This window comes from Grampus griseus, assembly GCF_964374135.1.
Source record: "Grampus griseus genome assembly, chromosome: 8".
Taxonomy (NCBI): Eukaryota; Metazoa; Chordata; class Mammalia; order Artiodactyla; family Delphinidae; genus Grampus; species Grampus griseus.
The window spans coordinates 74,972,668-75,044,402 of record NC_139002.1 but is presented as its reverse complement, the minus strand read 5'-3'; the positions used below and the strand labels follow the sequence as shown (position 1 = coordinate 75,044,402).

General features: G+C 48.7%; 2 protein-coding genes across 4 annotated transcripts in view; both read right to left on the bottom strand.

The window, feature by feature from the left end:
* The window catches only part of NELL1 (neural EGFL like 1), an 853,170-nt gene extending 851,447 nt beyond the window's left edge, over window positions 1-1,723 (bottom strand). For all 3 annotated transcript variants that reach the window (XM_082659859.1, XM_082659860.1, XM_082659861.1), the window contains exon 1: window positions 1,568-1,723. In XM_082659859.1, coding sequence (XP_082515985.1) covers window positions 1,568-1,622 — 55 coding nt within the window. In that variant the 5' untranslated portion in view covers window positions 1,623-1,723. The remainder of the gene's footprint in view (window positions 1-1,567) is intronic.
* Window positions 1,724-18,759: 17,036 nt separating this feature from the next.
* On the bottom strand, window positions 18,760-71,040 carry SLC6A5 (solute carrier family 6 member 5; the record flags this gene model as incomplete). Its single annotated transcript, XM_082660490.1, has 15 exons — window positions 70,510-71,040; window positions 67,791-67,929; window positions 65,088-65,219; window positions 64,566-64,739; window positions 56,619-56,760; window positions 53,365-53,497; window positions 44,899-45,033; window positions 42,851-42,954; window positions 39,293-39,417; window positions 33,891-34,003; window positions 33,021-33,152; window positions 31,962-32,061; window positions 25,472-25,572; window positions 21,326-21,493; window positions 18,760-18,915 (listed from the first exon to the last, which is right to left on the bottom strand). Exons 1-15 carry the CDS (start codon window positions 71,023-71,025, stop codon window positions 18,760-18,762), a joined length of 2,370 nt encoding a protein of 789 aa, XP_082516616.1. The 5' UTR covers window positions 71,026-71,040.
* Window positions 71,041-71,735: the final 695 nt, after the last annotated feature.

Genomic DNA, 71,735 nt, shown 5'->3' with positions numbered 1-71,735 from the left:
GAGAACAAAGGACGTTAAGTATATTTGGTTGTGATGTGCACTTGAGACCTGAAATGCCCGATGCTGCCCTCTCCCCCACCTAGTTTCTCTCTCTTCGGTTCCAATTCTCTGCACGCAGGGCTGCCAGCCCAGGCTCTGCACTAGCCTCGCCTGCCCTGATCTTCCGGGGGCGCGTTTTTTCCAGTGTGTTCTCGGTTTTTAGAAGACTAACCCATCTAGATGGGCCGGCACTCAAGAAGCACCTATTCTAGGCTGGACCGAGTCTTGGCACCTCGGCAGCCTGGGGAGCTCGGATGGAGATAGGAAAGGGATGGGGATGCCTTTTGTCCCCGGAGAAGTCCACACCCGCCGCTCTTTCATTAAGCAAAGGAAAAGCTGCTTCCCGCTCAGTCCTGGGGAAAATGGAAAGGGCCAGCGGAGGGAACTTTTGAGCGGACCAAGGCCGGGCATCCCTCCCCAGCCCTCTACAGATAAACTCTGCATGGGAAGGAGGCTATGCTTCTAGAGAAGGGAAATGAGAGTGATAAAAGAGAAAAGCAGAGGGAATGACTACACACCGATTCTGGGGTGCAAAGTCGGCCGCGCGTGGCGAGGATGGCTAGCGTAGGGATGAAACCTCGCGACGCCCGGTCCCCACCCCTGGGGGGAGGGTCCTATTTTTGCTAATTTCCTCCTCCATCCCACCCCACCCCCACCTTTCCAAATCTACTACTAGTCCCCTGGAGAAGGCGGCTGAGAGAGGGTCTCCAAACCCCAAGGGACATGGGGGCTGGGGGCGAGTAGAAGCTGAAGGAAGGAGGCGCGCTTAGAGTCCTCACAACTGCGTCTCTGGAGGCAGAAAGAAGTGGGGACTTCAGAAAATTACGCCAATTATCCTTGCCTCCCCTTTACAACCCCCCAACGTGCAGTTATAGCACGGGAAAACTAGTGCGAGCTTGAGAGAATCTCCCCGGGACTGCTCCCACAGTTCCAATTCCCCCCAGTTTGTCCTGCCCTCTGGGGGAGGGGGGGATAGGGGTGGCAAGAGAGACCACTCCTGGAGTTCCCCTGGAGAAGAGTCAGGAGGGGACGAGGAAGAGATCGCGGAATCCCAGGATCGCCCGCAGCCCTCACCCCGCGCCGCGCCCTCCCGGCCCTCGCAGCGCCCGCCAGCCGCAAGCGCTCCCTCTGCGGCCCGGCGGGACGCAAGAACAGCGGTTTCCACCGCATCTGTCAAGTTCACGGGTGTGGGGCTCGCGGACCCGCCCTACTGTGGGTTTCGACCCGGAAGCCGGTTACTAGCAGCAGGAGGGTGCGCCCGAATGGCCGCGCCCCTCACTCCTGCGTCCGCCAGGCCGTGTCCTCCGGGAAGGGGGCACTCCTCGGGGGGCATCTTCCAGCCTGTGAGTCCCACTTTTCACCCTTTCACCTGGACCGGGGCAGAGAGGTTCGAGGGACCCATCCACGCCCTTCCCCGGACCAGTGCAGAGCTCAGCTCCAGCTCTCCTCACGCCTAGGTGGGCGCCGGGCACAGCGGCGCGGCTCCCCCCTATCCCTGGATCCCTCCGACAGCCACAGCCGTGCTTACCTGTCCTGGCGGTGCACACACAAAACCACACAATTAAGATCACATCCTTCGGCATCGCTCCCAAGGGTCCCCGCCGAACCGGGCGCGCGGAAGCCAGGAGGAAACAAATGCGCCTCGATTCCGAGGCGCGCCGGGCTCGCAGCCGCCAAACTTGCTAGCGGGCGGCGGGGGAGGTGGCTCGGCAGCGCCGGGTGCTGCGCTCGGGGATCGCGCCCAGGAAGGCGGCCCCGGCCGCCCCGCCCCCAGCCCGTCCCCCAGAGCGGGCGGCGGCACCCCGCTCGGGCCCCGGCCCCCGCTGCGGCTGCGCTCTCCTCGGAGCTGGAGCGGGAGCGTGGGGCTCGGCCACTCCGGCAGGTTGCGCTCGGCGCTGGGAGCGGCTTCCCCTCCGCTGCGAAGACCCGGGCGGACGGCGCAGCAGCCGCTACCCCTCGGAGCACCGGAGCTGGAGTCCCAGGACCCGCGGGCAAAAGGGAGGAGCTGGAGGCGGAAGCACCCCTTCGGCTTCACGCTCTCCAGCCCAGACGAGCCGGCCTCGCCACCGCCGCTGTCTCTGCCTCCGTGCCGCGCTGGAGACTGCAGAAGTTGCCCTAGTTCATCTTGGTCGAGACTGAGAACCGCGGAGCCCCCGCGGGTGGGTTTTTTTCCAGGGGGAATCCCGACCCAGGTGGCGCCAAAGAGCGCGCCCAGCCCCTCCCCGGAAAACAATTACTCGGGATTTGCTTAGGCAACTGGTTGGCGAGGAGCGAGTAGGGCCCTGAGGGGAATGATGGCCGAGTCGCGGCTCGCCACCTGCACCTTCTGTCCCCTCTCCCCGGTGGGTCCCTCTGACTGGGTACACGCTTTGGAGGTTCAGGGAGAGGACGCTGAGGCAGGGGGCCCAGAAAAAGGGTCGCTGAGCCTGAGCGAGCCACGGTGGGGTTTGGGGGGTCTACTTGCAAGCCTTCCGGTTCCGCAGGTCAGATGCTGCCACTTAGGGGAAATTCCTAACCTTTTTTTTTTCTTGAGTGACTTTCTCGATGGTTTTGTCAAAAGCCATCATAGTCACTTTTAGGCCTGTCCCGCAGTCCCTCTGGGACCCTCCCGAGCACCATTCCCCGGAGGGAAAAGCTGGGCTTTGTTTTAGGAGTGTGGGAAAGAACTCAAGTCCTCCTCCTTCTATGTGACCCCCTTCTGGAACCGAGCCTTCCCTAGAAATAGCTCCCAGGTTTGTCGCACTTCCATCCAGGAATGTTATTTATAACTAGGATGCAGAGTCGTGAAATCAGACATGACAGAACCTTTGATTTGTACCCAATGAGCCCCACGTGATTTAAAACTCCTCAGCTTGCTCGCACTGGTCCCCTCTCCGAGTCCACCCCACACCTCTGATACTGGCAACAGGGATCCCAGAGAAGGAAAGGGAAACTTCTCTGAACACAACCCTCCCTTATTTCCCAGGAGACAATTCCAACGTTCCAGAATCCTCTTCACTAATAAGGATCTGCCCTTCTCACCTCTCGTGCCCCCTCTCACACCCTGTACTCGTAACCCCTACATCGCTATGATCCCAGGATCCACCACTGAAGGTCACCAAACTTGCAACACAGTTTATTAAGAGAAGGTGGGGTTTTTTTGTTTTTTGTTTTTCCGGTACGCGGGCCTCTCACTCTTGTGGCCTCTCCCATTGCGGAGCACAGGCTCCGGACGCGCGGACTCAGCGGCCATGGCTCACGGGCCCAGCCGCTCCGCGGCATGCGGGATCCTCCCGGACCCGGGCACAAACCCGTGTCCCCCGTATCGGCAGGCGGACTCCCAACCACTGCGCCACCAGGGAAGCCCTTAAGAGAAGGTTTTATCTGCATACTCTTCTGATCTCTGCCCTATTTTTCTGGATATTTCTGTATGCAAGCCACTGTCCCACTAGGCCCTTTGCATTGTGGTCCCTTAGCAGATGAAAAAGGAAATGAACAAGAGATAAATTCCAGCTCCTACCAGCTGAAGTAGAAGAAGGGAAGCCAACAAAGAAGTGTACTGCCACTCCAAAGTTGAGTTGAAGGATTGAGGTAAACTGACGTCAAGGCTGAACTGATTCTCCATCTCTTCTGGGATCAGCTCCAGCCCAGAGGGGATCTGTCTGCCTTGACTCTCTCTGTGTGTTTTCATTACAGAGTCAGGACTTTTTCCTTCTACCTGGAGCATGTTACATTTAAAGCTAACATTAAAATCACACATCTTTCAGAAAATTGGATTCCCCAAGTTTAGTTGAGCCTAATGAACGAGAACTCCCCTACACCATGTTGTGTTGTGAGACCCATGCCCCCTGTCTCTCCACGGATTTTAAATACACCTCAGCAGGAGCAGCCCTTCGTGGCTTTGAACTGTTGTTTTAAAGGCCCTTTTATTGATCTCAGAAATCCTAGAAGTCACAGTGACCCCAACAAAGGGAAAAGGTAGTCTGAGTCAGACCTTTAGAGCTTTCTCTCTGTTAAAGCTTCTGTGTAATTAGTTGGTCCTGTGGGATGGAGCTTTTAGCATGTTCCATTAAAAAATAAAGCAAGGCATATGTTCTGTCAAAGCTTTGCAGCATCACATCCATTAGCAGTAACAAGTGTTAATCTTAACAAGGTCATAAATCTTCCTAGATAACTAAGTACTTCAATCTCCTCCTATAAATGCCTTTGAGTAGGGATTTGGAGTGTGTAGCCTAAGGTAACCTTCACAGATTTCGTCTATCAAATTTCTGTGGTGTCAATTAAGGGACCACGTGGCTGTGCTGTTGGGATACTGCAATGGGATCCATGCTCAGTGAAAGCAGTGAGCCTTGGTTTACCCAATACCACATCCCAAGTCCACCCTGCCCTTCTGAATGGCCTCCCTCCATGGTCTCTCCAGGAAGAGGCTTCCTTTGATCATGCCTCTGCCTCTTCTTCCTGACCCCTAAATACTGGGGAGACTCAGGGCTCAGTCCCCAGTCCTCTTCTCTTCCGGCCACACTTACTCCTATGTGTTGCCATCCAGCCTCCTGGCTTTAACTACTATCTACACATGGATAATTCTCACATGCGTATCTCCAGTCCCCACCTCTCCTTTGAACCCCAGACTTACATACCCAACTACCTATCAGGTGCCTTAATTGTAACATGGCCACATCATCAAAATTAAAAATATTTGTGCTTCAGGGGACATCATGATGGGTGAAAACACAACCCACAGAATGGGAAACAAATTTTCAAGTCCTATATCTGATTGAAACTTGTATTTATTAAAAATTATTATAGGGCTTCCCTGGTGGCACAGTGGTTGAGAGTCCGCCTGCCGATGCAGGGGACACAGGTTCGTGCCCCAGTCCGGGAAGATTCCACATGCCGCGGAGCGGCTGGGCCCGTGAGCCATGGCTGCTGAGCCTGCGCGTCCGGAGCCTGTGCTCCACAACGGGAGAGGCCACAACGGTGAGAGGCCCGCGTACCACAAAAAAAAAAAAAAAAATTATTATAACTCAATAGTGAAAGACAAGTAACCCAGTTTTGAAACGAGCAAAGGATCTGAATAGACGTTTCTCCAAAGAAGATATACAATCAGCCAGTAAACACATGAGAAGATGCTCAACATCATTAGCGAGCTGGGAAACGCAGATCAAAACCACAATGAGGTATCACTTCACACCCACTCGGAGGGCTAAAATCACAAAGCCAGATCATAAATGTTGACAAGGAAGTGGAGGAATTAGATCCTTCATATACTGCTGGTCGGCAAGAATGTAAAATTGTTCTTCGAACAGTTAAACGTAAAGTTACCATGTGACCCAGCAATTCTACCCCTGGGTACATACACAAGAACTGACAACATATGGCCACACACTAAGTTGTACACAAATGTTCGTAACAGCATTATTCATAATAGCCAAAAAGTAGAAACAGCCCCAATGCCCATCAGCTGATGACGAGTGGGTAAGTAAAATGCAGTATATTTACATAATGGAATATTATTCGGCAATAAAGAGGAATGAAGTACGGATACATGCTACAACAGGGATGAATCTTGAAAATATTATGCTGAGTGAAAGAGGCCAGTCACAAAGAACCACACGTCGTATTATTCCATTGATATAAAATGTCCAGAATTGGCAAATCCATAGAGACAGGAAGTAGATTCTTGGTCGCCTAAGGCAGGGGGAAGGGGGAGGAAGGCTTGGCGGGTGCCAGCTAAGGAACGCAGGGTTTACTTGGGGGGAAATGAAAATGTCCTAAAATTGATTGTGGTGATGGACGTAAAACTCTCACACATATTCACAATATTCTAAAAGCCATTGACCTGTACACTTTAAATGGGTGAGTTGTATAATATGTGAATTGTATATCCATAAACCTGTTTTTAAAAAACTTTGTTAATGATCATGAAAGAAATTGTAATGTGGCCAGATGAGGACCTTTGATTCCCCCCCCTCCAAACTCCCTTCCTGCTGCCTTCTAAGGAGATGGTACCAGCCTTCATCAGGTATTCCAACCAAATGACGTGGGGCCATCCTTGACTTGCTTTCCCTTAGACCTAAAGAAAAATCCCAAATCAGCTACTTCTCACCACCCTTCACTACTCCCACCTTCCTCCAATCCATGACTACCCCTTCCCTCGGCTACTGCCCTAGACTCTCAATCATTCTCTCAGCCTCCCCTCTTGCCCCTGACAATTCAGCCATCCCCCAGCAGGCATGTAAACATGTAAAACATGTATCAGATCACGTTCCCTTGCTCAAAACTCCCCTGCATTTTCCCATCATATCTTGAAGAAATCCAAACATGTTACAAGGTCTCTGCCCACCTTCCCAGCTCTCTCTCCCTCTCCCCTTCATTCACTCCAGCATCTTGCTATTCCTCAAACATTCCAAGTTCACACCCTCCTCATGGTCTTTGTATGTGCTGCTTCCTCTGCCTGGAACATTCTTTCCATAAATCTTTGTGTGGTTCACTTTTTACCTGACTTACATCTCTGCTCAGATGTCAACTCCTCGGGGAGACCTGCCTAAAGAAGTTTCTCACTTCACGCCCATGGCTCTCTGTCTCCTAACCCTGCTTCATGTTTTTATAGTGCTTATTACTATCTGAAATATCAATTGATTTGTTGACATTTATTCTGTCTCCCCCCAGAGAATGCCACAAGAGTAGGATTTTCGTCTTCCTTGTTCACCGCCATATCTCTCTACCTAGAACAGTGCCTGGCACATTTTAGGAGCTCAATAAACCTTTGCTGAATGAATCAACGGATGTTCTCCCAGGAAGCAGCATAGAGAACTGACATTTCTCATTGACCATCACCAAGGCAACAGTAAGACTGCCATGTCCCACTGACCCTCGGAGCTGCTCCACTGCTGACTCTATGTAGGGCAGCGGATTCCAGAGAGGAAGAATGAGGAAGACTCCTTAGTATCCAAGGCTGAGAAACTCTCCATCTCATATACTGCCCTCCAGTCCCCTCCATAAGTCACTCTCCTTTGTCCAAACAGCCTTCCAACTACCTTCATATTTATGGGTGCACAACACATTTCCCTGTAAAACTGGAGAGAATAGAGGATAGTGCTGTTATGGATAGGATTGTGTCCCCCAAAAAAGATATGTTGAAGTCCTAATTCCCAGTGCCTATGAATGTGACCTTATTTGGAAATTGAGTCTTTACAGACATCATCAGGTGAAGATGAGGTCATTAGTGGGCCCTAATTCAATGTGACTGGTGTCCTTATAGGAAGAGGAAAATGCCATGTGAAGACAGAGATGTAACAGATGTCAGCATGTGACAGGCAGACACTGAAGGGCTGCGAGCCAGAGAGTGCCTGGGGCCACCAGAAGCTGGAAGAGGCAGGGAAGGATCCTCCCCCTAGAGGCTTTGGAGAGAGCATGGACCTGCTAACACCTTGATTTCAGACTTCAAACCTCCAGAACTGAGAGAGACCAAATGTCTGTTGTTTTTAAGCCTTCCGATTTACAGTGCTTTGTAGCAGCCTTAGGAAACTAACACAAGTGCCAATTTGCTGACAGAGCCCAGGGAAGTGCAAAAACCCCCAAGTTTCCTTCACAAACCCAGCAAGCCCCAAACTCTCTAGAACTATGCACGCCTGGACCTGGGTGGGTATTTTCATTTCCTGAAATGCACGTGCAATCGTAAAGAGGGGTAGAGTGAATATATTCACGCCCATACCTCTGTTTCAATATGAATATAAGAATTCTACACACAAAAAATGTATTCCCTACTCCAATTACTACAATCAATTTCAATGACATCCAGATTAGAGGGACCCATATTTTGTGAAGATAACTATTGTCCTTCTGTCTTGCAGCTTCAAACACATTTTAGAACAAATCTAGGTGTAAGTCCGCAGGAAGACATAGAAAAATCTGTACATAGACATATAGATAAAGGCATCTCATAATTCTTTCGGAAGAAACTCTCCTAATCCATAAAATCAATAATCTGAGTTTTGAGTTTCTGAGGATAAGGACCAAGGTGTACACAATATCCAGGTTTTCAGTGTTATATAAGTACATGTCCATTCCTATAACCAGGGGAGAGCAGAAACCCTATCGTCTAACAGGCCCTAGAGGCAGACCTTGCCCCAACACTAACCAGAATGATAATGGCTCCATTTATTAAGTGTAACTAGGTGTGGGTTACTGAGCCAAGTGCTTTCTATGGATTTATTCCTCAAAGCAGCCCAATTAAGTAGGTGGGATTATTATACCCATTTTACAGATATGGAAACTGAGCCATTTGTCAAACATATGCCCGAGCAAAGCTTCAAACCCAGACAGTAGGACTGCAGAATCTGTGTACTTAACAGTTGAGCTATACCGCTTCTCCTGGGCTAAAGCCTGTGGATTCAGTCTCCTTGTTGAGGTCCTGTGGGAGATTAATAATACAAAGCAGCCCTATTTCCTGCATGAGTTCTGACCAACCGAGAAATAAAAGAGTTAACAGGAGGCCAAACATGGCCTTTATGAATATAGAGACGGTGTTGGGAGAGCACAGCCTCGTGTGAAAGCCAGAACGGACTGGCCATCTGCCCTCCCTCCAGGCTGGACCTTGGCACAGCCGTCTGCTCTCACTGATCAGGGTGGAGAAAGAAAGTGAAAGAGAGCTCATTGAAAAATGAGGACCAGTGGCCATCCACCTCCTCTATAAAAGAGGAGAGAGTAGGGAGCGTAGTAAAGGGCCAGGAGGGTCTAAGGAAAATCCCTCACATGGAAACCAAAATACTGGGGAAGATATGATCCTCTTGATCAACTCTCAAACTTTCCTCCATAAAGCCTCCTTCTACTGTCCCGTGGCCCTGGGCTGCCCACAAAGTGCTCACCCAGCCTTCTTTTCCAGGTCTGAAAATGATCCTTTATGCCTGGTAGAAGGCCCATGTGCTCCACAGTGTCACCATCACTCTGCAGGAAAATTAGGAGGAAGGCATCCTTTGGTACTCACACTGAATTAGGGAAGATGGGGCATCCCTCACTAAAGTGCCACATCAGTGAGCTGGCCTGTTGACACAAAGCAATGAATATCTACTGGAGGGAATTCAGGCCGTGGGATGCTATAGTGGGAGAGGTATTTTTGAACAGGGATAGCCTGCTCGAGGTACTTTAGGCAACAACCTATCACATCAATTCTTGAGACTGGCTCTGCCCATCTACAATACATAAAACAGAAATGGTCATTTCCAACGCTTTTAAGACTGCTTTCCAGAGTCACAGGCCATGAAAATTCTCCTCACCAACAAAGTAACATTAAACTCTCCCACATCTCCCAGCGGTTCCTTGGGCCTCCTTCCAGTCAGCCCAGTTCATTTTATTACCTATATCAGTAAGGATTCTATCTGCCTTCATATAACAGGAAAAACTCCCAAGTAATAACTTACATAAGAGATGTTTAAGACTCTCTCAGGCAAAAAAAATATCCTAGAGTTGAATGAACCAGGTTTAATTTAGTGGCTCTATGAAGTCCACAGGGAGCCAGGCTCTTCCCAGATCTCTGCTCCATCATTCCTAGAACGTAGTTCTTGCCCTCATGGCTCAGTATGGCTACTGGTACTCCAGCCATTAGATCCACATTCCAGACAGCAAATATGGAAGAGAATGAGAAGGAGAAGGGTATGCCTAGGAGCCCCATGTATCATTTCCACTCAAACTTCGGCAGAACCTAGTCACATGGTCACTCCCTATGTATCTGTTAGCTACTGCAGCATAACAAACACCACTAAATTTCAGTGGCATCCAACACTAAGCACTTACTCCCACACATCTGCAGGTTGGCGAGGACTCAGCTCATTCAGTCTCATTCAGGCATGTGTGCTTCAGGCTACAGTGGCTGGGCTGATCCCACTTCTCACAGCAGGTCTGTGTGTCAGCTGAACGACTCTGTCCCACATGTCAGGACATGTTCTTCTCATAGCACAAAAAGGATGTGAAAACAGGCCAGGTCTCCTAAGGTCTAGACTCAAAACTGGCACACTGGCACTCCTGCTTACATGCTAGTAAAGTCGAGGGACAAGTACAATCCGTCCATGATGAGGACATAACCCGGGTGTGATTCGGATCGGGGTGAAGACAAGTAGAGCCGGTCGTCCATCTACCATACCTGGCCGCAAGGGAACTAGGGAACGTCATGTTTTGAATGGGTGACAAGCCTAGCTAAAGTCAGAAATGTTCCTGAGGAAGGCAAGAACAGAAGTTCAGAGAAATTCAGTCTCTGTGGCACTCCCTCACCTTGTTCCAGTTTTGCAAAATACCAATACTGGTCTAGTGCGAGTTCATCATCATTCTTACCCTCACCCCAAGACACAGGGTGTATAAGAAACACTCACCTGAAGGCAGGAAAAGAGAGGGACCGTACACCAAGATTGTCACAAGCCTACGCTTAGCAGTGCTCTCCACTTTCAAGCAAGTGGGGCAGAGTGATTTTTTTTATTATGGTCTCTTCTCAAAACCCACAGGCAAGAAAGATCAAATTCATACAACCTTGGAAGGTAGCACCCAAAGCTCTCTCGGTGCCTCTCTCCCCAACACCAGCATGGGATGCAGATGGCATGCAGTCTGGTTGCAAATGGTACAAATGAGTATCCCTCATAAATAACCACAGAATGCCTTAGCCTCCCCTTCCTGAGTGAGAGGAGAAAGCAGGAGGAACCGAGTAATGGGATAAGAACATCCAGGCTGTCCTGAGAATCCTGAGTCCCTCCTCAAAGCCCCACCCCTATCCCAGCACCTCCCCTGGACTCTGAGAATTTGCCAAGATCCAGAAACTAACATGGCAGCACCTGGCAGGGCAAGAGTCTCCAGGACCATGCTCCAGCCTCTGTCCCTATTGGCTGGTGTCATCTCCATGCTGATTGCTCACATTTTTAAGTATAACCGCTGATGGCCCCAGTCACATGAGTCAGAAAGGAGATTACCTGTAAACAGACCCCTATGTTTCTAGGTTTACGACCTGGTGTCTTGGTGTTTCTTCTAACATTTTGAAAAGGCTGGTTTCTTGCACAATCAAACCAGTGTTCTTGCCCCAGGTCTCTCCCCACTTCCACCGATCCTTGACACTGTGACCAGGTCAATATTCCGAATGCACAGATCTGACGATAACAGTAAACATCCAACATTTATCTGTGGTGTTAAATTTGCACATACAGATTTTAACTTAATGCTCACAGCAATTATGTGAGATGGGTATGTTTTCCAACTGTACCAGTAAGAAAACTGAGACTGTGCTAATAAGATATAGAGCCGGCACTTGAACTCGGGACAGTGCTTTGTCTCTGGCATCATGGATGCCTCTGCCAGGAGATATCTCTCCATGATTGAATAACAGTCCCCGGGAGCCTCTAAACTCTTCTTATTGCCACTGGAGGCACCTGCCTGTCAAGTCCTAAACTCTGTTTCAGCCTTAGTTCTCACTTCCACAAGCATATGTGATGCTTTCCAACTTCGCCCACCACTCTTCCTTGAAAGAGTCCTATCCTCATACCATCACTCACTTGCTTTCATCCACCTGGGAAGTTCATCCTAATACCTTCCTCATGGTCAAAACCCTCCCCGTGTCCCTATCTCCTGAAGTCCTGCCTAATCCTCTCAGCCGGAAGGAATTTCTTCCTCTGCATCCCCTCAGTATGTTCTTGTCCTAAATCCTGTGGCCACACTTGGTACTTGCCACCGTGTGTTATGGCAACGTGTGTACCTGTCTCAAAGCCCCACTCACTCTGAGTAACCTGGAGGGAGAGACCAAGTCTTACTCGTGTTTTTCCTACATGTTATAACACTGAGCTCTGTTCCTCGTACAGAGCCAGTACTCAGTATTTGCTCATTTGAATAAAAAGTGCATTTATTACCTACTGTGTCACAAATTATTAGGTACTGGAACTATATTAACATCTTAACATAATTAAGACATTGAGTAGAGTGTAAAAGTAAATACATGAGTGAATGGATCAATAATGATGAAAATGTGATTCTGTTTCAATGCCGATCCACACTCTATTCCTGATGTTATTTTCTCCTCATCCTACAAGCAACAGGAGAAGTTTTCTGCAAAAGGGAATGGGGCTGGGTTCAATGACGTACAATACGAAAATTCTCATAAAATTACAGATTACACTAAAAGGCAAGAAAGGAGCGGCCCAAACCACACACAGTCTCAGTTTATGCAGTAGAATGTGTAACTCAGAGAAGTAAATCCACTTTTGTCAAGTTGAGAAAGGCACGGGAGGAGCTTTCTCCTGTAAAAGGCTCCTATGGTGAACCTTTCAGACAGCGACTACCCACCCTCCTTGCATTGCCTTGTAAATCCAGTTCCCACAAAACAGACTGTCATAGAAGAATCTGTGTATCAGAGATGCTGGAATAAATGACCTTGGACTTCTATGCAGCTGTGAGATTCTGAATGTCTGGCTCCAGGAGAGACATCTGAGGAGATGCAGGAAGGAGGCATGAACAAAAGCAGAGAACAAAGGGGCAGGAATGAGCTCCTTAGGAAAATAGCCACAAAGTCCAGGGGGAGGAATAGTCGCCAAACAAATGAAAACGAGATGAAAGGTTGGACGCAGGAAGCCAGGGGAGGTATCAGAGCAAACACCATTAGCTCCTTCCAGAAAGATCCTTGTACCCTCTTTAACAGCCCAGAGTAGATCAACCTGATACAGATGTGTGGACGCTAAGCTTCCCACATTGCATTATCCCCATTTAGGGAAAGACGGTTTAAAGGGGTACATACACATAGTACACTACTATATATAAACTAGATAACCAACAAGGACCCACTGTATATAGCACAGAGGACTGAACTCAATATTTTCTCATAACCTGTAATGGAAAAGAATCTGAAAAAGAATATATATACACATACACATTCGTATAACTGAATCACTTTGCTGTACACCTGAAACTAACACATCATTGTAAATCAACTATACTTCAATAAAAAAAATAAATACTATAGGGCTATAGAAACACAACAGCGCATTCCCAAGTGAAATTCCATGGTGTCTGGGCTCTGCTTTGAAATACACCAAAGAAATAAAGTTTCAGTTCAGAGTGGGGAGAGGGATACATGAAATAAACTTGGACATGAGTTGACAGTTGTTGAAACTGAGTGATGTGGACAGGGGAGTTCATTTTTCCACACTCTCCACTTTTATATATGCTTGAGAATTTTCCAGAAAAAGTTAAAACACAACTGAGCAAATACATCACAGGAAGGAAATCAAGGATGACAAGCCAGCACCAAATTCTGATGCCACGGAGCGTTCTTCTTTCAAGATGAGGTCTTCACTGAGTTTAGTATTTGCGGCTCCATCTGCCTGCCGAAGCACAGTATTATGGACAAGCCTGAGGGGGTGTGTGGAAGCCTCCTTACCACAGGATGGACACCTATGCTCATGGCCTGGGGTTTGCAGCATCAGCTTCTGAGGGCATCTCTTTTCCCACCAAGAGCGGTGCAGCTCATGCCCATAGCCTGCCCACGTGGCAGCTGAAGTTGGAGGTGGAATGCGAGTGTCTGTGTTTATTGGAGGAGGACAGGGTCAAGCTTCCGGGTTAACATGATCAGACAGGAGTGTCCAGCTGCCAGTCTCTACACATGATACCAGAGCTCAGGGCCCCTCCCTGGGCAGGGAATGTGCGGGCTCCACACACTTAAAAGGAGAGGAATGACGTTTATTTGCTTGTGTGTCGGTTTAATATGGGTAGTCTTTCTGCTAAGCTCTGTGTTCCATGAGCTCTGGGACTGTTTTATTTTTTATTCAGTGTTGCTTGGGGTCTGACTCAGTGGAGGAGCAACGTAAATGTTTGCAGAACTGAAATAAAGTTGAATTGAAGACTGACAAAATGGTCGTTAAAACACACCCAAGGATTTAACTTGCCCAATCCTTCCGTTCAGATTCACTCAGATCCTCTCTCCCTCCCTCCTTCTCCTTCTCCAGGAGGGATGATTAGTGTATTCCAATGGCTAAGAATATAACAATTTCATTGATATTTGTTTCTGCAGCAGTGCAATATCTCATTTTCCCAAGAAGGCAGTTTTCCATTTCTGTTCCAGGTTTCTCCCAACAAAACAGATCAATCCTGGGAATACCTGAAGGCCACTTGTTAAGAAAGAAAGAATGTGGGTAACGGGTTTGAAATAGACACAATTCTGTAATCATCAGGTTAAACACTGACATTTATTTAGGGTTTTGTGAACTCATACATTATTAGGATAAATTCTAATTTATATCAGTATATAATAGGCAAATATATAATACCATAAATTGCATTTGTACACATAAATACAAAATTTGAGGTAGGGCCTCAAGAATAATGACTTCTTAAATGAATAATGCACAGTATATAATATGTACTCTATAAGATATATATATATGATGCATCATTTATAACGTAATATATTTTCTTCAAGTACAGTTAATGAAAAAATATAAGGACCTGATTACGGAACATATCTTTATTCATAGGCGACAGGACCATGTAAGATGCCTGCATTTAGGACATTAGCCAAGTACACAATTTAAGAGTAAACCTATTCCATGATAGGTCCATATAAAGTGCAAAAAAAGACCAAAAAAATGAGAGACAAAACAGCTCCTAGTCAGTTACTAGGCATCACCCTAACAATAAAATACACCTATAAGGCAAATGGTTACCTGAAGATGTATTTAACCCATAGCAGGCAAATCAAACCACTGCTTGCTCTTCAGAGGCGATGAACGCCCAATCCGAGAACCCTTCCTCTTTCGCTGCAGGCTGCTCAGAGGTGACCCGAGCAGAGACCACAATTCAAAATTACTTGGCCTTTCTGTACAGTTGAAGCAAAATCCAGGAAAGATAGGAAGCTTCACTTTTGCAAATTCTAGGGCCACTTTGCAGAGAAATTAGTATCAAGATTAAATCACCCAAACCTTTGCTCCCAGCCTGGAGGCTTTCTGCGTGATACCTGGTATGAAACATAGGTAACGCTCATTCCACTCGTTGGCCTTGGTCTTTATTTCTCTGCAAGATAACCTACCACCCAGCCTGCCTTGCTCGAGTCATCTGCCTCAGAGAAGCGTGTCACAGACCCAAATCCAAGTGCAGCAGCAGTAGGATCTTGCCATCACACTTACTTTAAGTAATAGTTATTGTGCAAGTCTCTGAGGAGAGAATGATGACCGATACCGATAGCCAAGGGAACAAAGAGGAAAGAAAAATATCTTAATTTTAGGCATGGGAAAACCATGCTGACAGGTTAAGGTTATCAAGAAGCACTGAGGCACATGTAGATAACAAAATTAGAACTTAATTAAAGGAAAACTCCACTCCAGTGCAACATTAGCAAAGACAGCCCAAGTCTTATCCATTTCCGGGTCACTGCGTTCAGTGTCCTTTTAAAGTGCCACTCACTGAAAAACAAGTTGATTCCATTTCTGACATACTAAAAACACATTGGAAATTTCAAAGATGTTGAGGTCATCGAGATTTTGCATTGACCACAGATTTCATGCAATAAATAAATATAAAAGAAAAAGAGAAAAAAGACCAGACTGGACACATTTGTACATGGCAAACACACAGCCTTAAAGAGATTAAAAGTTACTAATATGCAAGACAAATGTTTGCATAAGAAGCCACAACACCAATTGTTAAGACATATACATTTTTTTCTCCTTTAAGGATATTACAGCGTTACTGTTTTTAACATATGGCTTTTTTTTTTCCTCTGGATGGGTTTCTGGCATTTGTTGGTATTAGGAAATAATCTCACAAGTGGAAAATACCCCACCATTCTGCACAGTGAACCAATGAAAGTCTTTCTTCAGCAACTCGGTTTTTGCCTCAGTTTGAAGGGGAAATCTCAAGTGGTACCTTATGACAATGCTGCTCATTTTATTTTTATTCGTTCATTTTATTCCCTTCCACTTGACTGTGCATTTTAATAGCATGGAAACATCCATCTGGTCATACGCATCTCAGCTCTTAGCGTCCCAGCCAAGTCTAGGGGACGTGCAGCATGAGTAGATTGGTGATGACTAGAAACAGCTCAGATACTGAACACATCTCTGACAAGGAAAGCCTCAAAAGTTAAACACGACTGTAGAAACTGGCAAAACTAAACTCACAAGGTAACTATTTCCAGATAAGCTTAGAACCTTCCACCTTTAAGGAAACTGTACATAAAACTTGAAAGTTGTAGGAAAAAGGAAGAAAAAACAAAAACCCAGCTGCTCAGGGAACAGGTCCTGGGTCTTAACTGGACAAATTGTAATGAATACGGATGTCGCTGCCCCCAAATGCAAAACACACTAGCTAGTGAGGCTGTCCCCATTCTGACAATTAAGTTAACTTGCAGTGTGTACAAAACAAATCTGGCAGCATCCATGAGTTTTTCCCCCTTTCTTTTAATCACAACAGCAATAATTAACAGAAACTGGGTTGGCATCCAGCATCAGACTCGAGTTTTAGCCAAGAGGCAAGAGAGGAAAGCCAAAAACCACTCATCCTGACACAAACGAACCAGTCCTATGGGAGAATGCTAATTGATTTCAGCTCTCTTCTTCAACCTTCAAAGGGGAAAGGCTGCAGAACACTTCCAAACCTAAGTTAGTGCTTCCTTCCTCTCCCACCTCATCAGATATCAACTGGAGAGGCTAATTTTTGGTACCACTATGCAGAATCTGCTACAGCAAAGGGGGCTTCTCTACAATATGGCTTTCTTGGGGAAACCAGTGTTAATGGCAGACAGGTCACTATGGGAAACACTGGGACAGGGGAAGCCACAACTCAGCTTCCTAAAGCTAAGTCTAGGGGAAGCTTAGGATTCAGTCTCTGTGATGGATTCTAGTAAGTTCTAGCTTTGGGAGGTAAGCAGAAGAAGAGAACGAGGAGGGGGAAGAACAAACGTGCCCTGCAGACAAAAGAGATGAAAAACCTAAAGTTCGAAACCCATCTTTGTTTCCTTTTCTGAAAGTTTCCACAGGCTGTTCTTGAAAACCGGAAGTTCACGTCAGTGCCGGCAAATGACAACAATATTTGCCCCAGAAAAGGGAGAGCTCAGTAAGATGAGTTGAGATTTTCCTTTTTCCTTAACAAATGAAGTCATTTTTTAAAAAGTGTTACTTTAAGGTCTATTGTTGCGTTTCATTACTGTTCAACAGGATGAAAATGGCACACCAGTATACAAGATTTGAACTGAAAACTTTGCCTGAGACCCTGTAATATGAAGACAAATAAGAAAATGATTGAAATGGTCTCCCCTAAGGAAACAATTTTAGGTTTAGATATTATCACTGTAAGGGAAAAAAAAAACAAACGCAGACTACACTATCCTACACTCACCATCTCTACAGTGATTAATAAGATATTTATAAAGACAGAAAACACCACTGCGAGTACACACTACGTGAACACATATCACATTATAGAAATCTCATATATGTATGTTCGGGATACAAGAAGATAATAAAGGTTACGGCTTCACCAACCTCTGCGGACTTATGATTCGCTCTCATTAGAGTGTGGTTATGAGTACTGTGAATTGGGAACTCTTACAATTGAATTAGCTAAATGTAGTCTTAAAAGCTATAGCTTTAATTAGCTCACTTGCTACTGACCTAACCTGTACCTATCAGAAATCTCTGTAAATACAGTGACCTAAATGTGCTACCAGTGCAGTGAATACTGTGGTTGCTTTCTCTTCAACTCTCCGTTTCTTTGATTCTATGGCCACAATCGGCATTGACTGTGAATGAAAAAATGAAGAGTAAAAACCGAGACATTATGTTTTTTAAGAGTTTGTGTCTTATATATATAATATACAGACAGAACCGGGGTAAGTCTTGCTTTCCCAGAGGCTGAAAGACAAGGTTGCTACAGCTCATAGAAAGACATTTAGAAGAGAAGAAACATGGAAGGGCGACATTGAACCACAGTGCTAGACGTCATGGAGAAACAAAAAGGGCACTCTGCTATGAATGTACAACTTTGGGCACAAATACAATGCAGAGGTGGGGGAAAGCATCCAAAGAATTCACAAATATGGTTATTCCAACAAAAGACAACTGAGGGGAGAGAACCAACTCTTTGCTGAGATTTGCAGTTTGCAGAGAGAAAGCATCTGAGTCCTTGGTACACTTGAGACAGTTGGTCCAGATGAAGGAAACAGAGCCGCAATCATGAATGGAAATGGGAACTTCACCACCTCGGGGGTGTCCAAATCCACCGGCTCGTCTTACTCAAAACCATTTTCTGACCACTGCTGACCCTCCAAAGGTACCCAGTCCTGAACTTTGGGTGTCGGAATGAAATCACTACGTTGCTCAGATGAGTCCAAACTAACGGTCTGGTTATCCTGCCATCCTGCTGCGTAAGCCTGACCGGCACCACCAGTGACGACCACAGAGGACGCTTCTCTACTGACCAGCGCACGCACATCTACTTGAGACTTCGCTGGAAAGTGCTCCCCTAGTTGATTCGAGCCTGCGGGGTAAACCCCACCAGAAACTGACAGCATGGACACAGGCAAACCGCTCTTCAAGTGGTCCATCTAGCTCCTGGCTACAGCATGCGACACTATGTCCTACTTTTCTAAGTCACCACTCTCGTGCACGGGTATGAACCGAGATGTGGGGAGAGAGAAGAAGAAAAATGGGAAGAGAGCTGGGGAAAACACTAGGGGAAGGCAGAGAGCAGAAACGGAATCAAGTCTGGGCCACCCATGCCATCGGACTAGCACTGGGTACCCAGTTCCAAATCCTTCACTGGCAGTTTGAGTCCCAGGGAAGAGGTTCCCAAGGGGTCGATCATGTTCTTGTAACGCTCCCCACGGTGCTGAGCTAAGAAGGGGCCCCAGTCCGGCTGCGGCGAGCACACCAACTTCAGCCTCTGCAAAGAAGCCAAAGACACACAGGGTCACAGAAGCAAAGCACCCTCTTCCCCCAGGCACCACCCACCCATCCCCAAACTGCGTGTGACCACATTCGCCAGAACGCCTCCTGGAACCAAGAGGTCCCCCACCAAGAGAAGCAGTTAGGAAGATCAGCCCCATTAATTAACAAGGCCAGGGATGCAGTTAAGAGGAGACTTAGTTCAGTTCACTGGAAATTATTTATATCACCCTGCAAGCAATATTACAGTTGCCCAGGGTTTGCCTTGCACAAGATTAATAGAGAATAAAGGGCCCAGATTTTAATTATACATTTTTTCCCCTCCAAATGGAGAGGATCTGCAAGCTGCTCTCTCCACTGCCAAATGCAGTCTGCAAAGGACATGTACTCACTTTTGTTCTGTAGCCTCAACAGTGAGTTGTTATATCAAAATAATTGGGTTTTGTTTAGCATATTTCCCCAAAGTATATAAATGGCCAGGAAAAAAACCCTCAACCACAAAGATACATTGCCAGGAGTGAGCAAAGATTTTAATTATCTGTTGACAAAAATACACGCTTCTGACTTGGTTCAGAAGTGTGGGTTCTTGCAGGCAAGCTAAAAATAATGGGAATGTCTCTAATCCGTCAACTGAACCTTTCATGGAAAACATAATTTGACTGGAGCATTTTCTAGAAAAAGGAAAGAAAACATATTTCTGACTACATAAGAGGCAACAGGTATGTGTTTATTACCTATTAAAGTGAAGATGCTTCTTATAGCTGTTAGTTTAATCTCCCCTTAATCATCAGTTTGCAACCTTCGTGTCCCGCACCAACCATAATAAATGTATATTGCCGACTCATCAGTTTAGAGGATTTCAGCCTAAGACAAAAGTAGCAGAGGCTAAAGCAGCTTCTGTTCAGAGGGACAGAGATTTCTGGGTCAGTGGGTAGGAGGTCCATCTGAGGCTCGGGCAAGCCATCCCTGGCGGTGAGAGGGCTGAGTCAATTTACCTTAAGGAGATAACAATTTCCTGAGGATGGAAACTGGAACACTGCTTCAGTAAGAAGACTCCTGCATCTCCCTTTGTCAACTCTGCCTCCATCTTTAGTCCAATAAAAACAAAGGCCAGGGCTTCCCTGGTGGCGCAGGGGTTGAGAGTCCGCCTGCCGATGCAGGGGACACGGGTTCGAGCCCCGGTCCGGGAAGATCCCACATGCCGCGGAGCGGCTGGGCCCGTGAGCCATGGCCGCTGAGCCTGCGCGTCCGGAGCCTGTGCTCCGCAACGGGAGAGGCCACAGCCGTGAGAGGCCCGCGTACCGCAAAAAAACCCCACAAAAAACCCCCCACAAAGGCCACCTCCTTATCGCGTGGACATGTGTGTAAGGCGTTTACTCACATGCTCTATTCCCATCTGCTTCTCCCCTCCCGAGCCTGCGAGAGATGCTCCAGGGCCCTCTCCTCCTCAATCCGGCTGACCAAGACCAAAGCCCACCCAGCTGTTCTTCACTACCCTCATCAGCAGGTGTTTCTTTGCCTGAGTCTAATCCAATGCCTCTCAAGCTTGAATTTGCATCAGAATCACCTGGGGGCTCGTTAAACAATGGACGCCAGAGTCCTACTTCCCTGAGAGTCTAGTTCAGCGTAGCAGAGTTGGAGGCCGATCATTTGCATTTCCATAGTCCCTGGGCCAGACCAAAATGGCAGCCCTCTGGACCGCCAAGACAAGGCAGTGCCGATCTCTTCCTAACACGTCTGAGCACGTGATTTCTCATGAATAACAAAAGCCTGACCACACTTCACTGGTGGCTCAGCAAGTGGCAGTCCCCTTACCATCCTCTCTGGAGTGAGGGTGGGGAGTTTTTTGCATTAGAAATGGGTCCAGCAAGGGACTAACCGACAAAGACAACCAACATGCCTTATACCAGGCATGCCCTGGACCTTTCATTACATCCTTCGGGGATGGTGACATTTTAATCAGCTTGGACCCCTCAGCCATGCCTAACACAGGCATAGCAGGAAGGGGGAGTGATTTTAAACGTAATCGTAATAGGTGTTTGGGGGGAGGCACCTCGGACAGAGAGGAACGTCAGGAAAGGGGGAATTTGATGTGTGGTTAAAAACCAAACACTGGGATTTAAGCTCTGGATGAGGGGAGAGGAGGGGGAAGCACCAGGAGAGAGGCGACACTCTGATCGTTTATTCCCCAGAGCCACTGCTCAGCCACTGGACTGGCTGAGTCCCTCCATTAGAGGACTAATACGTAATAAAAATGGGTTTAATAGAAACGGTAGCAACTGTAACCACTTAATCACCATGTCTCCCCTTAGAATAAGTTCACCAAATCTTTTGTTTTTTTAAAGCACAGAGCTCTCGGAGCTTTTGCCCTGGGAGGGGACGGCAGGAGAGGGAGCTGATACAATTACCTCGATAAATCTGCCAGGAGCCAGATGCATTTTTACCACAAACATAATCGGGATCCAGATAACGGAACAGGCGAGCATTAGCCATCCGAGCACCATGGACCAGTTAGGGTAGCGGTAAGAGCCATAGGTCATGGGCTCCCACTGGTAAAAGCTGAAGCAAAGGATAAACTGGGAAGAAAAGAGAAACACACGCGTTAGGGTGGGGATGTGAAGTATTCCTTCAACAGTCATGTGCTGGTCGCCTGCTGTGAGTTGGCTGCTTCTTTGTCTATTACCTCATTTTACCCCAATAACGACCCTGAAAGGGAAGTATTATTACTTCATTTTCTAAATGAAGAAACTGGATTTCACAGAGATGAACGTGACACACACTGAGCCGCTGATGCTGCGTTCGCCATCCCATAAAAACTGAGCAATGCATATGGGTGTCTATACACACAGACTGGCTGAGAGGACGATTTTAAAGGCTATACGCTAAGGTGACAGAGGGGTGGAGGCAGGAGAGGGGATGGTGGGTGTTTTTAAGGAGAGGGGTGTCTCTACTGTCTATAATGGATAATCAAGCTTTTGTTATAAGGAAAAACTCCATTAGATTAATGTGAAAAATGAATAAAATCTACTTTGCTTTCACCTTGAATGGGGAAGAGCCCATCTGCAGGAGCTGCCTCTAAGGCCGGCTGAGAGGTCCCCAAGCAGTGGCTGAGCAGGAAGTTTGGTCCTATAATCAGCTGTGGGACAAAGAGAGTGGAGGCCCAGCCCACCCCTCAACTGATGCGAGGTGAACGGGCAACCTGTGAGCCGAGAGGCCGGGGACGGGCAGGCTAATCCCAGCTCTACCACGAATTGGCTGAGGGACCTGTATGTCTCAGACTTCTCTGCTATATAACAGATACACTTCACACCAGGTACACAACACGGGGATTTTCCGGGAACAACAGTCTGGTATTTACTCAGGAGCCCCCCCGTTTTCCCCCATCACCGCACACTTTGGCTGGAAACAGTGATGCGAACCCTCTGAAGTCTTAGTGCAGCTGAGGAGGAACAAGGCGACAGATATGCTGGAAAAAGAGGCACCGAAAAGGACAGAAGAGGGGTCCTAACGCTCTAGCCAAGCCTCTGTTGGGGGAGGGGGCACCGCCCTCAGAAAATTGAGTTCTTCCCTGTATTCATCCCGCCTATGGCAGCCTCCGCCTAGAACAGTGTACCTGCCTAAGTCCTTCCCTCCTCCCCAGCTCTCTCATTCTATCTTAAGCAGTAAAAGAACTGCCTGAAAATGATTAGAGGGAATTATGTCAGGCGAGATAATATATGGAAGTGTTTGGGGAAAGTGCGAAGCATTAGACAAATGTAAGGCATCTGCCTGATTGCTGTAAAGCCCAGGCTGCCGGGGCAAGTGATTATTTCAATGCAACAGCAGTTCAGTATATGGATTCGAAGCAACATGAGACTGAAGACAGTGGTTGAGCAAACTGCTCCTATAAGAGATATCTCCTCTAGGCCCCCTTTCAAATATCGGCCCCTAGAGTTATAAGCTTTATTAACCAGTCTGTTGGAAGCATGGCCTCATGTAATTATGGTAAGTTGCTCCATTTCATTTACTATATAAACAGCAATACATCTGCTTATGTGTGTGCATACTTCAGTCACGTGATCGCCTATGTGTACAATAATGGCATGCAGAATATTTATAGCTCTATAATTCCATGAAGGCACATATAAAAATGATCAATTTCATTTCAGGGTTTTTGAAGTCATTTAAACCCATAATCTCAGCTCATTCTAGCCTACTACAAGATAGCCATGTTACAGAAGGGCAAGTGGCAAAAAAAAGAAGGGTTAGCCTTGGTCCTTTGATACCCATTTCCTATGACACAAATATCACATCAAATTTATCTGTGCCAACTTGGTCTTGCCATCAATTTCCCTCTGCCAAGTCAGGTTTGACAAAAACCCTGCCCTCAGATGAACCTGGCCAGGAGAAAGGATAATTTAGCCACCGAGCCAGGGACCTCTCCACAGGTTTCTGAGGTGAGTTTTATAATGGAAATCGAGTAAAGCACAGCACCGTTGAGGAACTGTCTCAGAAAAACACAGCAAGGCCCTAGAATCCCTTTCCCCTGACATTCTGCTCCTAAAGAAGATTAGGATTATTTTAATCCAGAATTGGCCAAACGCCACTTGCCGATGAAAGCAACTAGGCTTTTAGAAATGTATTAGAAATGTATTTAGAAATGTGTTATCTTGAAGCCTAGGTAGCCTTGGGTTCCATTCTTATTCTGCCCCCTGCAAGCTGTGTGGCCTTGGGCAAGCTCCTTAGCCTCTCCAAGCCTCAGCACAGGCAACTGTAAAATGGGGGAAGAATCACCCACCAATCAGAGTGGTTGGCAGCTTGAGAGACGTACTTACTAAAGCAGCTACCACAAGTCATCCTGCTGATTATTATTACGTGGTCTGCATCTGCAGAATATAATAAGATTCTCTAAAGCTTAATCTCTTCCAAGACAGGAGGGAAAGGTCGGTAGAATCTGGAACAGATTCTAACTTTGATTCCACCCAAGAATAAATTGTGTATAGTAGTAACTGAGGGACGTGGCAAAGCTCAGCAGAGATAGGGAACAGCGGGGAGGGGGGGTCTCCCGTCTTCCTCCCAGGAGATGGGTAATTCTCCATCCTTCACACACACTTCAGTCCTAGATTCATGAAACTGAAAAGTCTACCTTAGTCCTTTTCAACTCTCATGCCCCAAATCTGGTGGGACTTTTCAGACAAATTACAGCCTCTGAAATTTGAGTACAGATGTGGGCTTCTGTATGATGTCTTCCTGTCAATGCAGAGGGAGGTAAACGCTGAATGGTTTTTCTGTCTAAACTTCTGTCTTTTCAGAAAGAAATTGAGATGTTTTGATTAAAACTCACCCTGTGACAGTTTGGGTTTTTTTTTTTTAGGAAAATATATGTTTTCTCTACAATTTTACTGTCTTGTTTTCCTTTAAAGAAGCTGGTACAGTGTAGTAAAAGGGTCTTAATCTGGTTTCTAGTGCCACCTGCTGGGCCCAGGAGGGGCTACAGCCAGCTTCCTGCAGCCTTTGCCCAGATGACACCTTCAAGCCAGGGAGGAAGAGAGGGAAAGGCAAGGTCTCTGTCAATTACTGTGCTTGGAGAGTAGATGGAGGCAAAGCCAGGAGCTGGGGCATGATAAAGGCGGTGACAGGATATGCCTGCAAGTCCCTATGCAGATTTACTGACACATGAAGGGCTCTGATCTTTAAGAAGATGAATGTCAGATGATCTCAAAATGTCATCATCACACTTGAGGATGATAAGACAGTCCCCAAAAGCAATAAAAATGAACAATAAAAGTCTAACTTCTGCTATACATATTCGTTGTAGAGTAGCTGTGTTGAGCAGTGTTTAGGATTAAGTGTTCTGGAGCCAGACTGCCTGGGTTTGAACCCAGGCTGTTGCTAATTATAGTTGTACAATCCTAGGCAAGTCACATAACCTCTGGGTGTCAGTTTCCTCATCCGTAAAATGGAGATGATTATAATACCAACCCCTCAGAGTGGCTGTGAGGGAGAGATGAGGTAATACATATAAATCAGCAGCCCCCCAAATTTTTGGCACCAGGAACCAGTTTCATGGAGAGCAATTTTTCCACAGATGGGGGTGATGGTTCAGGCAGTAACACGGGCGATGGGGAGCCACGGGGAGCGGCAGCTGAAGCTTCGCGCACTCACCCACCTCTCACCTCCTGCTGTGCGGCCCGGTTCCTCACAGGCCACAGACCGCTGCCGGTCCTTGGCCCAGGGGTTGGGAACCCCTAATATAAAGCACTGTGCACAGAGCGTGGACCCCAGTTAGCACATGGGAAATGTGATCACATGAGGCAGACAGATATAATGGGAAATGTTCCCTAGGGATGCTCCAAACTGTGCGTGCGTCCTAGCTCTGCACCCGGTCAGTCAAGCACTTTTAGGCAAGGTGCTTCACCTCTTCAAATCTGCATTTCCTCAGCTGAAAGACACGAGTAACACTCATCCTACCAGCTCCGCAGGCTCCTCTGTATGCAGGCACAGGTCTTGTTCAACATAAAGCATCACATATGCTCGCAAGGTGCTACCCATGCAATAAAGCACACGGTCCTTACAGTTAAAATGGTCGGAGTAACAAACGCCCAGCAGACTTTCCAGAAAACGTTGGGCTGGAATCCAATCATCATCTCGATATCTTCACAGAACCTCTGCAAGCCTGCAAAGAGACCAATGGAGATCAAGCATGAGATGCCACGGCAGGGGACGGCGCGAGAGCCCCTCACTCGAGTGCCGTTGGCTGGGACGGCCCCATCCTGGTGTCAACGTGACCCCTATTTATGCAGGAAACCATCAGACAAATGACTCGCTGCCGGGAAGATTAAGGCAAATGGGACATTTAAATAGATAGTAAACACCCTCTGCAGTGAAGTTCAAAGTGAGATGTCATCCCACCATGACATCTAAAAACCTCCATCCCGGCCTGCCCCGGGAGTCTCCACACTGCCACAGCCTGGCATCGTCACCCGTGCGGCTGCTTTTGGAGGTAGGCTCACGGGCTCAGCAACCAACTCTGACAAAGTCAATTGAGACTGTGATCGATAAGCACAGTGTGTTAGGAAAGCCTTGGCATTTTGGGGGAGACTCGCTGTATGTGGCTTTTTACCCCTCACCATCACAAGGACACTCTCCCATAGTCAGTTTAACTCCGCTCTATGTAAGATGCTACAGGCAGGCAAGAACCAAAGTGAATGCCACGTGGCCATCACCCACTTTGTTGGAACTCAGAGGATTGCGATCTTCTTGGTCGCTGATCAACATAACTACGTAAAGTAAAAAGCAGACAAGAGAGTTATTCTCAGGACCCCACGTAACCAGCATCCACTCTCTGAAAGGAAAAGCGACAGAGGATGTTTGAGGAGGGAACGGTTTCCTGTATTGTTTCCTGAGCTCATCAGAAGCACGGCTTTCTCAGAACCGCGGGATCGCTATGCTGAAGGCACTTGAAAGGGCCCCAAGTTCAAGCCCTTTCATAGTCGGCGGTTCTGACTGGTGGCCCCAAATCACGGGCCACCACAGGCAAGAACTGCACACTTTGAGCAGCTGACCTGACCATCTTTGGGTTGGTTGGTTTGTCTCCTTTCATGTCATCAAACACCTTCAAGCGAGTGGCCTCTGGACAGTAGACCCTCTGGGCATAAGTGAGGGGTGAGAACAAAAACAGAGACAAAGGTCAAAGATGAGGCCCTCAGAAGCACACATGAGATCCTGAAAGCAGGCCTCAGTTCTTAAAAGATTCTAAAAATGGGGCTTCCCTGGTGGCGCAGTGGTTGAGAGTCCGCCTGCCGATGCAGGGGATGCGGGTTCGTGCCCCGGTCCGGGAGGATCCCACATGCCGCGGAGCGGCTGGGTCCGTGAGCCATGGCCGCTGAGCCTGCGCGTCCGGAGCCTGTGCTCCACAACGGGAGAGGCCACAACAGTGAGAGGCCCACGTACCGCAAAAAAAAAAATTCTAAAAATGTCTATTATCAGTATCAATCCTGTTACCAGGCTATTAAATCATCCCCAGGAGATGACGGTGCACAGCTCACCTGGGGAAATCGATTTGACAGGGTTCAAGGTTAGACAGAGGAAGACATACAGATAGCCTCCTACGGGAGGAGGCGGTGGCAGTAGAAGTGCTCAAGCTCCCCCAGAGGGGACCAAGAGCTGGACCCAGAGCTGTAGGAAGGGGTGGATGATGGGGGCCCAGTTGCAGCAAGAGGCAGTTTGATGCTGAAGAGCAGTGCTGGGACTGAAGGGGAGACGGCTTGGTTTCCAGAGTCAGCTCCAGCCCTGGAGGTCAGCTCTCCCCGTGGGCCTCCGCGAGGGCTCTGGACGACAGGCCTCTGCCTTCAACAGGCTCCAGGTCCCTTGACTGCTCTGCTTGTTCCACAAATGTGGCCCCCCAGCTGGGAGCCGCCAGGCAAGCCTCCTGCCCCTTGCTCATTCCTGAGCCAGGCTCTCCCGTCCCTCCATCCTCTGGCTGCTCCAGTCCCCACCCAGCACAGCCCGCCCACGCCCTGACTCACGTCCCCACCTGAGTCCCTTACAGCTTCAGTGTCTACCTTCCCCTCCCGCCTTCGTTCATACGGCTTCCTCTGCCTGCTCTATCCTGCCTGCTGGTCCAGATCTCTCTTCAAAGCTAACTCTTTTTATTTTTTTTTATTGCAGTACAGCTGCTTTACATTGTTGTGTCAGCTTCTGCTGTACAGCAAAGTGAATCAGCTAAACATATACATACACCCCTCGTTTTTGGATTTCCTTCCCATTTAGAAGGCTAACTCTTGACAGAGGACTTGATCTTGGGGCCTGGAGCATGTGCATGGAGACTTGCCTGCGGCATGACCCTGAACGTGGAGGGGTAAGAGAGCTCCAAAAGGGATCAGAGCAACTGTTTCTCACTGAATTAGCAGAAAAATAGCAGAAAAAAAAAAAAAAAAAGTGGTGAACTCATAGCAACTGTTCTAGATTCAAACCAACAGATCTGGTGCCCAGAAATGTGCCCACCACAACCTCCGTATAACCAGCCAATCCTGAACTGCAAGTCAAGGACCTCCTTCAACCAACCAATCACTTTCACCCATGCAACTTTGTGGCTTTTGTTTTTATGAACCATACCCTTGCCCTTGGTCTGAGTATGATCTTCCAGGGGCTGCTCTCCCCACTGTGTGGCCAGGGCCAGCCTCCTAGCCTGTGAGCCAAGCACTCATACAGGGCCTGGTGCTCAGAAGGGCGCCACCCCTGGATTAATCTTAATCTCTCCTGTCGCCATCTTGAAACTCTTGACAATTTTTTAACACAGGGCTCCACATTTTCATTTTGCACTAGGTCCCACAAATGAGGTCTCCAGTCCTGTGTGTATCTCAAATATTATTCTCTTACAGTTAATGTAATGTTCTGCCTGCATCTCTTGGAGCCAAAACCCTATGTGTGGGCTCAGAATTTCCCTGCCTTGGTTAGCAATAAACTCAACACTAAATTACGTCTTTATCTACTTTTATATTCTTTTATCTCCAAAACTCCACCTTCTCAAAGTTTTTCTGGCTACCCTGGCCCTCCTTTATCTCTGGGCAGCAAAAGCGCACAGCTGGGATGCACAGCTTAGTACTGGCCTTCTTCTCAATATACGAAGTAGATTCGCTCTTCCCGGCAGCTAGTTGGAAATATCCGTGAATATAGAAAACTACCTCTGCCCTCCCCACATGCAGGGCATACAGTGAACACTTAATAAATACCTGTTGAGGACTTCCCTGGTGGTGCAGTGGTTAAGAATCTGCCTGCCAATGCAGGGGACACGGGTTCAAGCCCTGGTCTGGGAAGTTCCCACATGCCACAGAGCAGCTAAGCCCATGCACCACAACTACTGAAGCCCGCGCGCCTAGAGCCCGTGCTCCCCAGCAAAAGAAGTCACCGCAATGAGAAGCCCGCGCACCACAACAAAGAGTAGCCCCCCACTCGCCGCAAGTAGGGAAAGCCTGCGCGCAGCAATGAAGAACCAACGCAGCCAAAAATTAATTAATTTAAAAAGATAACATTTAAACACAGGCATTTACCTATGTGAGTTATGAATGGACTGAAACCTCTTGTTCCTAATGTTTTCTGAACCCCAGCAAATGGAGCTGGGGGAACTTACACCCTGAATGAGAGGTGGACAGTGACATTTCAGCCAAGAACATATGTGAAGATGGAGCTCAGGGCGGGGGACCAGAGAGGAACAAAATTAAGCTTGCATTTGTGGGGTTCCGGAGAGATCATGTGTTTTGTTTTGTTATTTTGTTTTCTTTTATACTAAAAACAAAAACAAAAACACTTTGAGGCGTTCAGCCTGCAGCATGGACAACCAGAACTGGAGAATGACATATTCCATCCTGTAAAAGTCATTGCCTGTGTGACTCTAACATCCCTCACAAGGATGTGGAGAAAGACAGAGTGGGGTAGGACGTGAAACAAGTAACTGATCAACACGGAAGAAAACAGATCAAGACAATGGAGCATATAGTGATTTGGGGAAATGCACAATGTGGGGCCAAGCAGAGAAGCAGGCAGCAGGGCTTTGTGGTGGCAGGTCAGTCCTATGGTCCCCGCAGCCAGAAAGTCCCTGTATTGGCTCCCGGGAAAATGCGAATCACTTCTTCAAAGAGACTCTGTTAGGTAACAGCCTGTTAAAGGGATTGTTCCTACACCAAACTCAGGGAGTTCCACTTTTCTAGCTACCTCAAACCCAAATATTGGCCTTTGAAGAGTGTTGCCTTGAGAACCTGAATCAGATATTATGATCAAAAGATAAAACTTGAAAATTGTACCTACTGTATTTTAAATGTTTGAATGGCAACCTCTAGAATCTAGAGATCCTTAGAACTAAGAAGAAAACACAAATCTCTGCAATCCACCTACTTGTTTTTCAAATTCAGCAGCCAGGATGGGGGGAATCAAATCAGTCGGGTTCATTTTCACTCTTCACAGGTTCATGTCCAACTTCCTTAAACTAACCTTGCATTTGTTTGGGGCCTCATCACCTCAGTAAAGAATCCAGTGTCCTCTGGAGCGTACATTATATATTTGTGCAGGCTTTTGCTTTCACCTCTAACAATTATGTTAGCTTATTTCAAATATTTCTTCCAAGAGCCCCTTCTTACAATTCCATCCAGGTCCAAATCAGAGGTTCACACCCACATCCGACACAGCAGGAGTCAAGTTCACCTTAAGCTCAGCACAGAGTCCACCTGGCCCTGGAAGCTGGCCCAGCACGAGCCCTCTAGAGGCCAGGCGATTTCCTGGGTGGTCCCCCAGGAAGATTAGCAGAGCCCAGGGACGGAAGCACTCAGGACTTATTTTTTCCTTCAGAACCAAAAAATCTACCACCAGTTTTATATGGAGGCTGGGGGGAGCTACTTAAGTTCTAAAAATAGAGACGTTAAAAGGTTTCTGTTTTAATGATGCTTGTAAACCACACTGAACAGCCCTGTTCTATCGGAAAGAATTGTGCAAATGTGTCTTTTGAGGATACAGACCGCAGAGGAGGTCAATGATATGGCCACCTGCACTTGGGCCAGTGCTGCAACGAAGAGCTTTCCTGACTTTGCCAACAGACTATCTGGTGACTTTAGCTTATATATGGACCCATGAGGGCTTAAGTTTCCAAAGGAGGGCCCCAGAGGCCTCTCCATGGCAAAGCCTTTGGTATCTGGGCAGAAAGTTAGGATTGTGGTAGATTGGCTGGGTTTCTGCCACTCTCTGCTCAGGTAGGAAGCTCTTTGTAGCCTCACCCTAAATGCAGGTCCTCAATCACAGTGTCACTGCAGGCTCCAGGCTGTCTCATCAGCCCAAAGTGTTGGCAGTTTGGTCTCTGATCCCATGACGACAGCTGGCATGCCTGCCCACTTCTCTGGCCAGAAACTAAACTCTCCCTGCAGTGGGGATGTAATCTCCAGCTGAGACAAAGTTCCCTTCTGCCAACACCTAACGATGACTACAGTATCTTCCTCTTCCTAGGGCACCTAACGTTTACATGAGAGGTTTCCTGTTTATATTTTCATTCCCCATCACCCTCCATTTTAATGCGTTTTTCAGGCAAGCAAGAAGCTGCTGAACCCTGATGGACAGGAGGCTAACAGTTACATTAAAAGCAAGATGCTCATACCAAGGACATCCTGCATCCAAGTGGTACCCTGCCTTTCTTTTTACCATCTCTTTTTGGTTTTCAAGTACCGATGGATCATCTGAGTTGGCATTTCTCACCTTCCTGGTATTTGCTAAGGAGGCCTTATCTATATTAGGGATGATTCTGAGACTTCGAGGCACAGGGAAGTCAGCAGTGCCTTGAACCCAATAGGACTTGCTTGTGCCGACTGGCGGGGCACACAAGGAGCCCAGGAGATCACCCGGTGAGACCCCTCCCCCGCACGCACAGACACCTCCACTGAAGGGCAAAGATAGCATCCGCTGACTTACCATTCCTGTTCTTCTAGATAATGGCCCTGCTGATTATGGAATGCAGGTTGCTATGGTGATATTAAGAAGGGCTAATCTGAAAGGGAACAGGCAGTTTCTTCCTAGGAAAATCTGGGGTTGAGATCTTGTATCACAGGCTCCCATGATGCTAACAAAATCTCCTAAGGATCTGCGAGGCCTGTGTTCTCTTTTCTCACTAAAGTATCCGGGCATCGGCCATAAAGCTTCTCCTCACCTCAAGCTACAGGAAGACTGCAACTACCAAGACCTCAAAATACAAAAGAAGCCTTCCCCCGCCACCCAATCTGGCCATTGTCCTCAGGCATTAACGACGGTTCGCTTGCCAGACCACACCCAAAGGCATGTCCTGGTCCTAGTAGTTTCTGGTACAAAGACTACTGAGTTTCACCATCAGCCGTCTTTTGTTCCTCTATTAAATCTAGACCCCAGAGGTCCTGAGGCAAGTTGGAAATAAAGGTGCGGCTCTCTTATGTTTCCCAAATAGCTGTAAGGAAGCCCTTTCATTGTCTTACTTAATATGGGAGACCTGCTTGCTGGACGCTTGGCAACAGACACTAAGTTCTGCCTCAGCATGAGGCACAGTGGTTCCCTTACCGTACACGTAGGAGATCCCCACGAGCTCAAAAATGGCAATGATGACGAGGGCGTAGGAGGCAGCATACGTGTCCACGAGCTGAAACATGTAAATTCCACCCTGGTAGGGGAGAGAAACAACCGACATCAATAGGCCTGGATCTAGGCTCTCTCCCACTTATAGCAGTCAATCCTTCCATCCTGAGCTGGGTCAGGTGCAAACAGGAGTCAAAAGATCTCCCCTCCCCTTGATATCAGTAACCTAACGCTGGCCAGGTATGTAAGCTGGGGGCCTTGCCATGTTAGCAAAGCAGTCCCTGGAAAGACTCCGAGCTAATCAATAGAACAAGCCCAGAAACGTGATCTAACATCTTACTCTTAAAGGGCAAAGGTCAGCATCTGAAGATGTATATGTGAAAGTAGCCAGATTGCTTCATGTTTGCTTTAAGAAATAGATGACCATTTCTATCCATATACCTGCATGTGACTGACCTTCATATGACCTTTAGGTGTCTCTGGGCATTCCTCAAGCAACTCCCTGCATTTTCAGCTCACTCTTTAAGTCTCTCTACAATAGATGAGGCTTAGAGACCATCTCCTTTCAAGCTATCATTTTACAGATGCAGAAACCAAGGCCCAAAGTAGTGACTCGCTCAAGGTCACAGGGACAGCAATATATATATATATATGTATATATATCAGGTAAGCTAATACTCAACTTACCAGACACTCAGGGCTAGAAGGAACTCAAATGGCTATAAGTCTTGTATATTACAGGTAATCAATTTCTCTAGTCAGTATTTTCATGTATTCCATTTTCTTAAAGTAGGACACACCTGTCTCGTTGGCTCAAGAAGGCTACATCTCAATTACGAAGATGCTAGAAGTATCATTAGTAGCCAAGGTGACATATTTCCCTCTGTGGTCAGAATCCCTAATGAACTGATTCCATCTACGTGGAAATGGCAATGATTTGGCTGTTGTTATAAGGTCCGGGAGCTAAGAGTAAAAGGCTGGAGAGCCATCAGGCGCCCCTGCAACCTGCCCCCATCCCAAGCCTGTGCCCAGCAGGCAGCTTACCTGAGTGATCATGGGGAAGCCCATGATGAAGAAACAAACACAGCAGCCCAGAGTAAAGACCGGCTTGTGTGTGCGCAGGTACTTGGGAAACTCGTCCGAGATGGAGGTCACTATGGTCTCGATGGTGGCAAACTGGAATGATGCCAGCAAAGCGACACTTGAGACACACCGCCCAACCCCAAAGGCTCCAAAAAGCCCTTTGTGTTTCCCACCAGGCCAAGTGGTATTTGTATGAGGTTTGGGTTTTAGGGTTGCATTCCCTCGATGGGCCTGAAAGACTTTGCTGGGGTCCAACCCACAAGGCCAGTGAGGGGAATCCAAGCAGGATGTAGGCCTTAGAGCAGTGTTTCCAGCCCCCAGAGGCTGCACTCATACCCATCCATCAGGACACTTTAAGCTTCACTTTGTATTCATGAGATGTAAATTCCTCTCCTCCCGTTTAAATCGCATTTGATCTTCTGCTTGAGGAAAAACCCTCTTTGCACCCAACTACTAAACCCTGAGTGCCTGTCACCATGATCTGTAGTAGTCTCAGCCCCAGAGCAATTCCCCTAAAATTGACCTCATATTATTTTCCCTTATTCAGCCCCAAAGGACTTGCTTTGGCAAAATGACACCAAAAGCAGGAAGTACACAGGCTCAAACTTGCATGGAGAACAGAGAGGGAGAGAGTACGGCTCCTCCGCCCATCCCCTGAGTCACCCACAAATGCAAGGTTATCCTGAGCCCTGGACAGGTACCTCACCACCCCTACATCACTCAGGGATGGGCGTTTAAGGACCACTAAGCTCAACCCCATTGCAGGCTGGATGCAGGACCCAGGACAGGAGTCTTCAGAAGAAGCAGGGATCGAAGCGGGGAGGGGCTCACCATAGTGTCAAGTCCAAGAGTGAGGAGCATTAGGAAAAAGATGATGGCCCAGAACGGAGAGAGGGGCAGCCTGGTCAAGGCCTCCGGGTAAACCACAAATGCAATGCCTGGCCCTGGAAGGAACAAGACACATGACTGCAAACAGGTCCAGCTCAAGGCCCCCTCCTCCTGGAAGCCCACAGGGTCCTCTCTCCATGGAAGCCCCGAGTTGTTAGTTATCACTTGCTGCTCCTGCTATTTGCTATGTTTTTAGTCCTCTCTATCCATTTCCCCAATTAGACCTCAAGCTCCCGGGAGGGAAAGACCAGGGGAATTAGGTCCACACCTCAGGGAACTCAGAGGAGATGCTCAAAAAGAGTGCCAAAGCAGAGACTCGGGGCCAACTCGACTCTAAGGCCAGGCTGTATCCCATGCGAATAACATGAAAACCTCCATCTTTGTATTCGTAAGTTGGGGGAGAATGTAATGATTACCCTCTAGAACAGGGGGTGATTTTGCCCTCCTAGGCACACATGGCAAGGTCTGGAGACATTTTTGATTCTCGTAACTGGGATGTTATGGGGGATGATTACTGGTGTGTAGTGTGTAAAGGCCAGGGATGCTGCTAAACATCCTTCCATGCATGGCACAGTCCCCACAACAAAGAATTATCCTACCCAAACGTCAAGAGTGCTGAGGTTGAGAAACCCTGCCGTAAGGGTTAAACATGCCCAGAATGACATCGTTTCCCCATTTTGTTACCCTTGTTCCTAGTCACTCCTCCAGGAGAAGCCATGTACATAAAACATGAATCAGTCCAACGCTTTTAGGAACTTGCCCTATAAAGGCTTGGTAAAGATGGGGATACGTCAGTCCACAGGTAATTAAGTGGGGAAGAGGGAAGCATGATATAAGGGTTAAGAGAGTTTGGTCTCTAATAGTTAGACAGACCTGGGTCCAAATTCAGACTCCATGACTTGCCAGCTGTGCAACCCTAGAGAAGTTATTTAATTTCTGTAAGCCTCAATCTTGCCCATCTGTAAAATGGGGATAACAATAGTTCCTCACAGGGCGGTTATGAGGGACAAATGAGGAAACGCAGGTAGCACTGAGACCAGTGCCTTGCACATCATCAGCACTCACAGAATATTAGCTTTTCTTAGGGGTAGACAATGAAATTGGAAATTAGCAGCTCTGATTCCGGTTTTCCCAAAAATATCGCGTGTGGTCTTGGTGGAGGATGTCTGACCTGCAGTTTTCTCTGCTAACAGAAAGCCCCACCAGCCGTTCCTGTCTTCCTCACAGCCTCCCTGGGAAGATGGCTAAAGACCTGGCAGTTGTGAATTCCCCTGTAGGTAGAAACCTAGATGATAAGGGGCAGAGACCAGGGAACATCGGGGTAATCCACGGCCAGCGCACGTCTGGAAGCCAGAAACCGTAGCTCCTGGAGTTTTTATAACTCAAGCATAATGACACTTTTTTAAACTGGAATTCATCAGGTTGTTAGCTCCCAGTGTTGCCTAGGGCCTTGGTTATTTAAAACATAAAGCCTGGAATGCCTAAGATACCCCTGCTCGATGCATTTATTGAACAGACAGTAGAGACAGCCTCTGAAGTCTCCCTGAGTGAACCATGAAAGAAAAATCTGTATTAAGCTACAGTTCAAAATAGGTCTCAAATGCCATGCACCGAGGAAGCCAGTTCAGTGCCCTGAACACCGAGGAAGCCAGTTCAGTTTAGGCCCATAAAGTGGACAAGAAGGTCTTCAAATGGCCACTGCCGGAGGACCTCGGCTCATTGCGTTAACAGGATTCTGGCCGTTTGGGCTTTACTGCTTTCTCAGGGAGGGGAATGATTTCAAAATATTCGGCCTGTTTCCATTTCAGCGGCCTCCCTAAAGTATGCAGGGTAAAGGCATCATCTTCAGCAAACTCTGTTTATCCAAGACGGCTAGAGAGTGGATTTTTTAAATACGTTTTTAGAACATTTTGTAGAGTTCAGAAAGATGGACTGTCCGAGCCACAGAGGAGTTTTCCCCGGGCTAGGCCCTCATGTCTGATGGAGGCTGAGTCCTGCCTCTTTCCTCTCCCTCTGGTAGGCAGCAAGGCCCAGTGGGTGGACCGCAGGCTTCTCTCCCCCATGGACCAGAAAACTGGCTCTGCCTCTTACTAGCTGCGGGACCGTAGGTAAGACTCTGGACAAACGTCAGTTTCCTTATCTGTACAATGGAGATAATAATAGCACCTACACTCAGGGAATTTCTGTGAGCATTAAGCGTGTTGATACAAGTAAAGGGCTCAGAACCATGCCTGGCCATGGCGAGAACTCAGTAAGCATAGACCATTATTACTCTTCCCATGAGAGGGGATCAAAGGGGTTCTGCATGCCAGCATCTTGGGTGGGGCCCCCAGAGACCTACAGTGACAGCCTCCTTGGTCCTAGAGAGCCACTGAAGACAGAACCAGGGGCTCCGGTCAATGGACCCATCACGACCCGCAGCACACAGGGAGTGGTTACTCTTCTGAGAAACCCACTACATGTGGATGCATTCTCGGAGGGCGCAACACCGGAACCCTTTCCTGTGCCTTTGGAAGGACTGGCATCCAGGTGACAGACAGATGGTGGGACGGTCAGTCCAGTTTGAGAGCGTTCATCTTCATCAGCAGGGTCTCTGAACTATGAGGGGGTGAGGGAGCCAGGGCAGAACTTCCTAGTGGCCTGGTTACCTGAGAGTTACCACCTAGACCTGGGACTCTATATGCAATACGCACCTCTGTGTTCCTCTGCTGTGGTCCAACCCAGTCTTGCCGCTAGTGGGTGAGCATCTTGGTAGGGCTCTGAGTTGGATTCTGACCGTGAGTCAGTGCTCCCCAGGCAGCAGTTGGCTGGGAGATGACTCTAAAAGGCTGACTCCCCAGCAAGCTCCTTCTCTGGAGTAGATGCCTGAGAAGACCACGCCCCCTTCCCTGTGCCCATCATAAAAGCAGAGGACAGCTTGGTCTCATCACCAACCCCACCCTCAAGCCCCCAGAAGCTCTGATACGGCCAAGATTTGGGGTAATAACTTTGAGCCTCCCTTACAAGGGGGCTGTAGACGAAATGGACTAGTGTTAGGTCATTAAAGAGAACCTGCTTTTGACTGAATACCAAAGCACAGGTACTAATGTTGGGTCAGCAAAAATGAACTGAATGTCCACGTGCCAATGTCGCCCAGCTAGGACAGCTTGGGGCTGGTACCTGATGCAGGCCTGACCCCGATCTCTGTATTCTGCAGAGCCTCCATTACAACGGGGGAAATCAGACAAGCCTGCTAATCACATGTAAGACTGTATGCGAATTCAGATGAGCAGGTTTAGCTGCCCACGGGTCTGGGAGAAGACCTCCCGGGCCACTGCCCCTCCCCTGTGGGAGATGAGACCCACTGTCCCTGTGCTGTTGACAATGAGAAACTACCAAGTACAGCTGGCCCTTGAACAACAGAGTTTTGAACTGCACGAGTCCACCCAGACACAGATGTTTTTCAATCATAAATACTACAGTACAACACAATCTGCAGTTGGTCGAATCCAAGGATGCGGAGGAATTGCAGATTCAGAGAAACTGTATCTACGAAGGGCTGACTCTAAATTATAACACGGATTTTTCACTGCGTGGAGGGTCGGCGCCCCTAAACCCTTGCATTGTTCAAGGGTCAACTGTATGAACGCAACACGTTAGAACCTGTGAGAAGTACTCCTCTCTCCCTGTTAAAATCAGAGGAAATGAAAAAATTCTGGAAAGGGGAAGTTTCAGAGGGAAACACAGGCCATTTGTCTGATGCTTTTTATATAAATGAAAACCAAAATTTAATTTGGGTTTTAGCAACTTGTGCCCCCAAATCCCTTTCCTGGGGCAGGAAACGCTCAGAAGAGTTAACGAATGGGGCCCACATCTTAAGAATCACTATCTCTGGCCACTCGGCCACTGGTTCACAAGGAGCTCAGTAATGTCACAAAAATAACAGAACACCTCAGATCTGCTGGCAGGTGGAGCAGGGCCTACCTGCTCCAGCTACGCTGCTGGAGGGAAATGAGGACAGCGCGGGTGGTATAGGCACTCCCAAAACAAAGCCTCCGCCACTCTCTCCCTCCCCCTCATCACCTCCCTGCTCCCCAGAAGGTTTAAATTTTTCAACCAGGGAAGGGCATTTGCTCAGCTCTGGGACCTCTAATTTAGTGCACTGCTGCAGAACCAAAAGCCCTGGGGGTTCAGCACCCTCTGCAGGGAGAGGTAGCTACCCCCACCAACAAGCTGGCTCTGTAACCCTTTGCGGCCTGCAGTGCACCATCAGCGCCGCTGAAGCAGTAATTAATTATCCTTAGGGAGCCAGAAGACAGCCAGCAGCCCACCAAGAAGATGACATTGCTAGGGCCTAGTTCTTTCTCGTGCTGGCGTCTGAGCCACTACCTGAGACTTGCAGTGAGCTCCTTGAAGAAAGATAACTGCACAGGGAAGTCACAGACAGGTCCACACTCTGGATCGTCCGGGCCCACAGCCCTGTCCCCACAGCCCCTGGCACAGTCCCTACACCAAGGCAGCCCATAAATGCCTGATTAGAGAATGCCCGTCATGATACACGACGCCACGATGAAATCCCTCCATCACCGAGGCCTGCTCAGCACCCAAACCCTCTGTAGATCAAGGCTGGGTGGAAGTAAAAAGTCAACTAAAAGTATTACACACTCTCTGCAAGATTCTGTGCTAGAAATATGGATTAAATGAGATAAAAAAGGAGCGCTCTCTGTACACTCCAGAGGGACCACACAAACGTTAGCGTTCATAGAGGGATCCCTTGGGCAGAAGGTAAACATGTATTCCACATCCCTCCCACCACCACCGTCCAACCTTTCCACCCACTGGGGAAACGATTTGCAGGGTCTGCATTGCGAACTAAGCAGAAGACCCTGAGAACACATCTGACCTGACAACCGGGGAAGTGCTTCATCAGGAAAAGGCTGTGCTCGCTGAGCATTAGCGTTTGGTGCCTACAGAGCCCGCGGCAAGGAAAGCCACCCGGAAGCAGGTTGTGCCTACATCTGCTGCAGGAGCCATCGTTTGCCTAGAGAATCCTCTCCCCGCGCCCAACAGGTAGAGACCTTACTTCTGCCGGAGCTGAGTTAACAGAGGACAGGAAAACGAAGGAAAGGAGAGGGAAACAGGAAAGGGGCTTTTATAGCCACACCTCTGGGGAAGGACCGGCCAGATCGAACCCTGCATGAGCTTCAGACTCCAGCTGTTCTGGGTCTCTCCGCAAAGAGGGACCTAGGCTGTCCCCCTCTCCAGCCGGTTCCAGAAGGCCAACTTCCTAGCATAGCATGAATGAGGAGCTCAGGGTGTGAACCTGGAACCTGCCCTACGACAGCAGGGTGACCAGCGCACTGTACCTTGGTCTGCCACGTTCTCGATGTTAACCTTGCGTTCATTGGCCATGAAGCCGATGACTGAGAAGATGACGAAGCCGGCGAAGATGCTCGTGGCACTGTTGGTGCAGGTAACAATGAGGGTGTCCCTGGGAGGAAGAGACAAGTTTGCCAATAGGCGTGCTTTGTGAGGAGGAAGGGATAGGGGAGGGACACATGAATGTGTGCTCGCGTGTTTGTGTGCCCACGTCCACATGCCCATTCCTAAATAGGTACTCACTGTAGGCTGGTCTTGTTCTCTCTTATTCACAAGGAAAGGAACCACCAGTCCTGACCGCAGGCTCTCTTGGGCCAAGTGGATAAGCACCAAAAGACTCAAAAAGCTCTCCCTCCCCTAACAGCCCTGCTCCAGGGCCTCTGGGACAGAGCTCTGGCTCCACCTGCCCGAGAACTGGATCTCCCCTCCTGGCAGTGGCAGAGGTAAGTCTGTCCATCAGAGCAGAAATTGAGGGGATGAGGCCTTTTGCAGAGTCCGGGACAGGAACGACGTATGAGAGAAGAGAAGGCGGTGGGACCAACAAATGCCACCAAGCATGAGAACAGCCTGGGGTTGGAGTACAGGGGCCTAGAAGGGCAAGGGAGGCGGGGAGAGGAGAGACCAGCACCTCGGTGCCGGCGCCCTCTGCTGGCCATATGGCTGCCGTTCCCGGCCTGCCCTGTCCATCCCAGACCCAAGAGAGGGGTCACAGCTAGATGGAGCCGTGAGGCCAAATTCTCTTACATGTTAGAGGCATGACCTTGACCAAGTCACTTCCTCTCCACTCTGACTTTATTTTTTTACGCATATCCACTCTTTTTTTAAATTTTTTTCCCATATAGGTCATTACAGAGTACTGAGTAGAGTTCCCTGTGCTATACAGTAGGTCCTTATTCGTCATCTAGTTTATATATAGTAGCGTGTATATGTCAATCCCAGTCTCCCTATCTATCCTTCCCCCTCTTACCCCCTGGTAACCATAAGTTTGTTTCCTACATCTGTAACTCTACAAAAATTTCTGTTTTGTAGATAAGTTCATCTCTACCCTTTTCTTAGATTCCACATATAAACGATATCATATGATATTTGTCTTTCTCTGTCTGATTTACTTCACTCAGTATGACAGTCTCTAGGTCCATCCATGTGGCTACAAATGGCATTATTTTGTTCTTTTTTATGGCTGAGTAATATTCCATTGTATATATGTACCATATCTCCTTTATCCATTCCTCTGTTGATGGACATTTAGGTTGCTTCCGTGTCCTGGCTATTGTAAACAGTGCCACAATAAACAGTGCATGTATCTTTTCAAATTATGGTTTTCATCAGATATATGTCCAGTAGTGGGATTGCTGGGTCATATGGTAGTTCTATTTTTAGTTTTTTAAGGAAACTCCACACTGTTCTCCATAGTGGCTGTATCAATTTACATTCCCACCAACAGTGCTGCAGGCTTCCCTTCTCTCCACTCTGACTTTAACTGGTGGCAATGACTCCACCTCCCTCACAGGTTGTTGTGAGGACAGAACCAGATGAGGCCTGCACCGCACAGAGCCTGGCACAGAGCAAGTGCTCAGGATACAGCCCACCTTGTCCAGGACCTTAGTTTACTGATGGGGAAACTGAGGCCCAGGGGAAGGTAATGGGCTCATAATGGTAGGTTCTGATTTGAACCCAGACTTCCTGCCCATTAGCCACACCACACAGCCTCATTTCTAACAAAGCACAGAGCAATGCTTCCCCCTTGGACGATGCTCAGACTGAGTCTCGCGGGTCATAAGTTAATAAGCAACTATGACCAAAGAAGTTCAGACACCTTAGTCTGGCATTCTAGCTGTTACGGGCTGAATTGGGTGCCCCAAAAATGTAAATGTTGACGTCCCAACCCCCAGTTCCTCAGAATGTGACTGCATTTGAAAATAGGGTCTTTAACCAGGTGAGTAAATTAAGAGGAAATCGTGAGAGTGGGCGCTAATCCAATACGATTGATGTCCTTATAAGAAGAGGAGATCAGGGCGCACAGCGGGAAGACCATGTAGAGACACAGGGAGAAGACGGCCAGCTACAAGCCATGCAGAGAGGGCTCAGAAGAAACGAGCCCTGTCGATACATTGATCTTGGACTTCTAGCCTCCAGAACTGCGAGAAAATTAATCTCTGTTGTTCAGGTCACTCACTCTGTGCTATTTGTTACGGCAGCCCCAGGAGACTAGCACAAAGGCTCTCTCCAGTCTGGCCTCAGCCAATTCTCAGGCCCTATTTCCTTCTTGCCCGGTGAGCACACACCTGCTCCAGTCCCATCAACCTGCTCCCTCCCACGTCTCCATCACACCCATCCACACTCATCCCCACCTGAAAACATTCCCTTCCTCCCCTAACACCTTTTGAAATTTGGCCCAGCATAGATGTCCCTTGTGTGAGGCCATCCCAGCCAGGCTAGGCCACAGTTTAACTATAATCTCTTCCTTTTGGTTCACAAAATATCTCATATGCATGATTAAAAATAATAAGAATGGCTACTGCTGTCTACTGAGCACCTACGATGTGCAAAATATTGCTGTGGGAGTTTTGCATACATCATCTCTTACCCTTCAACAAAATATTATAATCTGCATTTTACAGATGAGAAAACAGAGATTCAGAGAAGTGAAGTATCTTACCCATGTCTTGGAGTTTTAGAAAATGGTGAAGTCATAATACAAATGCAAGTCTCTCTGACTCCAAGGTTCTTTCTTTCTTTTTTTTTTAATCAGCCCCTCAGTATTTTCTTACTGTTTGTCACAGATGGATTTAACTTTCAGATGTCACCTCCTCCAGAAGCAGTCCAGGCGCTCTCACATCTTTGGGGTTCCAGAGTCCCCTAATATCACACTATCCAAATGTCACCCTGCACCAGAGTCACCTGAGGATCCTGTCTCAATATGTAGATTCCCGGGCCGCCCGACCTCCCAGATGTTCTGTTTCCTAAACCTGGGAGGGGACTCAAAGTTTGCATAACTTTGGGTTTAACTGACAGATAAAACTGTAATACATTTTAACATATTTAAAGTGTACAACGTGATGATTTGATATACATATGCATTGAAACAGGAGTCCCACCATTGAGTTAATTAACCCATCCATCACCAAGGTATTCTTTCCACTGTACCATGCTGCCTTTCTTACAGGGCTCTCTAGAAAGGCGTTTGTCGAGTGACTGAATGACCTTACTTATCAGCGACTACCATACAACTGTATCCATGGACTAGATAGCTCACAAATGACTATTCCAGGACACAACCAGCTGCATGGCACCTCCAGAGAAACTCAATTCCATCCCATGCGTCAGAATCAGGGTGCAAGTTGGGGTCCAAGCCAGGCCACCAGAAGCCAGCAGCTAGGCCTTAGCAGGCGATTTCCCCTACACCAGAGCTAACTGTCTGGCTCTGCCTTGGGTGAAGCGTGAGGATATGGCCTCAGGTGTCTGATGACACAGCCCATGATTCTGTCCCCAGGCCCTAGTCCCATTCACCCGCTACCTCTGGGGCTTGAAGTGCCTCCACGTACCTGTAGCAGTTGTTGTGGAATTTGTTGTAAGAAGAAAGAGTGATCAGGCCTCCCCATGCGGCAGATAAAGAGAAGAAAATCTGAGTGGCAGCGTCTTTCCACACCTGGGAGGCAAAAGAGCGGAAGATTTAAGGTCACTGAAGGAGGCTGGCCCGGGGGAGGGGAGTCTCCCAAAGCCACACCATCTCCCCGGGGGAAAAGGCAGTCAGGACAAGATGACTTTGGCACCAACATAAACGAGAAACATACGTCATTTGCACTGGAAGCCAAAAAAGCAGTAAATGACCTGGGAGACTCTAACTTCATTCTAATCAAAGGAGAGGAACTCAATAAGCAATGTACACATTTCATGCTTGCAAGCCCTACAATATAAAACTATACAGAAGGGGAGAGCCCCTTCTTTAGCTGGAAACACACTCAAAAAAACAATTTGGAACAGCAAAAATATTCATGCGTACAAAATGAAAACCTTTTAAAATTGACATTCCCCCCAAAAAATAAAAAACAAAATTGACATTCCTAAAGATTAGGACAATTTACTAAAAATCTGAACTTCTGTAGCCCCTCATCAAAGTAAAGCAAGCTCTGTGCCACAGCTGAGTGGATGTTACAGTGCCTCCTCATTCTCGAACTTGGCTGACAATACCTCTTGGTCATCTTGGCGATTTCTTTTCTTTTCTTTTTTTTTTTTTTGCGGTACGCGGGCCTTTCAGCGCCGCGGCCTCTCCCGTGGGATCTTCCCGGACCGGGGCACGAACCCATGTCCCCTGCATCGGCAGGCGGACTCTCAACCACTGAGCCACCAGGGGAGCCCACTGGCGATTCCTTTTAATTGTCCTCATTAAACTCCAGAAAGCTACTCAAGAGTTTGAGCTATAGATTTATATGATTTGATATGGACTTCCTATCCTTTTTATTAATTAAAACTGCTTTTTAAATTGTGCTTAACATATGCAAAGAGAAAGTTCAAGTGTGTGCTGCCAAAGCCTGTACCACAACCTCCATTCTCCCATGCTCCTCACTAACAAAGCTGTGGTTTTATTTAAAGGCAGCCATATGTCCGGCCAAATGGCCAACTCCCAGAATCCAGGAGAGGTGCAGCTGAGAGGAAATCATCATATGACTTAGTTTCTGGCCAATGATGAGAAAATCAAGTGTTATGTGGAATTTCTGGGCTTTCTCCTCTTTTAAAGAGAAGGAGGATGCCTATCTCTGTCTCTTCCCTCACTGCTTTGTGCCACCTGGAATGCTGACATGATGGGTGGAGCTCTGGCAGCTACATGGCAGGTATTCACTGAGGATGGTGGGGCGGAAAGACAGGAACCTGGGACACTGTGGAGCCACCCAACCAGGGCTTGACTATCTACCACTGGGCTGCAAGTGAGATAAACTTTTGTTAAAGCTGCCATTATCTGGAGGTTTTTCATTATGTGCAAACTCAATCCTAGTTTTGCTTTCTTAAAATCTTCTGGAAAAGCAGATTTTTCTTTAAGGTGAGAAAATGCATTTCTTATTAAACAATCACCCCCTCATGTGAAGTTCTGGGGGTTGGGAATTTTAGAGTAAGATATGCCTGTACAGAATATGCCAAGAGAAAGTGTAAGTGTGTGCTGGCTCTGTGTCTCCGTGTGTCAGAAGTATTCAAATCTGTCTGAGCCCTTTAAATTATAATTGCTTGCGGTTTGCCTAAGTGCTATTATTTTCCAACCAGGAAAACTCCATTTCCAACACACTATAATTAGCAACAGATAAGTGGCATGAGGCGGCCCAAAGCTATTAAGGGAATTTCATTCTTCATTTCAGCCTCTGCAGCCTCCCAGGCATAGGACAACTATTCCAGGAATCTGAAACCCCCAGCTGCTCAGTTCTCATTAAAAACTTCCAGAGTGTGTAACATTTCAAGATTATCAGGAGTTTGTAAAGGCAAACAGTGAAATGCCCTGTGGGCGGAGGTCTGACCCCTTCTGCTAAACAGTGTCCGGCAGCGGGACCCACCCCCATGTGCCGTTCCCCCCACAGGCACATCATAAATGAAATCAGAAGCCCACCGTGGCATCCGTAAGTTTCTCCCACTTAGGCGTGATGAAGTACCAAATCCCAGCGCCAGCTCCAGGCAGGGTAACTCCTCGGATGAGAAGAATCACCAGCACGACGTACGGGAACGTGGCCGTGAAGTACACCACCTGGAAAAGCCACCGACATGGGGGCAGGAAGGAGCAGACACACGGGATGTGACCAAAGGAGCATCGACAGAGGCAGAGTGTGAGCTGCCACCCGGACGCAAGTGCCTGATAGGGTAGTTTTCCCCAAACTCTTCCAGGTCTGGGGACACAAGGAAGGCACTGGGACCAAAGGTGAATCAGAGAGAGCCAGAAATGAAGTCTTTTTTTTTTGCAGTACGCGGGCCTCTCACTATTGTGGCCTCTCTCGTTGCGGAGCACAGGCTCCGGACGCGCAGGCTCAGTGGCCATGGCTCACGGGCCCAGCCGCTCCGCGGCATGTGGGATCTTCCCGGACCGGGGCACGAATCCGTGTCCCCTGCATTGGCAGGCGGACTCTCAACCACTACACCACCAGGGAAGCCCAGAAATGAAATCTTGAGGGGAACACCCAAGACTGTGGATTGAGTCAGCCTGCAGCGCAGAAGTGGACAACTCCCTAAGGACCAACTGAAAGAGAAAGGTTATGTGCCCCCCTCCTCCCTAACTCCTAGCCCACCCTCTGCTTCAGGCCCCAAATCCCACCATTAGAGATTAATTTCTTTATCTTAAGTTTTCCATCCTTGTTTATACACACACCCTAAGTGAGGCAGCCTAGTGACATGAGAGAACCATGATCTTAGAATTAGACATATTTAGGTTCAAATAAAATCACATCTCTGGCCCTGAGTAGCTATGAGACTTAGGTCAAGCTAATCAGCTCTCTGAATCTCAGTTTCTGCAGCTGTAAACTGGGGATAATAGCACGTTTCTTAAAATAATTGAGGATTAAATGGGCCCCTAGCACAGCATCTAACTTGTAACAGATGGTCATTCAATGCAGTTAAGTTCAACAAGCATTTATCACGGCCTACTATGACCTGGGAGCTGTGCCAGGGCTTAGATGCATAACGGTGAAGGAACTCGACCTCGGAGACCCAGAGACAATGTCTGAATAATGGGCGAAGCAGTTCCAAACAGGATACTGTGAAGTCCTGGGGAGGACACTGGGTTCAGTCCAGGAGATTACAGAAAGATGCATGGCGATGACGTGCGAGTCGGATCTTAGAGGCCAAGTGCAACGCAGAGGAGGTGAGGTGAGGTGGGAAGGTGAGGGAAGAAAGTGGGAAAGGCAGGGGTGAGGGCAAGGCCCTAAATTCACTAGGAGCACAGCGCACAGTTGAGACTAAGAGCAATGGGGCACTAGAGACATGGGAGGAGACAGGTCGTGGAGGCCCTGAGTACCAGCCAAAGGAGGCTCCTGGATTCTGAACGAGAGGGAAGGACCAGAGCCAAGAAATATTTGGGAAATATCATCAGCAGAACTTGGGGGCTGTGGTTGAATGGGGATGAGTGAGAGGCACCTTCCTTATCTGTCAATCAAACCTCAGAATGGGGCTTCCCTGGTGGCGCAGTGGTTGAGAGTCTGCCTGCCAATGCAGGGGACGCGGGTTCGTGCCCCGGTCCAGGAAGATCCCACATGCCACAGAGCGGCTGGGCCCGTGAGCCATGGCCACTGAGCCTGTGCGTCCGGAGCCTGTGCTCTGCAGCGGGAGAGGCCGCAGCAGTGAGAGGCCCACGTACCGCAAAAAAAAAAAAAAAAAAAAACTCAGAATGCAGGAAGGGCTTGAGACCAGGATTCAGTAGACAGAGAGAAGAGCAGACTGGGAGAGCTTGGGCTCTGCACTCCAACGGGCCTGAGTTCCAACCCTAGCTCCATCACTTATGAGCTGGGCCACCTTGGGAAGTGACTTAACCTCACTGAGTCTCAGTGCCCACACCTGCACAGTGGTGATAACAAAAGCATACTCCTCACAGGGCTGTTGGAAGAGCACAATGGGACGATGCATACGCCATGGAACAGGCCTGGGACCCTGGAAAGGGAAGTACCATTTCTGTCTTGCCAATGACTCCTAAATTTAATAACCCTCGCAACCCTCAGCTCATAGGCCAGTTACATCCCAAAAGTACAGTAGGAGACACTTGGAAGGATGAGGCTAAGCTCCTGTCCTGGACCACCAAACCCTCCCTCATCCTCACCCACAGGATGGGCATAGACAGCCGGCTGAGCACTGTTGGTTCAGAGCCCCTCTGTGCTCACCCCCAGCCTTCCATCCTGGGGAACCCAGAACACCTGCCTCCGGGCGGGAGATAGAGTCCCCGTCACACACTGGCTGCACAGAGCCCATGGCCTGACAGGGGCTCCAGCCCGGCAGCGACTGGCAGGCACTGGGATGTTTAAGAGATGAGAACTGATCCAAGGACTTGCAAAGGATGGATTGAGGGAAAGTTAGGGTTGAGATGAAGATAAATCTCTCGGGGTTACTTCTTATTAATCCAACAAATACACACACATGCATACATAGGCACACATATTCTTGAGCATCTAATATGTTCCAGGCACATGCTGGGCAGGGTGGCTGGGACGATGGCCATAATAAAGGGGAGGACAGGGAAGGCCTCACTGAGAAGTTGCCCAGGACTTGAAGGAAGTGAGAATGCGCCAACTGGATATCTGGGAGAACATTCCAGACAGAGGGAACCGCTGGAGTAAAGACCCTAAGAAGGGAGTGTGCCAGCCTTCTAGGGGCAGCCAGACAGCCGCTGTGGCTGGGCAGGGGCACAGGTGGGAGAGGAAGGCAGGGGTAGGGGTGGAGGCAGGGACAGATCCTGCAGAGCCTTGTGGGCCCGTGTGGGTGGGGAGGGGATGGGGAACTACTGCAGGGATTTGGGCAGAGGAGTGATACGATCTAACATTTTAGCTGTCGCCGGCTTGCTGCGTCACGTTTACACTGCAGGGGCAGCGGTTAGGAGGCCACAGCAGCATTCCAGGCAAGGGACAGCGATGCCTCCACCCAGGGTGTTTCAGGGAGTTAGGAGAAATGATCAGAAACCGGATACACCGTGCAGGAAGAGCAACAGAACTTCCTGACCAATTTAATGTGGAGTGAGGGGGGCGGGAGGCAGGAGTCAAGGGTGACCCCAAAGGTTGTGGCCTCAGCAGCTGGTGGGCAGAGTTTCCGTCAGCTGAAATGGGACAGGCTGCAGGTCAAGGAAAGATAAGGAGTTATTTCTTCCTCTAAACCCAATTACTCGTCAAGACCAAAGTCTTCCTGTCTACAGACCAGAGATGGGCTGGTCTCCTTTTCTCTGCACTGCTGCCACCACTGACCAGGAGTCTCCTCCCCGTTCCCCAGGACAGCAGCCCCCTTCACTCTTTGCCCTGAGGCACTGGAATTACCAGGGACCATGAAGGAGGGGCTCCCTGCTCCCTCCTATCCACCCCCAAAGCTGCTTCTCTCCCCCTTAAGTGAAACTCTTCCACACACAGACGGTAGGAAACCCAAAGGCATCTGACGTCTCAGGAGAAAATCACCCACCACAGGATGACCCGGGCTGTCCTCCCAGCTGTCGGATGGGGCTGGGGAGAGGAATGCTACAGGGCCGGGTGGGGCCCCGCCAAGACAGAAGGGGCAGGGTGACAACTAAGGGATATCCTCTTCACCTCCTGACCATGTGGAGCTGGTGGGAGATGAGGGTGGAAGGAGGCAAGGGAGAGGAGATGACATAGAAAGTGGGATCTGGCAGGAAGAAGACCCCAAGAGTGGCACCAGTCTAACCGGCTGAGACGCTGCTCCCATCTGAGTGCGGGAGACAGTGCATTTCTGGAGTTCCCTCCGTGGATCAGCTCTTGGCAGTCCCATTTTACAGAGGAGGAAACTGAGGCTCAGGTTAAGCCTCTCACAAAGGGTTAAATATCTCACTCAAGGTCTCCCAGCTGGAGCCAAGATCCAGACTTGAAGCTTTCTAACTACAAAGCCTATTTCCATACCTTTAATGCCACTCCCTGGGCCACAGGATCAGAAATGTGTGAGGCAGGGCGGGGACTAGAGTGAGGCAAGGGAACACCCGGGGTGCACAATTTAAGGAAGCACTGACCCTCATGGGGCCGAGCCTGCACATGCAGGAACCTGGGAGTGAGCACCGCCTTAAATTTCACACCCCCCTAGGCACTTGCTTGCCTCACCAGGTCCGGCCCTGGTATGTGGAATGATGCACTCACTTTGTCAATGGGGATTGAGGTGAACTGAAAGGGCACACAGTTTCATTTCGAAATCCCGGGGATGCCTCCGATGTGAGTCAAGTGTTAGTCAGGTGTTTGTGGAGGTCTCTTCACAGCTAGTTCTCCTGTGTCACGGGGGCTTCAGAATGTTTCAGGATGGACTGCCAGCAGAATTAAACTTGAACAGTAATGAATTATACTTGGCAGGAGTGACAATGACGAGTTGATCTGAGCCTGCTGGCCCGACACCTGGCAGCACAGTCCTCACAACGGGAGCCCTGAACAGGTGGTAAGGCCACTGTCCCCACCCCAGCCAGTGCCAGCTAATTAAGCTGGCTTTGTGTCCTCGCCATAACTCTCAGAAGAGCGGCCCCTGAGGTCAGATGGGCTGCATTTGACCTTCAGGCTGCCTGCTGGTCGCCCGTGCCTCTGGAATTCTAGCTGCTCAAAGGGAGACTCAGGTCTCATAGGAAGCAACCGGCCACTCTTGTCTCCTAGGGCCCTGAACAAGAGGAACAGAGTTTATCTTGCCGCAACAGAAGAAGGACATCTCTGTTGTTTAGAAATGACAGTCTTGGTGGAACTTCGGTCACAAAGGAGCCCGTCATAATGAGGTGCTGCAGCCGTGCTTCCAAACAAAGCTCCGTGATTAATGTCTGCACGAGCCGGGGCAGGATAATAAACCGGGAGGCATTATTTCCGGTGGTATTCCTCATTAAAAGAAAATCCATCATTGAACCCTAATTGGAAGCCTCGCTCAATGAAGCAGAAAGATAACTTAGCAGATCTAAAAGAAAAGCTGACTTGCTCAGGGCTACTCAAAAATCCCCATTTCAGAGAGAGAGAGCCCAGAAAATCTAGCACCAAGGATTAAATTCTAAATCAATGCCAAGAACTGATCCTAACACCATCCCCCCAAAACTGCAGACTGATAAGCAAAGAAGGATCTTAGAGAATATTTATCTTAACCTTGAATTTGCAGACGTGGAAGATGGGACCCGGATGCCTCCTGGGACTTGCCCAGCTGGCAATGACAGCTATTGACAGCAGGACGGGGTAGCAGTGCAAGGGTCCTGATTCACAGTGGGGGGGACTTTTATCCCCCCAGATGCAAATGATGGCTCCAGAATTCTGCATTTCCATCTATTCCTAACAGCCCCTCCTTGGGAGAGGATGTCACGTAGTAGAAAGAGTCTAGGCTTTAAAGGGAGACAGACCTGGGTTCAAATCCCAGCGCTGCCACTTAAAAGCTGTGTGACCGGGACTTCCCTGTGGTCCAGTGGCTAAGACTCTGCGCTCCCAATGCAGGGAGCCCGGGTTCCATCTCTGGTCAGGGAACTAGATCCCACATGCTGCAACTAAGAGTTCTCATGCCGCAACTAAGACCCAGCGCAGCCAAATAAATAAATAAATAATTTAAAAAATAATAAAGTAAAATAAAGTATTCGGGAGTTTGTGAGTAGGTTATATGTAAATACTACACCATTAAAAAAAAAAAAAAAGCTGTGTGACCTCCAGCAATTTACTCTACCTTGATGCGCCTCAGCTTCTCTATCTATAAAATGGGAAGAAATGTCCTTACCTAGCTGGTTGTTGGGCAGATTGAATGCCCTAATGCAGATGAAGTAGTTAGCAGAGTGCCTGGCACACAGAGTGTTCAACCAACTTCCCTTTCTCTTTCCATTTTCCCACCAGAGCCACTGCTTTCAAGATGTCATCATGGGAAAATATCCACTCAATACATCAGCCAATCATTATCACAAAAATGAAAAGAGTTAATGTCAATTAAGAACTGATCATATGCCAGGTATTTTATATATATATATTTATTTATTATATATTTATATATATTATATATATATATATTCTCTCACCTAATCTTAGAACAGCTGTACGAGGTATGTACTATTATCCCCATTTTACAGATGAGGAAACTGAGGTTCCAATGGTTAAACAGCTTCTCCAGAGTTACACAACTAGAAAGTGATCAAGACAGGATTTGAACTCAGACTGGTCTGACTCTAAAGCCACCAGGCCATCCTTCCTCATGTCGCCAACAAGGCTGCTGTTCTGATCCTCCTCACCTAACACCTCTTCTCCTGCCAATCACACCTTCTAGCCTATCCTGCTAGAGACCTGTCCGGCCACTTCGATTATGGTTGAAGGTGCCCTCTCTCCATCTCTAGCTATACATGATGGTCCTGCAGTTCGATTTTGGCTGAGCAAAGACATGGTCCCTCTTGCTAAACAATCACCACCTGGATGGCCCTTTTTTTTTTTTTCGGTACGCGGGCCTCTCACTGTTGTGGCCTCTCCCATTGCGGAGCACAGGCTCCAGACGCGCAGGCTCAGCGGCCATGGCTCACGGGCCCAGCCACTCTGTGGCATGTGGGATCTTCCCGGACTGGGGCACAAACCTGCGTCCCCTGCATCGGCAGGCGGACTCTCAAACACTGCGTCACCAGGGAAGCCCTGGCTGGCCCTTTACTGCCACTCCAAGCTCAGTTCCAAGTCACGGAAGGCGAGGAGCCCAGGAAACCTCAGGACTCACAGGACGTTACTGTGAGGGTCATGTTAACATTTCCTCATCTTCCTGCTGCCCTAGAAAAACAATTGCTCCAGTCTCATAATACTCATTCAGAGCTAGCAGGGTCCTCAATCCCAGCTCTCATTTTACAGAGGGGGAAACAGAGGTCAGAGAGGAAAAGTACCCCCAGCTCACCCAGCAAGTGTTCTGACAGAATCATGTTAGAGCCAGCAGGTCTTAGACATCGCCCAATCCAACTGCCTTCACTTTAGAAATGAGACAACCGAAGCCTCCTGAAATAGCTAAGACAAAGGAAATCCGCTTTCCACTTATCGGCTAAATAAATAAAAGCGAAGGGCAAATCCGAAGCTCAACCAGGTTTCATCGTCCAAGCGGAGATGTCCCTACACAGAAAACACCACGGAAGGGCTGGGGGGCTAGAACCCGGGTCTCCTAACCCCCAGTCTGGCTCTCTCCCCACCTGATGTCATTTAAGGGCACCACTGGCTCAGGTGACCCTGACCAAGCTGCCAGAATCCACCATTCAAGCCCGTGTGGAACCAGATTACACGGAGGGCACCAGAAAGAATTGTTATCAGACGGCCCTCGTGAGCTTGTCCATGCGTCCAGGGAGAAGACAGACCGCTCTCTGTAGCTGATGGGTGCCAGGTGTGGGTGCCTGGTGGGGCCTGTGAAGCATGCCTGGGAGGTGAGAGGCGGCACGGACCCTCACCCCCGTGAGGCCGGATCCTTCCAAACGGGTTGTTTGCTATTGTGACCACAGTAAACCCTGGCCTGGACGACTGGACCAAGCCGAACTCCACAACCTATGGTCTCAGAGTCCACCATCACATTCTATTCCTTGGGCCGTAAAGACATTTGGGGTTTCATGCTGAGACATGCAAATGACCCTCCAGACGATGAACTCGTATTGGTTTTCATCAAAGTGGTTGGTTAACCGTTTCACGGGGTTTTTCTAAAGCAGAAGGAAGATGAGGGGAAAACACTGGGACCTTTACCACAACATCCAGCGTGTCCTGAGGGACCCTGCACACCGTGCCTGCCGTGCCTTGGAACTGAGCTTGGGGTGGGTGTCCCACCACCTCCAAAGGACCTGCCAAGCGACTATCTAGCAAGAGGGGCCCAGCACGTGCTCGACCAAACTCCCACTGGCAGGATTATCGCCCTGTCATGCTGGGGGCACGTGGGATGGGAGAGTGTTGGGAGGGGGTTGGAGAAAGGGCACGAAAGACGGAGAACGGGGTGGTCAGGAGTGAGGAGAAGGAATCCCCTTCACAACTTTGATCTTCTTGCAGCTTCCTGGGAGGAGCAGTGACTGAGCTGGCAGCCAGACCAAGAAGCAAAAAGCCGGCAGCACCAACTCTAGACTTTCGGGAGAGATTGAATCCTATCGGGGAGTGCCATCTGCTGAGTGAAGGGTCCCCAATAGGGAAGGAAGGAAACTCACCACAGAGCCCCCGCCATCCACAAGGAGCCCTGAGTACATCTGTCTCAGTTAACCCTTAAAACCTCCCGGGGAGAAAGGCATTATCCCATTTTACAGACAGCAGTGAAGTCACTTGTCCAAGGCCTCACAGCTACTCAGGGACGAGTCAGAATTCCACCCACACCTCCCGACTCTCATCCCAGTGCCCTTTGGCTGCTCTATGACACAAACAGCCCTGGGGGTCCCAGAGCTTTCTCTCAGATAAATACAAGTTCTTACTTTTCCTGAAGACTTGATTCCTTTTGCCAGGGATGCATACACAATCACCCAAGCCAGGAAGAGGCAGAAGGCTAGTGGCCACCTGATCTCGCCAGGATATTCAATCCCTGCAGAAATCTTCAGCACAAAGTACCTATGAGTTGAAAGGAGAGAGAAGGGAGGGGAGGAAGGAGGGGAAGGATGAGCTGGCGGAGGTGACAGTCTGCAGGCTTTATCTTCCTGCAGAGCCTCAGACAAAATCCCAGCATCCCCACCCTCCCCATCAGGGACCTGATCAGATCAGGTTGTGAGGGATTTGCTGATCCGGGCTCCCTCCCACAGCTGTCTGCGGTGAGACCAACTGAATTTACCCTGCTTTTAATTAATTATGGCACTAAAGGGGCTTCCCTGGTGGCGCAGTGGTTGAGAATCCACCTGCCAATGCAGGGGACACAGGTTCGAGCCCTGGTCCAGGAAAATCCCACATGCCTCAAAGCAACTAAGCCCGTGTTCCACAACTACTGAGCCTGCACTCTAGAGCTCGTGAGCCACAACTACTGAGCCCGCGTGCCACAACTACTGAAGCCCGTGCGCCTAGAGCCGCGTGCTCCGCAACAAGAGAAGCCACCGTAATGAGAAGCCTGCATACCACAGTGAAGAGTAGCCCCCACTCGCTGCAACTAGAGAAAGCCCGCGCGCAGCAACGAAGATACAACGCAGCCAAAAATAAATAAATTTAAAAAAAAATTATGGTCCTAAAGGACCTACTGTATTAGCACAGGGAACTATACTCAATATTTTGTAATAACCTATAAGGGAAAAGACTCTAAAAAAGAATATGTGTGTGTGTGTAACTGAATCACTTTGCTATATACCTGAAATTAACACCATATTATAATTCAACTATACTTCGACTTAAAAAAAATTATTTATGGCCCTGGGCAGGCTCTGAACAAGGCTATGTCAGCTCCACCATCATCTGGAGCTGCCCCAGGAGCAGTGCAACAAATCCAACAGCGTCGGGGGTCCTGGTGTAGCAGCCCCTGGAATGGGCATTATGGAGGTTGTTGTCTTTACATAAGGACACATCAGTAACAGAAACTCTAAACTGTCAAGGATGATTTTTGTGTGTTTCTGTATTGTTCTACTCTTTTGTGAGAACGTATCCCAATAGTTTTTGTACAACTTTAAATTTAAAAAATTCAGTACAGAGTCATTATGGTAAAAGAATTTAAAATGCCACCGTGCATTTTAGTTCAGGTTGTGATGAGCGTGTCCCAGGGCTGAGGTTGGCTGAAATGTAAAAGCAGGGCTGGCGGGGCCTTACTCAAGGAACGTATTCGAAGACAGACAACCAGCCGCAAACAGAAGGGGGCTGGCGCTCATCTGTAGCGGCTGCTGGCACCTGTGTGTAAGCTGAAGGTGGCGACGCCCACATCCCTGGCTAGAGGGCGAGCAGGTAGCCTCATCCCTGGGGACAGGAAGCAGCTTCAGAGACCATGAGTCATGACGCCAGAGGGGACAATCCCCTCAACTCTGTGATAAAGTCACATAGCCTGGATGAAAGTGCTGTGCATGTAGGTGGGTGTCTTTCTGTGACCTGAATCAAGGGCCAGCCAGCATCCAGACTCTACTGGACTGCAGACATGACAGCCGAGTGTCCTGACCTGCTGAGGGAAGTGAAGGGGACAGCACCCCTCCGGCCAGCTAGCCAGCGACACTGTGAGAGGCTGTTTTGCGGTTCACAAGAGCAACCCGGAGCTCTTTTAGTCTCAACTCCTGGGGCAATCTGGGCTCTAGAGTAGAGTAGAAGTCACCAAGGGTGGAACCAACCTGGGCTACCAAACCTTAGGGACCATACTTCTAAAGCACTGAAAAGGACCCCCAACCCTACAATGGGCAGGCCATCTAGCCAACAATTCCACGGCCCCTTGGCCATCTCAACTACTCCATGATTTAATAAGGGATGTTGGATGGGCCCCAAGAAGCTCCTGATAACATTCCCTCTTGGAAACTAAGACTGGTCCCAGAGGATTAGCAAAGCCACCAAAAGCAGATTTGCAAAACACTTCATAATACACCTGACCACATGGATTATGTGATCAGATTTCAGCCCACCACGAGGTCAGACTCCTTTCTCAGAGCTCAGGGTGAATCAAGGCCCACCCTCACTGGTCCTACGTTTTCTTCAAAGGGGATTATTTCTTCATTCAGCCTAAGTGCCCCCCTTCTGTTCTACAGGAAACATCCATGTGCCCTCTAAGTCCACAAGAGATAAAGCTTGGAAGAACTAGTGGGAACAGTAGTAACCACTTCCTATTATCTAAGTAAAGGCCACAAACCAGGGGCCCCCTGACACATGCATTTTACGTGACCCCAGTGTTTCATCTGAATTCGTTTGCTAACATTTAAAGTGGGAGAGACACAAAAACTCCTATTTGATTTCCAACTTCTCTTGTAAAATGGAAGCTCTGGCAGCACTGCCTACAATTCCCATAAGACAGGGGCCAGTTGGAGCTGAGCATCAGCAGCCTCCCTTCCACTGGGCAGACCTCCCCTCCTGTTGGCCACAGTCCCCACCATTCTCTATTGTCTTACCTCTACCTCCCTACCAAGCCCCCAAGTACATTTGAGTTTACAAGCCCCGACTTAAGGCTTAGCTAGAGAACATTATCTACTCTCTGTTGAACTCTGTCTCCATCTACCTCCCTTATGAAATAATTCCCTGAACATTATTAAATCTTCCTGTGGTGGCTGAGGATTTCCTCAATCCCCAGTGTCTGGCAAAATGGACGAAGAAAGTAGAAAACTAAGACAGAACTGTTTAAAAAAGAAAAAAAAGGAAAGAATTAGTTCTTCTTTAAACCAAATCACTGATCATGATTTGTTTCCTGACTTTCCTGAATTTTTGTCTCTCTTCCCTTCACAAGTGCAGAAGGAAAAAAATAAAACAAGTAAAAACAAAAAACAACCTAGTCAACTGAAGGTCTGCTTAGATCGCATCGGAGGAAGGTTTTGCAATGTTTTTGGCATCAGCGTCATGAACTACAGCAGCACCAATTCTGTTCCCACCAGCATTCAGCCAACTCTCCTCTCCAGGCCCACAGGGCACAGTAACCCGCTCCCAGAAGCCAGTCCAGGGAAAAAAATCTTCCTCCCTGAGCATCTGAGTATGTAGGGAGGTACAGAGGGAGGCAACCCATCCCTCTAGGCTACAAGTTGGATAGTCACTAATTCACTGGGTTTCTCTTAGAAAAGTTTTTTAAAAATCTTACTTGAAATACTCTTCACTCCCACTGACAAATGTTTTGTTGGCCTGGCTGGTGAAATTAACCATTGTCAAGTTGGGATAAGCCGTCATGCAGAAAGTTGAGTTCTTGATCTGTATTTTGGGATGGTCACTGATCACACAGGAATCTGTTTAGGAGAGGATGGAACGAAAACACAGTTAAATCTGTACAGGAAGTAGACACGTGTATCTCTCTAGCAACTTAAAAATAAAAGCCAAACATATTTGCCAAATATTGGAGAGTAACTTTGCGAGGGTATTAACCGAGCAAAGCTAGACGCAGATGAACCCCCAAATTGTGTGCTATTCATCCCAGAGCCCCCAGTACCCCCCAGCAGTGCCCGGTCCTGGCAACAATGGCTCTCATTTCTGGAGCGCTCTCTACACGCCAAGCACTTTACATGCATTATCTCACGTAAGGCTCACAACAGCCTGTGCTGTGGGTACTATTGCCTCCGTCTTTCAGATGAGGGAAAAGCCTCAGAGGTTAGGTCATTCTACCAAAATCACACAGCTAATGAGGAAAAGAATCAGGATTCAAAGCCGGGTCGTTATGACTCCACAAAAAATAAATGGCTTGCAGAAATGAATTTTAATGAGACATAAGTAAAACTTCTGAAGGGCTCTACCACAGAAGGCTCACTAATAAGCCCACCTTGAACCTACTGCCTGGCACAACGGCCGACATACGGAAGTTCCCTAAGATACGTGTGCCACGCGCTTTCTGCACACTCGCATGTGCTCGTGAGCCTGCAACAGGACTGAACACAGTGGTTCTCAACTGAGAACGAATTTGTCCACTAGGGGGCACTTGGCAATGTCGGGGGACATTTTTAGTTGTCATATTTGGGGAAAAGGGTGGTACTGGCAACTAGAGGGCAGAGGCCAGAGATGCTGCTAAACGTCCAACAATGCACAGGACAGCCCCACGACAGAGAATTATCCAGCCCAAAATGTCAATAGTGCTGAGGCTGAGAATGCCTGACCTAGGCTGGGATGGGAACAGGGAACTAATCAGGTGAGTCTTAGCATGTCAGGTACCGTGCTGGACACTTTACCAATTATTATCTTGTGGAAGCCTCAGAAGACCTGGGAGGTGCCTATGATGATCCTCATTTGAAATAGGAAGATACTGAAGTCTTCCTGACCACATTACAATGTTTCTATGATCACTTGATGGATATTTTAGATAAAGAGTCCACCGGGATTAATGCCAAAGGATATTAATTTATAAAGAGATGAAAAGTAACAATAACAACAATAACTAACACTTATATGGCACTTACTGTGTACTATTTTAAATGTCTTATATGCATTAACTAATTTGAGCCTCACATCACGCCTGCGAGGTAGGTATTGTTATTATCTGTATGTTATAGGTAAAGAAACTGGGCACAGAGAAGTGTGGTTGTTTGCCAAGGTCACACAGCAGAATCAGGAGGCAAACAGTCACTCTCTCTTTGGAGGCCATGCTCTTAACCACTTTACTGGGAAACAGAGAGCAGGGAACATAAACTCAAACACCTTCAGAAGCCAGGCTGGTGACACAAATTAGAAAGATATAAAATGGAGGGTAAAAAGGGGTGGCGAACAGAGAGTACGGTCTGCCCTCCGTATCCGCAGTTTTACATCCATGGATTCAATCAACCACGGATTGAAATTTCGATGGCGGTTGGCTGAATACTGTTTTCATTGTACTACACCATTTTATATAAGGGACGTGAACATCTGCAGATTTTGGTATCCGAAAGGGCTCCTGGATCCAATCCCATTAATACCGAGGGACGACTTACCAGCCAATCAGTGCCATGCTTTGCTAGGTGTCCTGATAAAAGATGCAGAAAATCCGGATATTTACATGAAATCTCTCCATTTTAAAACATTGGAAATAAGGCCACATTGTCTTTAAGCACTGTGGACCAAAACGAAACAAAACAAAACCAAAAAAAAAAGCACATGCAGCCTAGATCTGGTGCATGGACTCCCAATTTATGCCCTCTGTGGAACAGCAAAGTGGGTAAAACCATGGGTTCAGGAGTTCCACTAGCCCTGAGAGCTTGGATGAGTTCCTTAATCTGTCCAAGCCTCCATTTTCTGATAATAGTGTATCTAGTGTGAAGGTTGTTCCAAGAACCAAATTAAGTGAGATTGATCATGAATGGAAAATTTCATGCAATGCTTAGCACACAGCTGGATTCAGTAAAACTTGGGCGCAATGCAATCGCCATTGTTATACCTTTGCATGGGGTGAGCATCTCTAATCCTCAGCGTCACCTCTCAATCCCACTTGCCAGCCGTAAATTATCTACTACCTCCCACACATCCCCCAGAATATCTCAGAATACTGGATAAAACTGCAAAGAGTAATTAAAAGAATCCCTTCCCTCTGATGAGTCCTTTAGACCAGAATTTTTCTAAACAGCAGTACTACTGACACTTGGGACGAGAAAACTCTCTGTTGTGGGAGGCTGTCCATGCATTGCAGGGTATTAGCAACATCCCTGGCCTCTGCCCACTGGATTCCAGGAACATCCACCCACCCCACCCCACCCCAGCCCAGTTGTGACAACCAAAACTGTCTATGAACACTGTCAAATGTCTCCTGCCAAAATCTCCCAGGTTTGAGAACCACCAACCACTATTAGAGTCCTCAAAATACCTTCTTACTCAAAACTATCTTCTTTAGTCAAATAACAGAGACTTTCAGGGGGAATCTCACCTCATAATTATCAACTATTTACCGAGGAAGCATTTGTCTCCCCCAGCAGGCACCAGAATGAAGACAATTAAAGCACCATCCATAGCCCTTTTCTGTAAGTAAGCACAGAAGTTATTTCTCGCCCTCCTGCCCAAAAGTACGTCCCCTAAGACAGACGAGATCGCTAACACACGGGCAAACGCCAAATCGCTTGCTTCCAAAACTGGCACTGAGAAGCACATGGACAGCTTCCCTACAGAGCGTCTCTGGGCGTCCCTGGATCACCGCTCTCCCCTGCAGTGCAAGGTCACAGCGTCCCTGAGGCACTGCAGCAGGGCTCCCTGCAGCCTCAAGCCTCCTGCAACATCCCTTCCCACCACTGGGCGGCAGAGGCGCGCTTCCCAGCACACTGCGCCTTCAGGTCGGCCAGCAACGGAAGGAACGATGGGCCGTGTCATCGGCTAGCTCTGCGGCCCAGCAACCCTGAACAAAGAACAGCGATAAGGATCGTGCTGAATTGGAAGCTGTTCGAATGAGATTCTCCTTACGCGGGCAATTATGAATAAATGAAAGCATGTGAAAGACTGGGGAGAAAAGGAATCACTGAATTAAGGTTCTAATGAAAATTAAGCCATTCCAGAAACAGAAATGATATTTGTGCACTTCGCATTTTAAATGACCCAGCTAGCTCCCAATTTCAAAGAACCGTTGCTGGTCTTACTTGGCAGGCCATGGATTAGCCCTTCAACATTACAAATACCTGGAGGGTTGAATGCCCCTAAGGAAGACAGCCTCTCTCACAATCTACACCTGAGAAATGTGTGGCAAGCTCAGCCTCCACGGTGGACGGAGCCAGGGCTTTTGCCCATGGCCGGAGCAGGTACAGGGTCCTGGCATTTGAATGATGAGGTAGGGCTCCCAGGCAGTATGTCCCTAGCAGAGCTGAAGGGCCATGGGATAAACCCCTCCCTGCTATGAGTGAAGGTCATAATGGCGTGGGAATCTACCCCCATCTCCTGGGACAAGCTTCCTACTAACACAGGGTACGGTGGTTATGGGGTTGTAAGGGGGAGGGTGAGCCTGGAAGGTCATTTGTGGAACACCGCCCTGGGGGAGGGAGTTTTTCCATTTCCTAAACAAGCTTCTCTCAGTATGGCCACTTGGGAGGCAGCCTGGGACTGTCTGGACTCTGGTCTTGTCCAGCAGAGCAGTGGGGCTACAAAGCTATCCATGTCTCTATAAGTCAGGCCATCATCCCCTTTTCCAAGACACCCCAGGACCCCAAAGGATCAATACTTACACAAAGGATACCTGGCCCCAGTCAAGTGAGGATAACCCAGGGAAGGACAGATTGAGGGTCTCCACTAAGAGAGGGGAAAGGATTGATACCTCCATTTTCAACAAACAAACAAAAAATTTTAAAGCACTGGCTAAGAATGAAATAAGATCTGCCCAGCCTGTCCATATGTTTCCAGGGAACAGAGTGAAAAATGTCCATTGTCTCTCTCTGCTCAGAGCTTGCATCGTTTTTACGGTTTATACCAGTCGACAAGGTGCTTAGCTGTCTAATGTCTTCACTCTGCCTTTCATGTTCCCTGGGATATTGTGAGCCAGGCAAAAAATTCCACAAAACCCGGGGGGGCCTGCACCCACACGCCTGGCCCAGTCACTGTGCTCAGCTTGCTGTAAAAAACACACACACATACTATATATATGTGTGTGTATATATATATACCTGTACACATACATATATATACATATATATTCTCTGACTATAAAATAAATACACATCCCTGATAGAAAATGTAGAAAAAAAAGAATGGCCCCAAGTTTACCAGTTAACATTTTGCGTATCACCTTCCTATATGTTTTCTAGCCAGCACATATTGTTAGTAAAAATGAAATTATACTATAAATTGGTATCCTGCTTTTACATTTAACAGGATATGCTGACGATTTCCCTATGTTTAATGAATAGTCACCTTTAAAGACTATAGAATACTTCATCCTATGGATGCACTATGATTTATTTGAACCATGGAATTATTGAATTTTTGTTACACGTCTGTTTCCGGTGTTTTCCTAGATTGTAAATATGACTGCAATGAACAATCTCGAATAGTCCTTACCTGTGTCTCTGATTTTCCTCTAACAATAGATCCCCAGAAGTGGAATTACTAAGTCAAACTACTGTTTAAACGAGCTTTCTTTTTTTTGCGGTACGCGGGCCTCTCACTGCTGTGGCCTCTCCCGCTGCGGAGCACAGGCTCCGGACGCACAGGCTCAGTGGCCATGGCTCACGGGCCCAGCCGCTCCGCGGCATGTGGGATCTTCCCGGACTGGGGCACGAACCCGTGTCCCCTGCATCGGCAGGCAGACTCTCAACCACTGCGCCACCAGGAAAGCCCCTAAATGAGCTTTCTTTTAAACCTACAGAATCTCAGCTAAAAACATCAGTTAGGGAACAACTGGACAGATGTCACTCTGCCAGGGCTGATAGAATAGAACCTTCAGGAACCCTGGATGAGCAGAGAATCAGGGGTCATGAGACCCAAATCCTTGTGCTGGCTCTACCTTGAGACTTGTGGCCTGATACTTCCACCCTCTAAGGCTTAGAGTCCACTTTGTCACCTGTGAAATAGTGATCACGTCACCTGCCTCTTGGGACGTATAGAGCTCTTATTAGGAATAGCAGAGACATCATTTATGAAGCTGCTTTGTAGACTGAGAAGCATTTAACTTGGTCGTTAGGACCGTGGCCTTGGGAGGCAGGCAAACTTGGGGTCAAATCTAAGGTCTACCACAGAGCTCGCTTTGTAAACTTGAGCTCCAGATTTTTCACCTGTAAAATGGAAATAATAATTAAACCATATGTTGGCTTGTTGTCCATCTTTTTTTTTTTTTTTTGCGGTATGCGGGCCTCTCACTGCTGTGGCCTCTCCCGTTGCGGAGCACAGGCTCCGGACGCGCAGGCTCAGCGGCCATGGCTCATGGGCCCAGCCATTCTGCGGCATGTGGGATCCTCCCGGACCGGGGCACGAACCCGTGTGCCCTGCAACGGCAGGTGGACTCTCAACCACTGCACCACCAGGGAAGCCCCTGTTGTCCATCTTAACATTGATAATATGAGTTAAAGGGTTTAACATGGTGCTTGGTGTGTAGTAAGTAATGCTGGCTATTATTATTAAGGTGCTGCACACATATTAGTGGATATTGTTGGCAGAGGAGAACGTGTTTCTGAACTCCTATCCCTCGCGAGGAACAGCTGTGGGACACACGTGACCCCTGAGGGAAGTGTCCAGGGAAGCTTCCTTGGAGGCTGGATCAAGACAACAGCTCTCTTTGGAAGAGGTACTCCCTTGGAAAGTAACTTCCGTCCCAGACACAATCTGGGAAAGACAGGCAGGGCACTGGGATGACCTTGAGGTTTTTCTCCACTCCAGCCCCACATCCTAGAAAATGCACTTTGCCAAAACGACATTTTTGGGAATCCATTCCAGCAGCAGATTATTGGTTGTGAATCTGAGAACAGCTACCTTAAGTGGGGTATCTGAGTGGGGTTCTCTCAGACAGCAGCTTTGCAGAGGTGACCCTGAGTTGGTAGGGACTCCAGGGCAAAGAAGGTGGGCACTCCATTCCAAACATGGTTAAGGGCAGCTTAATTAAGGGATGTGGGCAAACACCAACCTGGTGGTTCTTACCCTTGGGGGCAGCTGGGGAACTGTAAAAATAGATTCCTAGGCTCCATCCCCAGAGAGTCCAACTTAGCTGGTCTGGGCTGGACCCTAAGTGATGTCTTGATTTGCTAGTTCCCCAGGTGATTCTCCTGTGTAGCAGCTTGGGCTGAGAACCACTGCGCTAAGTTAAGAATCCGTCCACGTGGAGATTGTAAAGATGAGGGCACTGAGGCCCAGAGAGTCTAGAGGCGCTTACTCTTGGTCATTCCACTGGGCCGCACACCTGGGAACCCCACAAATCCCCATCCTCCCATTCTTGAGCACTCAGGTGCACTGGGCTTGAATTTGATGGGCGCATGTTTCCAGTTTCAGCTTTCCTGCAGTCTCGTTCAAAGCCTCTCAAGGTGGAGGCTGGACGTGTTGTGTGCATACATGCACATGTGTGGAAAAATACTCCAGTGTGCATTACTGCCTTTAGGAATGTGCATCTCTCTGGGGTGTGGGAGGGATGGGTCATCTTTCTCTCTTACACACTCAAAGCATTTAAGTAACTTCCTACTTCTGCAGTGTGCAGGCTGTCAGGGCAAAAGTGCTGGTTTGGGGGACCAACACTAAAAGCCAATCATACAGAGACCACAAGATTCTGACTTCAGCCAGATCCAGCTTAAAGGGAATAACAGCTCCGCCGGGGAGAGAAGAAACTCCTTGCTTATTGGTGCCCATTAAAATGATGAGCCCCTGCAAAGGCAAGTGATACTAGCACCTTCTATTTGTATGTTTTTCCAACTACGATCATATCCTCCGTTTCTTTTCTCCTTACAGAGGTAAGTAGGATGAAGAATGTTGTTAGTAGTTCTATTTTTCAAATGAGGAAAACTGAGATCCAGAGAGAAGTTACCTGACACAAACACATGTACCATCGGGGCAAAACGTCTTACAGATCAGAAGCCTTGCCAGCCACTCTGCACTGTTCCTCCTCACCGTCACGCCCTTGCCCTTGACCCAACAAGCTGACAGTTCCCCCAAGTCCTCAAGTCCCAGTGGATTTCAGGCCCGAACCAGCCTTCCCCCAGGCACACGCCTTGCCTCCCTGGGAAGCCTTCCCCTCTTCTAGGTTAGGTCTTCTATCACAGGTCCTCAGTTCAAGTGTCTCTTCTCATGTTTACCTCATGCACTGGGCAGCATTTTGTGAAGTGTGGACCCATGATCACAAGCATCGCTCCCCTAGATGCTAGACCCCATTGCTTTACAAGTTGTACCGTGCATGTGAGTCACCTGGGGACCTGACCCAGCCAAATCTAGTAAATCAGACTATTTGGTGGACTTGTAATTCTACATTTTAAACAAACACTCCAGCTATTCATGAGCAAACAAAAATTTGATTACCCCTCCTCTAGGCCACGAGTTCCTTAAATATTAGAATTAAGTGCATTTGATGTTGGTTTTAATCTCTGTGCCCCCAGCACCTAGCATAAAACCTGGCAAACATAATACGTGCTCAATTCGTCTTCGTTGAATGAATGAATAGTTCACCTAGTGTAGGTATATCCAAACTTACCTAATAAAAGTTTGGTTTTATCTTTGCATTCTGGCGTGTTCCAAGGGTTGTTGCAGGAGCCCCAGGGCAGCACAGACACAAAGGAGGCAAACAGGTAGAAAAGTGTGTAGCAAATAATCACGTTGTAGTATATGGCTATTAGGACGGAGATGATCAGCATTGCGATGCCGCAGCCTGTGGAAGCAAAAGTTCCGGGGATTCATTCCCTCCAAATCCTGCGGAATCCTTACAGTTGGGCACAGGGTGGGGACCTAGGTCTTGGCTCTCTCTTACAGATGGATACGCTAATAGTGGAATAGACTCTGTGTCTACCAGGAACACTGAGGCACTCTGCCAGGAACGGAACGATGCCAGAGGTGATCTTCGGCCATTCTCCAGAGGGCCCCAGTGGTGAAACCGATCAAACAGAGAAGGAAGGAGCAGGTTCTCCTGATCACAGAAGCAGGTCTCCCTCCCCGGGGCCACGTGGTGCCACAGAGGGCAGGGGAGGGCTGAGGGAGCTGGAAGGCAGGGGGGACTCACCTTGTAGGGCTGGGATGGCCTTCCACACAGACACCGGCCCCTGGCTGGCGAACTGGCCCAGAGACACCTCTAGGAAGAAGATGGGCAACCCTGCCAGAGCCAGCATCATCAGGTAAGGGATGAGGAAAGCACCTTGGAAAGAGAGAGTGCGAGGTGAGAGCCCAGGGAGGCCCAGGCCAGCTGGCTCCACCTTCCCCCGCAAGGAGGAAGCTCCCTTGCCTTCTCTAGGAAGCTTTCGATATTCCAGCTCAACCACAGGTACCCAGGACATTTAAGAGCCCTCCTCTGAAATGTACAAGGGTACCCTGCAAACACATTCTTTTTTTCAGTTCCCCATTGGATGGGTTGCTAGGGGTTGCATACTGGGTGAGTTTTCTTTTCTCTTCTTTCTCTTTCTTATTCTAGTACCTCAATGTCTCCAAATTAAGCTCTTCTAATGTTCAACAAATCCACATCTTTGATTCACTACTGGAGTCAGATTTGGTGAAATCTCATTGGCACCTCAGCCCTCCAAAACCTTAAAATCTTCTAAGCTAGGACTCCAGGAGCCCTCAACTTGTCACCTGCATACCTTCTGCCAACCAGGGTTGGACCCGCTCTGCCAGACGGGTGGCAGGGACATCCCTTTCCCCACTGCCTCAGCCATCACACACGTCTCAACTTCCTTCTCCACATTAGAAGTCCCTTCCATCCTTCAAGGTCAACTCAAATGCTTCCTCCTTCAGGAAGCCTCCTTTCTCTATCCTCCCACAGTACCTCTCCCCAGGCGCTAAGCACTTGACACTATTTATGTGGGTGTCTCATCTAGACCGAGGGCCCCTGATGTTGATCCTTCCCGTCTATTCCCCAGAACGCCCAGTCTAGGGCACCAGTAGCTGGCAGGCCTCCGCAGACCTCCTGAGGGTTCTCTGGGGTTCTTTATCCTCAAGGATTCTTTGAGGTTGTTCGGTAGAGGCTTGGGGAATAGCCATGATCTTTGGACAAGGGAGTGCTGTTGCAGAGTCAGAACCAATTCAGACTCGAGATGCCAGAGTCCAGAACACTGGGCTCCACTGAAGGAAAGCTGATCTTTCTGTAGTCTCTTCCTCCTGCTGGAAGGGCCTTTCCTGTCGGGGCAAAACCAGGGCTCTTGCTTTAAACCAGGGCTCTTGCTTTATCCTCTCCTGAATGGGTTTTCGAGAAAGATGTAGATTGCGCAATCTTTCTCTTTTGCTGCTGGGAGGGAGGAAGCGAGCTCTCCACCCGCGCCGCGAAAGGGCCCGGAGCCGCAGTGCGGAAGAGGTTGCCTACCCTCCCAGCGTCCGGCTCCCTGCGCAGCCCAACACTTTGCAGATTGCAGATCGCAGATCCAGGGCGAGCAAAGCACGGACCCTTTTGACTTGTCCAGCAAGGAGAGCAGCAGGGCTGCAAAGTTGCCGCGCTCCCTGGACTGGAACTCCCTTCCCACCCTCAACCTGAGTGCCCGCCCCCTTTCCTGGTACTGTAAAGCTTAACACGGCACCCTGGTCTGGGGACTCCCTGCAGAGAACCAAGGGGTAACACGGCTGGGGCGCCCGTATGTGTGTGGCCAGCATGCGTTCTTCTGTTTCCGGGGCACCCCTGATTGCGAACGCTCTGCGCTCCTCGTAAATACTTGTCAACGTGTCCTAATTTGGAATTAGGGGGAGGGTATTAACATATTTTTCCGTTTTCATCATCACGTGGGGCTGCATCTGTCCCTTGTCCCTGTGCCTGGAGCACACCGAGAGACCAAAATCAAAAAACAAAACCAACCAACCAAACAAACAAACAAACTTAAGCTGCCTAACCCGATGGAGTGAGGGGCGCAGCTCTGGTCTCCTTGGTCCAGTTGAGAAGCTGTGAAAGGGAATCCTGGGTGCAAATTCCTATTCCTAGAGGGGGTTTGACTTGTCACTTTAGCCCCGCCTTGCAAAGGAGACCGTGAATGTGCCGAGTCCCTCCTCGGTGGGCAGGGGAGAGGATCCTAGAGGCCTAACTGGCGTCCTCCCCATTGTAGAAACGGTTTTCCTTCCACCCAGTGAGGACAAATGAAATGGAAACCGTTTTTGCAAAACGATTTTTGCTAAAGTCAGAATATGCCCTGCTTGTGCCCATGAGGATGTGTGTGGGGGGGTGCTTCTAATAGATTTTCAACAGCACAACGCCCAGCCCCTCTGTTCTCCCCACTCCTGGTTCGCCTTTATCCTGCGTTCTGCACGACCCAAGCGCCCATTCCCAAAGTCTCCTATGTAGGCTCGGATTTCCAGGTTATGATCTTAAAGCCTCCTTAATTCAGTGTCCAGGATCGCACAGCTCCTGGTTCTAAAGTTGTTTAAGTGCGGGGAGTGTGGCGGGTACCGAAATACCTGTGGGCTAAATTAGGATTTGAACTTCCCTGCACCAAGGCTCAGTTGGATCAGGGCCCAGCCCCCCAAGCTGGACCAGTGAGGAAGCGTGGGGACCCATCTCTTCTCTGAGCTCCATCTCCAGACAAAAGCCTCCCGGATCTAGTGCCAACCTCTTTCAATAGCTCCTGCCCTCCGGCTTCACACGGATGCCCACAGGGGACGAACTGGAGTGTGAAGAGGCTGCTCTGAGCCTCCCCTCTCAGCCTCGGTCCCCGTCCCAGGGCTCTGTGTCACCCCCCAACCCACAAGTGCCCGCCCCGCCACGCCGCAGGCGGAAAGAGCGGAAAAGCCATACCTCCCCCGTTCTGGAAGGCCAGGTAGGGAAACCTCCAGACATTGCCCAGCCCTACTGCATACCCCACCATGGACAGGATGAAGTCCAGTTTGCTGGACCAGTTCCCTCGGGCCTTATTCTCATCCCCTTGCTCGTCCTCCTGGGGGCGGAAAAGCACATGGTCGGATACCAGCCCCGGGGAAGGTCTGCAAGCAGGCCCCATTCCGCCCCTCCCCCACTGCTGAGGATCCTTCCCAGCAAGCAGGCCCCCACTTTTCAACCGAGGATGCATCGGCAAGCAGGACCCCAATTCTGAAGAGAGGATGCATCTACAAGCAGGGCCCTGACCCTTCAACCCTGCAGAGAGTCTGTCAGCAGGAGGCTCCCAATTCTGATCAGAAGAGCCATCTTAAATAGACTCCTGAACCCCTCTCTCCCTGCAGTCAAATCACACCAGCAAGCAGCTTTCCCCAAACCTTGAACTGTAGGTGGATTGCAAGCAGGTCCCTCCATCCCCAACCCACGACCGAGAGTTCATTTGGCAAGCAGGCCCCCAATATCATGCCTAGAGTCCCCAGCAAGCAGGTCCCTAACCAGCCCCTCCTCCCAAAATTCCTCACACCCCTTACTCAGCCCTTTCTTTTTTTGGACCCCATGCTAAGGCCAGAAGGAGAGCTGCAATGCCTGAAGCCAGCCAGAGCCCCTGCCTCACTTTCTCTAAAGCCTACGGGCAGGACCTGCCTGGTCAGCTCACTGAAGGGGGCACCTTTCAGCAGTGGGGCAAGGGAGGTGGGAAGGAGAGAGACGCGGGGGTGAAACAACAGGAAGAATGGAGAAACAGACATGCAAAGAGACAGGACACTGAAAACCTTGAGGTCTGGTCTAAACTTTATCGTCCCAGCTGGATAACCCCAGGCAAGCCACTGGCCCTTGCTGAGCTTCTGTGTCCCCATCTGTAAACTGAGGGGCTCAGAATCACTGTCCCCTGAGGCACCCCCCAGCTCCCGCAGTCTCTGGATCTTTGGAGCTCACCTCTCCAAGCTCACACTAAGATGCTTTCTTGGGGCAGTCCCTGGTTCTGGAATGCCTCACTGGAAAGCAGAAAAAACTGGAGGTGAAGCCACCTCAAATAAACTCGGGAAATGTTCAGGACACCTGGACACCACACAAAGCTGCCAGGGACCCAAGCCACCGCACAGCTTCCACCTCCTCAGTCACCCTCCACCTCATTCTAGCAACCTGGCATGTCCACACTGTTCCACAGGCCATGGAGGGTAAAGAAGCACCTGCCAAAATGGGAAGGAAGTCTTGGGGAGAGAGGAGGAGGGTCGAGGTGGGTGGCAGAAAGGCGAGAATCGGAAAGATGGGCAGAGCTGAAAATAGGCAAAGGCAGGGCTTGATCTATACTGAACATCTTTAATAACCCCACTACACTCCTCCCACACACAGACCACCTCCAGCCACCACCACCCCACTTCAATTCTTCCGGGGCTAGGAAGGGTGGGGATTCCAGCCCTTTTGCCGCAGTGCGGAGGTTAAGCAAGGCATGCGGAACAAATTTTCTGCCTCTATCTGAGGTCACACTCTTGGGCACATGCTGTCACTTGCTGTTAATGCACACAGTCAAACGCTCCAGAGGTGAACCCCAAAAGCAAGGGCGAGCAGGAAAGCCTAAGTTTATGTCCATTTCTAGTTATTGTAACAGCTGAGCTCTTGCTGTGTGGGCATGTGTGTGTGTGTGTGTGTGTGTGTACAAACACTAGAGTAACTAAGAAGGGCTATACATACCCTAGATCTCACACAGGCAGATGTTCTGGTTCAAGAGTCCACCACTGGCTACACACGCTTAGCCCTTGAGCCCAGGGGAGGAGAGGAGATAGCAGTAGAGGCAGGCAATGGGAAAGGAAGAGCTAAAGTATGTGAAAGGGGATGGAGGAAAGAAATCAGGGAAGGAGGGAGAGAAACTGGAGGGAGATGGAAGAAGACAAAAGTCCATATGGGAGGGGGGCCACCAGGAATAGCTGCCTCATCCCTAACTCAGGACTGGGATTTGCTTTGTGGGCTTTTCATGCTTCTGGTTGAGCGTAAAGGATCAAATGCACAGGTGAATCCAGGTTTTGGGGGCCTGAGGCTCATACAATTGAGAGAGGTACTCTAAGAAAATATATATACAAAATTAGGTACCAGGTTTTGGAAAATATAGGCTCTGAGGCTTAAACTTCAGTACTGGCCTCATGTAAGCCACCTCTCATCAAATGAGCTCTCATGTGATAAATGTAATTCGCAGTGCAAAGCCTACAGGACTTAAGTGATTATTCCCCCAGGTTTTTCTCTGTATTTTCTTCTCCTTTTTTAAATTAAGAATTGTTTTGGAAAAAAACGAAGACCCAGTCATTAGCAAGAGGGGGTTCTGTCTGCAGAAAGGGGCAAGAATCTAAATACCTCAACTGCTTAATGAGTCTGCACCTGGATTTCCGCTACCACTGAGGCTGGGAGGGGGCAGGTAGCGGCAGGTCCTGAGGTCGCAGTTCCTCTGGCAGCTTCGCTGCAGCCCTCGCGCCCTGAACTAGTGACCCCAGCGCAGTGCGAGTTTCCGAAGCCCCAAAGCTGCCTCCCGCATCCATCACCTGGCTCTGCCATCCCGTCTCCCCATCAGCACACGTGCACCCGCTTCGGCCTGGCTCGCCTCTCGCGCGGCTGGAGAGCAGAAGGCGGCGCGGCTCGAGCGCGACCTGCTTACCTGGGCGGTAGAGGTGGCCACGCTGCCCGGGAGCACGGACGTGATTCCATCCGTGCCCAGCACCACGGTGCTCTGGCTCATATTCACCCAGCCTACGGCCGGGGTATTGTTCCGCTCCAGGGTGCCCTTGCCCACGCTCACGTTCGCATCCCCCTCCGGGCCGTGCAGGGCCGGAATCTTACAATGCAGCGCGTTGCCGGGCCCGGCGCCCCCTGAAGGAGGGGCGGCCTGCGCGCCGTGCGCCTCGCTCAAGTCCCGCAGAGCCGCCGAGGCCGCCGGCGCCCGCGGGCTACCGAGTTTGCAAGCCCCTACTCCCGGCCACTCGGCCTCGCAGGCTCGCGCGTCGGGGAAATGGAAAGTTTGGGAGCCGGTGGAAGAGGACCTTGGCACACGCGACGGCGGCGCGGCGGCGGCCGCGGTAAGCCCCTGCTCCGGGCTCGTCCTGGGTGCGCACGAGCCATCGTGGTGGCCCAGCGCCACCGCCGCCTCCAGGCTGTTGGCTGGTTGTTTATTCATTTCCTTGGGAGCACCGCAATCCTGCAAACATAATGTGAAGTTCGTGCAAAAAAAAAAAAAAAAAAAAAAAGTCACGGCAGCTTTAAAAATACCTGTATCTACCTATAGAGATGTTCACAACTCAGGTCCAGACATAATATCTAGGGAACAAATTGGAATCTGGATTGTTTTTTTCCTTCTCCAAGAAAAACTGTAATCATTATTTCTCAGTCTGTCCGTCTTGTGGATAACTGGATGACATAAAGAAACTAATATTCTCCTCCCTGATAGAAGGTGAACTAAGAAAAGAGGCAGAAATGTTTTTTGGAGGGGGGAGAAGCGGAGCGCGGAAATCACCCTACAGCCATGAGGTCCCTGCCCTCTTTGGATTTCACATCACGACTGTAGAGTGCCCACGTTCCCATCACCATTGTAGAAAGATTCTTTAATTTTCCGCCCCATTTCCTTTGTCATTCAACAATGCACATTGCTTTTTTTTTTTTTTAAATAAGCGATAAACAAGCTGCGGCCACAAAAGCTGATGCCCGGGCACCTGCGAGTGTTTGAGGCCAAATTGCTTGTGCGAATCCCAGTGCTCCAAAGCCCACCCCCGCCCGCCAGGTAGCAAAAGCAAGAATAAGGATAACAACCAAAATAACAGCAACAACAACCCCACAAGAACAGTAATAAACCAGATTTCAAACACAAGGTAGTAACTGGAGTTATCTTAA